This window comes from Rhipicephalus microplus, chromosome 6 (genome assembly GCF_043290135.1).
Source record: "Rhipicephalus microplus isolate Deutch F79 chromosome 6, USDA_Rmic, whole genome shotgun sequence".
Classification (NCBI taxonomy): Eukaryota; Metazoa; Arthropoda; class Arachnida; order Ixodida; family Ixodidae; genus Rhipicephalus; species Rhipicephalus microplus.
This window is the reverse complement of record NC_134705.1, coordinates 193,600,981-193,673,069: the sequence shown is the minus strand read 5'-3', so window position 1 is coordinate 193,673,069 and position 72,089 is coordinate 193,600,981. Positions and strand designations below refer to the sequence as shown.

The 72,089-nt window shown below is 43.9% G+C and overlaps 2 protein-coding genes across 6 annotated transcripts in view; both read left to right on the top strand.

Annotated features, from left to right (window-relative positions):
* LOC142765103 (uncharacterized) overlaps positions 1–21,692 on the top strand; it is a 26,897-nt gene extending 5,205 nt beyond the window's left edge. Inside the window, exons 2-8 of one of the 2 annotated variants that reach the window (XM_075865674.1) lie at positions 1–53; positions 632–676; positions 1,689–1,742; positions 2,358–2,402; positions 8,588–8,632; positions 13,764–13,826; positions 21,387–21,692. The exon at positions 1–53 is cut by the window's left edge and continues 1 nt beyond it. In XM_075865674.1, the coding sequence (XP_075721789.1) occupies positions 1–53; positions 632–676; positions 1,689–1,742; positions 2,358–2,402; positions 8,588–8,632; positions 13,764–13,826; positions 21,387–21,430 (349 nt within the window). In that variant the 3' untranslated portion in view covers positions 21,431–21,692. Of the gene's footprint in view, positions 54–631; positions 677–1,688; positions 1,743–2,357; positions 2,403–8,587; positions 8,633–13,763; positions 13,827–18,534; positions 18,793–21,386 lie in introns of those variants that run through there. The other variant, XM_075865673.1, reaches the window with a different exon arrangement.
* A 3,393-nt stretch (positions 21,693–25,085) lies between these two features.
* Positions 25,086–65,033, top strand: LOC142765102 (uncharacterized). Of its 4 annotated transcripts, XM_075865671.1 has the most exons (16): positions 25,088–25,254; positions 27,435–27,476; positions 28,061–28,105; positions 33,177–33,239; positions 35,177–35,236; positions 36,921–36,983; positions 39,744–39,806; positions 42,573–42,671; positions 46,551–46,586; positions 48,436–48,492; positions 56,301–56,348; positions 56,834–56,890; positions 59,348–59,377; positions 59,707–59,748; positions 64,357–64,404; positions 64,890–65,033. In XM_075865671.1, exons 1-15 carry the CDS (start codon positions 25,176–25,178, stop codon positions 64,365–64,367), a joined length of 795 nt encoding a protein of 264 aa, XP_075721786.1. In that variant the 5' UTR covers positions 25,088–25,175; the 3' UTR covers positions 64,368–64,404; positions 64,890–65,033. The 4 variants fall into 4 exon arrangements, with proteins under 4 accessions (XP_075721784.1, XP_075721785.1, XP_075721786.1 ...); XM_075865669.1 differs by lacking the exon at positions 64,357–64,404 and having other exon boundaries at positions 25,086–25,254; XM_075865672.1 differs by lacking the exon at positions 59,348–59,377 and having other exon boundaries at positions 25,091–25,254.
* Positions 65,034–72,089: the final 7,056 nt, after the last annotated feature.

The window sequence follows — 72,089 nt, the reverse complement described above, 5'->3', positions numbered from 1 at the left end:
TGTTAAAGGTTCAATGGCCCAAAGGTGGAGGAAAGCGCCATTACGGCGTAGACGTAAGTACACTATTATTATACCCTAATGAAAGTTCTTCGCGTGTTCTTGTGCAAAAAATTTTGAGGTTGTCGTAGAACAAAGGACAATAATTGCAGGCTACTGCCTTAAACTTCAAATTTATTTCAACACATTTCCACTAAAAAATTAATATGCTTTTTCTTATGTTGGTCTAGCATCATTTAAAACCTAACGAATTTTAAGGCTTGCATGTGTCAAGATGCTTTGAGATGGTTATTATGCGCAAGAGAGTCGGGCGCTGTGGACTAGATAAAATTTGAAACTTAAAAAGATTGTTTGAATTGAAAGATAATTTTGAATTTTGATATCAACCGAACGGGATTCATCATGTCATATAACGTCTAGAAGTTAAACGCGACGTGAACTGAGGTAAAGTGACCATGACATTAGTTTGCTTTTGATTGTATTTAATAATCAATAAAAAGTGAGCATCGCATATGTCATAAAGTAGAAGGGGGAGTGCCAAGTATCTCGAAGAAGTACCCCTCAGCACCGGTAGACTTACGCGGCATGTTTACAACTGCAATGCCACTAACATGCGAAATTTTGGAAATTTCAGCGGGACCAAAACGTTTTTTGAAAAGACCTGCATCTGACACAAAAAGTGAGCGAGATTCTTTCATTACGCTGCCGTGGGCACTGCCTCTTGTTTTATCAGTTTTTGATGGGCCTATTGCTCACTTCAGTAATTGCCTTTTTTAGAGCGGTAGTTCTTTAGGCGCTTCTCGCCGAGTATTGCGTCAATAGGCAGAAGGCTTTGGTCAAACTTCCAAAGACGCAATAATGCACATATTTTAATTTGCGAGTTAAATATACCATTTTAAATTTATCATCAAAAGCGTAAAGTGACCATTGCCGTCAATGTCAACATGAAGAATGCAGAAAGTGACAGGATTAGAGGGAGAGTTGATGGCGCCATTACTCGACGAATACCATGACATGACAAACAACAATGTGTGAACTTATGATGACTTAACACAATGAAGTCATTACATGACGCCGTCACGACCAATCTTGGATTCAGTGTTGAAAACCACGTGAGGGGCAGACAGCTCCTGTACCTTTGGTTCTGGATGCACTGCAGTCAAATTAGATGCAGACAGCTTCATTGGAAGGAGGGGGGCGAGGAGGAACTGGGAATGATTGAATCGACTGAGCAGAATAATAAAAAAAGCAAAATAAGCAGAGCGCTTCTGTCCGGAGAACATCTCAGAAGCATGTATCAGGGACCCTGTGAGCATCGGTGGGATACACCGAGGTCAGCGTTGTCTACCCAAATGAAAAGCTAATATTTCACTCACAATAATGACCTTATGCTATGCGCCTGGCTTCAGGCATTTATTCTGCTTGTCGCATAACCATAGACACCCTCACAGGTCGGTCAGTCCATCAGAGCAAACCAGTTGGGTATGAATACTTATAATTAGGAAGTGCCAAAAAAAGAAAAGCTTTGACAGATACGTTTGTATGAATCCATATGTGCAATACGTAGCTTTGGGGGGGGGGGGGGGTCGCCATAGCACTTTCGGCATTCTTTTTTAATGACGGCAGAAAAACTTTAATTTTGTAAATTATTTTGCAGCAGTGAGATATAAGTGATATTAATGTTCTTCCAGGCAAAGGACACACGCACAACGGACATGCAACCCAGTGGAAAACACAAAAGAAAGGTAACTATCTAGCTAACCACGTGACCTTATACGTCACTATTACTGAAATGAAAGTACGTGTCACAGTTGCTGTTAATAACCAAGCCTCGGTGGCGCTTAACTATGATACAGAGAACATAACATGCTCACCCGTAACACAATTAAAACCGACCAATCAAAAACAAGGCCAAGTGCTATAAGACCATTGTACATTTAAATTCTGTCTTGTTGCCACGAATGCATTATTCTTACCGAGTCATTCCGACGTAAATGAATTTGGAATCAAATCATTTGGGCATCGCCTTGTACGGCCACACTTCGGCTCCCTTGTAGCGGTGCGTAGTCGATGTAGGAAGAATTCTCGTCGTCTTTGTCTAAACCAAGTTGTTCAATAATGTTCAGTCTTTGCAAACTAATGACCATGTTCTTTCACAAATCGAGAAACACCAAAATTAGTTTAACAGCCTTTCCCCACGGCAAATTTCATCGTACGCTCTTTCTTCAGCCAAACTTTATTTCATTGAGCAACTATGTGCAACCCGTGCAAATGATTAGCAGTATTTTGAACAAGTACCAATATTTCGAAGCAGACGAGTAACAGTAATTTGAACTATCCCCGTGTCATTTTCATCTTAGGCCATAAAATGAAGAATCCAATGGGGAAAGGCAGCACGAAAATGGGTGAGTGGTAATGCCATTTTGCGAATAACGACAATCTGGTTGTAGCATTTACGTGTAAAAATAACGTGTTCCGTGTTATCAGACGCAAAGTGGTGCCTTATCATGGTATTTTTGTTACTACTGTGCATATGAACTTATAGCTTATGCTGTCGTTGAAGTGCAGTTGTTCTTTAGTTGAGTTTATTTCCCGTTTCTACACTAATAACGAGTGTCTCACAGGTGCGCGCAGATGCTTCCCGGAAACTTGGGTAACACGACTTGAAGCTAAGATTGGAAGTATACGTTGCGTTGTAGTGGCATACAAAGTGCTAAAACAATTATTACATTCTGCAATAAACCCCTCAAAATTTCAGTATTGATATTGATAGTACAGTCCTTGAGCCCGATGTCACAGAGCAAATTTTATTACGACGACGAAGTGTATTTCTGCCGAACGCTGCCTATTTCGTTTGGTGTTTTTTGTGTGAATTTACGTTCTATCCGAAGATCATCGCTCTCCTGCGGGCAGCGATGGATCCAGGCCCCACCGTACGCAATCCGGACTTGGCGTCACTTTCGACGTCAACCTCAAGGAAGCGCAACAGCCGGGAGGACGACCGCACCAGTGACAGCACTGACGGCGAGTAGTGAAGACAGCGACGATGATTTCATTCCTGCAGTGAAGCGTAAAGATAGAAGGAGAATGGTCGGCGCGTCTTCGCCAGCTAGCGTCTCTACCGTGAAGGCGGCGTGCAGTTCTGAACGCCATACCATACTTTTTGTTCCTGTCGACTCTTCGATCAACCTGAAGAACATGAACAGGCAAGTGATATCAGCGCGTCTCGAAGCTATCGTGCCTAATGAGATAAAAGATATTAGACTCAACCCACGGAAGAATATCTTGGCCATAGACGTTGAGCACCCGGCTGCGCTACATACCCTGCGAACTGTCACGGAGCTTGGAGGCATCTATATCAGAACTTACATTCCGCAGGATAGTGACACGACGACAGGCGTCATTTATGACGTTGATGTTTCCATACCGAACGCAGACCTTCCTGTTCTGATAAAGCCAGCTACTGGGGCAACGGACATATTGCAAGTATGCCGGCTTGGCAAATCCCGTTGCATCAAGTTGACCTTCAGAGGTGATTGCATCCCATCACATGTAAAGGTTGGTCATTTTCGTCACGTTGTCTGACCATACATCCCAAGACCACTACAGTGCCACAACTGTCTAAAATTGGGTCATGTTAGTGCTGTGTGCAACAACAAGCAAGCATGCCCACGTTGTGCCGGACCCCACAAAGCAGAGGCTTGCCAAGCAACTCTCCTAAAATGCAGCAACCGCAACGGGAACCATGAGAGCTCGTCCAAAGACTGCCCAGTACTGAAGAAAGAGAGGAGCATTCTAAGACGATTGGTTAAAGATGGATCCTCACGAAAGGAAGCGGTAACGGTTGTTCAACGACGGCGTTCCCGTCAACGGCGGTGCTCGAAGAAAAGAAAAAGCAGTCCTGTGCCGAAGGTGCCTTCACTAACGCCGCCACCGCCACCATCACCGCCACCACGACCAAAGAGACCTCCCCCGCCCCCGCCACCAGGTGGGGTACGCCCAGAGGTGCCGGAAGACACTGTGGCGCTACAGAGAACATCCGGCTCTGACTGGCCCACTTTACCGCGGGTACACGTGTCTACGGAACCACAATATCGACAGTCAACAACGAATATGCCCCCAGCAGGCAGTCTGTCCGCCCAAGAGGTACAAGTCTTTTCTGTATTGAGGTCATTCATGAGTGTTATTCGCGCTCTATTGGATAGTCTACAGATCCCTGCCGCTAATTGCGCGCTGCAAATCTTGGACACACTAGAACCAGTTCCTGCCGGACTTCAGTAACAAGGTGGCGCACCATAGACCGCATCAGCCTTTCCGAGAAAAAGTCGAGCGTGCTTCCATAATTCAGTGGAACGCAAGAGGTCTACAGTCAAGAATGCCTGAGTTCAGACAATTCATTTTAGAAATTAAGTTTCCCATCATCATCATTTGTGCACCGCATTTTTCAAAAATACCTCGTCTGTCGGGCTATGAGTCGTTCGTTTCTTCATAGTGCATTGAGCGAAGTCAAGTAGCTGTGTACATCCGTAAAGAACTCACTTACGTTCTCCAAAGAGTAGAGTCTCACAATGGAAATCACTACGTGTGTCTATATGTTAAAAAGAAGAAGTTGTCGTTTACGCTGATAGGCGCATATATAGCGCCGTGAGGTCGACTAGATCAACAGATATTGAATGGTATATTTGCAACGACTCCAGCACCTTGGATATTGATGGGTGACTTCAACGCCCATCATGCATTGTGGGGAAGCATCAGGACAAATCGAAAAGGCACGGACCTAGTTGATCTCGCGTCAGAGCACGGGCTTCAGGTGCTGAACGACGGCAGCCCTACTCATTTCCGAGGAGTAATTTACAGCAGTTGCCTGGACTTGACATTAGTGTCGCATAGCATTGTCACGAAAGTCCAATGGTTCACAGATATGAAACACATGGCAGCGACCATATCCCCACCTACGTGACAGTCAGATGTTTGGACGATTCTCCTTCCCCTGGACATTCAAGACTTATTGACTGGGAAGAGTTTCAGATATCAGTGGAGAGCAAGTGCATGCACGAACCACCGGAATCCATTGAAGAAGTGATTAGTTGTGCAATGGAGACTTCCACGAAGATATGTTCGAAAGAATCGAGACGCACGGCACTCGACCAAGAGTTGAAACAACTTCGAGTGGTCCACCGACGTGCCGAAAGACGATACAGACGCACGAAATCTATCTCTGACCTCAGAGAATCCAGACACATTCAGAAAGAAATCCAGCGTCGAATGCACAAACTTCATGAACAACGGTGGAAGAATTTTTGTGACTCGCTAGACCCTCGAAAGCCCTTGTCTCCCGTATGGAGGACTCTTCGAGGTATTCACTCGCATCCGCAACAGCGTCACCCCTTCGCCGCTCTGGCGCTACATCAACGTCGCTCACAGCTTGATGTTTCGGGGGAATTTTGTGCAAAGATCGCCGGCGACATCTCTATACCGATCGATCTATTGCCACAGGATGTTCCAGTCGCACGAGATCAGCAAATGGAGGTTGCATTCAACATGGAAGAACTTCATATGGCATTGAACACATGCAAACGCTCATCGTCCCCAGGTCCGGATGGATTGACCTATACTTCCCTACGTCACCTAGGCCCGAAGGCACAGCGCTGTCTCCTGGACATTTTCAATAAGTTTTGGCATGATGGAATGGTGCCTGATGAGTGGAAGTGTAGTCGTCTGTTACCTTTGCTGAGGCCTGGAAAGTCTCCATTCGATTTGGCATCATACCGGCCTATAGCACTAGCAAGCTGCGTTGGCAAGGTCATGGAGAGGATGCTGCTTACATGCATGGAATGGTACCTGGAACATTATAACATCTATCCTGATGCTATGGCTGGTTTTCGATGAGGTCGGTCCTCAGTTGATAGCGTTATTGACTTAGTGACCTCTGTTCAGCATCAGAAAGCTCAGAAGCGGCTGTCGGTAGCTCTGTTCTTAGACGTGAAGGGTGCCTATGACAACGTGACCCACGAGGCTGTTCTCAAGGTTCTTGAAGCAGCTGAACTTGGAGGTCGTGTCTTTCGATGGGTAAGAAGCTACCTCACAAAAAGATCCATGTTCGTTTTAACTGAAGATGGGTCTACGAATAAATATTTCACAAGTCGTGGGGTGCCACAAGGCGGTGTTTTGAGTCCAACACTTTTCAACCTGGTTCTCGTGGGGCTCACCGAAATGCTGCCACAGACGGCTTATATATCTCTCTACGCTGACGATATCTGCATTTGGGCGTCCGGAGTCACACGGCCTCAAGTGCGCGCAAGAATACAGAAAGCGGCAACAATGACATCGACATACCTTCGCCAGCAAGGTTTGACTATCGCCACAGAAAAATGCGCAGTGGTGGCGTGTACACGCAAACCGATGTCTTTCTACTCATTGTGCATCGATGGCAGATCAATCCCATATAAGAGCACTCATAGATTCTTAGGCGTCATCGTAGACCGTGACCTAACCTGGAGCCCGCATGTCACATACCTGAAGAAAAAGCTCATTGGCATTGAGAATGTATTCAAGTTAGTCGCCGGAAAATCATGGGGCCCATCCGTGCACTCCAGGTTGCAGCTTTACATAGCCCTCTTTCTCGGAACTCTCCGGTACAGCCTTCCTGTCCTGCCCAACACGTACAAGACTAACATCCGTGCTCTGCAAAGCGTACAAGCCCAAGCACTTCGGACATACCTTGGCCTTCCAAGATGCTCATCGACAGTGTCAACTATTGTTATTGCACAAGAACAACCGGCCACAACGCACATCATTGTCGAGACGCTGAGAGTGCAAATTCGGCATTTATCACGGCTACCGACACATCATTTAGCGTGTTTGACAGCTCGGAGGCCCCATTCTTCGTACTGCGGTATCGTGACAAAACATCAGGACATACTACCGCCTGGCTTCAAACTTGCGATGCATCCAGCAACTGCGCCATGGAGTCTTCGTCAACCTGACGTGCGCTTATCAGTTCCTGGAATCTTTAAGAAGGCACGCATGTCAACGCTAGCCCTGAAGCAATTGACTTTGCGTCTGTTGGACGAAAGGTACTTCGACCGCATACATGTTTACACCGATGGCTCCACTGATTCCAACAGCTCCACAGTAGCAGTGGTTGTTCCATCTGAAAATGTGTTGCTTCAGTACAAGTTTTCTCACACCACGACGTCGACAGCAGCAGAGCTCGCAGCACTTAAAGTGCAGTAAAGTACATTCTTAGCCAGCAACCTAACTAATGGGCCATCTTTTGCGACTCCAGGTCAGCCTTACAGTCACTACGGTTTGTTATGCAGCACGGGTTACACGAACAATCAGTATATCAGATAAGGCACGACTACCACGAAGCGCTCGCGGAAGGTCACGATATTGTATTTCAGTGCTTGCCGAGTCATTGCGGAATCGTCGGCAATGACCGCGCGGATGAAGCTGCTCGATCGGCTCATGACCAAGACCAACACACACCCATACCACTCTTGAGAACGGACGCTGCTAGGCTACTACAATCACTTGCTCGCCGTATATCTCTCCTACAATGAAATACGCAGGGTTTCTCCAACACGCACCTGTATTTGATCGACCCAAACTTGCAACTTCGTTTGCCATCCGGGCTCCCACGATGCGCTGAAACTTTACTGTGTCGCATGAGGTTGGGCGTGGCGTTTACGAATTCGTACTCTCGTCTCCTTGGAATGGCGAGCACTTCGGCATGCAACATCTGCGCCTGTGAGGAAACGCTTGAGCACATTCTATGCCATTGCCCAGCATACCAAACCGAACGACGTATTATGGAAGCCAAACTCTGTCAGCTGGATTCACGGCCGCTTACAGAAGAGAAGATCCTGGGACCTTGGCCGACGGCTTCCCATACGCGCAAAGTCACGAAAGCCCTCTTGTACTTTTTAAGGACCACCAAACTTCACGACCGCTTGTGAAAGAACTGTGCGAGCCCGTGCTGTGTAGTCTCGAGCTGAATATTTATGCTTCTCTTTCTTACTCCTCTTCTTTTCTGTCTCTTTCCATTCTATTATTCTCCTTTTCTCCCACCCCAAGTGTAGGGTAGCCAACCGAGCCAAGCTTGGTTAACCTCCCTGCCTTTCCTCTCTATTTGTCTCTCTCTCTCTCTCTCTCTCTCTCTCATTACTAATGCTTCCAGATTACCAAGTTTTTGCAATGTGAGGCATCTTTGTTTAAAAAACCGTTTTAGTAATTCATGCACTTGCTTTCTTTGTTGAAGGGTACATTATATTTATATTTTTAGATGCACATGGGCTCGTCCAAACTTCTATGTCGTTGTGGTATCGAGACACGTCGCTATTAAATTCCTTTTAAAGTGCTTCATTTGTGAGAATGTCCACATGAACAAAAATACAGTAGCACGTCAGAACACATTCGGGCATGGTCGCTGCGCGTTATTTAGTGTAACAGAAAAGAGTTTCATACATTACTTCAGCAGTTGGTTTTCGTGAGTGCTTACTTGGTCACTAGAGAAATATCTTAAGTGCGACTGTGTTTGTGTGTGCATACGAGTACTTGTGGTGCATGTTTTGTCTGTTAATTGCAGATAAAGTAATGACGACAATGATGCTAACGCAAATAGGAACTACATGTAAGTAAAGTGTCCACAACACCAAACTTTTGCATGAGATTTAAACCATTAGATGATAAGTGATTAAAAAGCTTCTTCCCATCTGCAGTGCCTCAGATAAATTCAAGTTTTAATTCCAAGGCATATCTTTTTTTCAACGACTTCAATTTATCCTATATTGCAAGTTGCTCTTGTCGTAGTCAATATAGGCAACACGCACGTCAGCATCACTCCTGACTTGCCACCAGCGATGTGTATTTATCGTTAATCAAGATGCTTTCCGATTTATAAGCTGTTCACCAAAAAGCATGTGAACTGTCTTGTTGACGCTACCACAACAGCTCTATGTCGTAGCCTTCAATTAAAGTGAATGATTTACTGGACACCAATTCGGAATGGCCCCTGCTTCCACTGCTGCAGTATTTTCACTTATGCGGCTGGTTTGTTGGTCTCTCCGTGTTACAAGGAGAAATTTGGTTGATTAGCAGGCTACACATGCCCATGAGCAAATTGCCAGCCATATGGCGTCACAACCACGGAGTCCTTGATGAAGTAGTGCACCCAGATTTATACGCAATGAAACAAAAATGTGTTTAATAACGAAGAATCAATTTAAATGTAAGCATGATTGAACACATTATCAAGAAAACAGCGAATCTTTTTATTACATCAAGGTTACAGTACCAGACATTTCTGACGAGCACACATTGCTGCCTTGGTAACAGAAGAGAATTCTGTCACGTATGTGTCATAACAAAAAACTCAAGTACAACAAATGTTTGTAGTTCCACATATAAATGTGCCACCGCAGCAGGCTACGAATTGTCACAGTAAAAATATCGCTGATGTGCTGCAAAGACTTTGCCGCTGAACGTAAGAAACCTTATGATGCAACAGACCTCCAGCAAAGACTTGCGACGGACAAAGGATAACAACGTAGCAAGTGCATCATCATCATCATCATCATCATCATCAACATCATCACCATCATCATCATCAGCCTGACTACGTCCACTGCAGAACAAGGGCCTCTCCCATGTTCCGCCAGTTAACCCGGTCCTGTGCTTGCTGCTGCCAATTTATACCCGCAAACTTCTTAATCTCATCTGCCCACCTAATCTTCTGTCTCCCCCTAACCCGCTTTCCATCTCTGCAAATCCAGTTAGTTACGCTTAACGACCAGCGGTTATCCTGTCTACGCACTACATGCCCGGCCCATGTCCATTTCTTCTTCTTGATTTCAGCTATGATATCCTTAACCCCCGTTTGTTCCCTAATCCACTCTGCTCTATTCTTGTCTCTTAAGGTTACACCTACCATTTTTCTTTCCATTGCTTGCTACGTCGTCCTCAATTTAAGCTGAACCCTCTTTGTAAATCTCCATGTTTCTGCTCCGTAGCTAAGTACCGGCAGGATACAGCTGTTATATACCTTTCTCTTGAGAAATAGTGGCAATCTACCTGCCATAATTTGAGAGTGCTTGCCAAATGTGCTCTACCCCATTCTTATTCTTCTAGTTACTTCAATCTCGTGGTTCGTCTCCGCGGTTATTACCTGCCCTAAGTAGACAGTCTTTTACAACTTGAAGTGCACTATTACCTATCTCGAAGCGCTCCTCTTTTCCGAGGTTGTTGTACATTACTTTCGTTTTCTGCAGATTCATTTTAAGACCTACCTTTCTGCTCTCCTTGTATAACTCCGTAATCATAACTTGCAATTCGCCCCTGAGTTACTCAGCAATGCAATGTTATCGGCGAAGCGCAGGTTACTAAGGTACTCTCCATTAACTCTTATCCCTAACTGTTCCCATTCTATGCTTCTGAAAACCTCCTGTAAGCACGCGGTAAATAGCATTGGGGAGATTGTGTCCCCCTGCCTTACACCCTTCTTGATTGGTATTCTGTTGCTTTCTTTATGAAGCACTATCGTAGCAGTTGATCCCCTGTCGATTTCTTCCAGAATGTTTATATATACTTCATCGACGCCCTGATTCCGCAGTGTCTGCATGACGGCTGATATTTCTACTGAATCAAACGCCTTCTCGTAATCTATGAAGGCTATGTATAGTGGTTGGTTATATTCTGAGCATTTCTCTATTATCTGATTGATAGTATGAATGTGGTCGATTGTTGAGTAGTCTGTTCGAAATCCTGCTTGTTCCTTTGGTTGATTGAATTCTAACGTTTTCTTTACTCTGTTAGCAATTACGTTTGTAAATAGCTTGTATACTGCAGAGAGCAAGCTAATCGGCCTGTAATTCTTCAAGTCCTTGTCATCTCCTTTCTTATGTATTAAGATGATGTTAGCGTTCTTCCAAGACTCTGGTACTCTTCCCGTCAGAAGGCACCTCGTAAACAGGGTGGCTAGTTTTTCAAACACAATCTGTCCTCCATCTTTCAGTAGATTTGATGTTACCTGACCCTCACCAGCAGCTTTGCTTCTTTTCATGCTCTCCAAAGCTTTTCTGACTCCTTCTATCATTACTGGTGGGGTGTCATCTGGGTTACTGCTAGTTCTTGTAGTATTAAAGTCGTGGTTGTCCCGGCTACTGCACATATCTCTGTAAAACTCCTCCGCTATTTTAGCTATCCTATCCATATTGACAGTTATTTTGCCTTCTTTGTCCCTTAGTGCATACGTCCAATTTTTGCCTATCCCAAGTTTTCTCTTTACTGCTTTGACGCTTCCTCCGTTTTTCAGAGCGTGTTCAATTCTCTCCACGTTATACCTTCTTACGTCGGATACCTTACGCCTATTAATCAACTTCGAAAGCTCTGCCAGTTCTATTTTGTCTGTGGAGTCACAGCGATGGCGTAGTGGTTAGAGCATCCGCCTCGCATGCAAAAGGTCCGTGGTTCAAATCCCGGTGCCGCGCAGTTCCCAACCGGATAAAAAAAAATCCGCGTGGTGATGAAACTGCATTACGAGGCCTGGGGTGTGGCCTTACCGGTAACCACCGCCGGGAACGCACTCCCTCACCAGAGAAGGATTGGCCACCCGGGTGCAGTATCTGGCCACTACCTCCCACATGCATACGCCAAATAACTCACGGCCCTCAGTCCCCAGCAGCTGTGAAGCAACTGACCACGGCGGCGGTCAGATCTGCAACGCAGCAGAGGTTGCTAAGAATCTCTGGATCCGGACAGGCCGCCATTGGAACCTGAACTTGGCAACGTTTAACGCTAGAACCTTATCTAATGAGGGAAGTCTAGCTGTACTATTCGAGGAGCTAGAGGGTGTTAAATGGGATATAATAAGGCTCAGTGAGGTTAGGAGGACAGATGAGGCCTATACGGTGCTACAGAATGGGCACGTCCTTTGCTTTCGGGGCTTGGCAGACAGAAGAGAACTGGGAGTGGGGTTCCTAATTCACAGAAACATAGCTGGCAACATAGAGGAATACTATAGCATTGATGAAAGGGTGGTATATATCGTAAATAAACGGAATAAAAGATACAGGATGAAGGTGGTACAGGCTTACGCGCCTACATCCAGCCATGATGACGCTTCAGTTGAAAGCTTCTATGAAGACGTGGAATCGGCAATGAGTAAGGTAAAAACACAGTATGCAATACTGATGGGAGACTTTAATGCAAAGGTAGGGAAGAAGCAGGCTGGAGACCAGGCAGTAGGAGATTATGGCATCGGTACTAGAAACGCCAGAGGAGAGCTACTAGTAAAATTCGCAGAATGCAATAATTTACGGATTTTGAATACCATCTACCGAAAACGAGGAAACCGGAAGTGGACATGGAGGAGCCCTAATGGCGAAAATAAGAACTAAATAGACTTTATAATGGGTGCACAACCAGGCATCGTGCAGGATGTGGAAGTGCTTGGCAAGGTACGATGCAGTGACCATAGAATGGTACGGTCTCGAATTCGCCTAGACTTGAAAAAGGAACGACAGAAACTGATACGAAAGAAGCCAATCCATGAGCTAGCTTTGAGACGGAAAGTACATGAATTCAGAGTCTTACTTTAGAACAGGTACTCGGCTCAACCTTAGCGTAGATACAATGAATGATAATCTGACGAGTATCAATAAGGAGTGTGCATTGGAAGTTGGAGGCAGCGTAGTCAGACAGTACACTAACAAGCTTTCCCGGGAAACAAAGAATCTCGTTAAGAAGCGTCAAATCATGAAAGTCTCAAGTAGCAAGTGCAAAAATACGCAAAACGTCAGAAATTCTTCTCAAACAATGCTGTTGCGTTTTTCCTTCCCTTGAGGTTTATCACTCATAGAGATTTTTGAAGCACCTAACGATAGCTCATTTTGAAAAAACAAGCTACTCCATCTCCTGGACATGTTCATTCAGCTCATAGGTTTGTGCTACTGGTTGTTTGTGGCCGTTCTCGGAGAAATATTCTTTGTGAAACGTTGTGTCACGCTGAGAAGAGATAACAAAGGAAGGAGAACAATAAGGGCTCGTTTTTTTTAAGCGCTACATGAGATAGAACTCGCCGGCACTGAATTTTCACATCAAGAATATTACTTTAAACAGCATCCCCAATGCCTTCCTTGCCTTTTTTGTCTGTTCCATGTAAGGTTGAAACACGAGGTGTGCAGTTATCACCTATAGCTCTATATGAATCGTATTTATTTGTTAATACTCATGCCATTGTCAATGTAACCCTCCAAAACAGTAAATATTTCCCGAAAAGCCTTTGGTCATTTAGGGGATACAAAGCATCATAAAATGAGTCAGAGCACTTGCGGTAATCCTGATATTCCCACAACTTGCTGCGCCCAATACATTGCCAGGTGTCAAAAAAAAATGTGCTCCATTTATCAACTCTCTAAGTACACCACCGGGCCATACAATCAGTAAACGTGGACGTGCAATCAAAGAACCTAGACGAGAACAACACCCAAGGCTTGCAATTATTGTTGTTCTTTTTGGCTCAGCTTTGTGAGTGTCATTTCAGGTCAGAGGAGTATACCATGAAAACCCGACATCTTTCACTATGGGTCTAAACATGGAGTGCGTAGCGGTCGTCCTTGCCTCCATCCCCACGAGCTTGAGGTAGTGCTAGAGATCTGAAAATTGAGTAGATTTGGTTGCTGTTAGCAACCGACCGGAAGAAGCATCGATGCTTCTGAGTAGTGTAAAGGAATTGAACACATTGTTTTCTTTGTGCATTCTTTCAGTGACTAACTCGGCCGTAAATATAGCGCAGACTTCTCTTGGATTGAAAGGCTCGGAGAATAACAGTATGTATGCCTGCGACTTCGTTTAGTGTTTACGATCAAGCATTGTCCTGGGCAACTGCAAACTGAGTTTGATCAGAGCCTGGGTTTTCACTATAGTCTGAGTCTCTTTTAGGAATGGAGGACATCAGCAGTCTTGGCGGTCCTATGCTGTCCTCTGACGCCTTATGTCACTTCGCGACACAAAGACACGTACCATGTATAGCACAGCTGTGTATGATAGTATGGTAGAGCATATAAAGGGGCAAAAAAAAAGAAGGGAGGATGAGAAGAGTGGTGTGAAGTTGGGGAGGAGAGAAAAGAGTAGGGCAGAAGGTAAAACAAGCATGATATAGCCACATATATCGTTACGAAGGCAAAATCATCAATAGTACATTATACCAAGAAGGCGGGAAAGAAAAGTTAGGCCTAGAAAGCGTTAGTTGAGGGTAAAAGGACAAATAGGAGGCTGGGGGATGAGGGCTAACCATAACATGGCCATTTATAATATAACATAGCCATCTAGTGGGATAGGCAGAATGAACAAAGGAAGTGCCTCAGCTGAACAGGCCGAGACTTTTTTCTCTGTTCATTCTGCTTGTCCCACTACATGTTTGCATCTGTAGGCTCACATGATAATTTTGGAGCATAGCCTGGCGTAGTACAGAAGAGGTAGGGCTAGGAAAAAGGCGAAAAGGTGAGGAGGAATGGGGGAATAAAGTACACCATAACCACGTATGAAACTACGCAGGTTTACGGTTGCTTGTAGCGTGCCTCTGTGCAATGTAATATAGCAAGGCGATGAGAGAGGAAGGGAAGGTGTGTGATAAGGCTAGTTGGTATTCCATAACTACGTAAGCAGCCCGGGAGATGCAAAAATACAAGGAAGCGACGAGAAATGGCGCTGAATTCAAACTAGTATGTATTACCACGATGCATGAAAAATTAAAACAAACTAGCCCAGGTTATGAGAGCTCATTCACTTGCGCAAGAATTTGTGGCTCCTTGCATTTGTGCCTCTCCCACAGTGTTCACGTAGCCAGGGAAAGGAACGTATAAGAAATTATGCGAAGATCAGGTGGAAACAAAGGAAGAGGGAAGAAGAGAAAGCATAGCGTATTCATGTATAGTATTGCGCAGTGTTGTGAAGTGTAGTATGGAAAGGAGTGGGGAAGGAAGGTGAGGGTGAAAAGTGGCAATGGGAGGATGAGAAGAAGAGAAAAGAGGAGAAGATGGCAGGGAGTAATGCTTTGGCGTGCGCTGAACCGCAAGAATGGGAGGGGAGATGATGACGTGTGATCGATACGTTTGTCGTGAAGCATTGCGCAATGCTTCTAATGTGCACTCCAACTCAATGTTTACAATGCCGGTAATGCGTGCTACTAGGCTGCGAAGGGCACTTAGTTTGGAATGTTGCTCAGTACGGAAAGAAATGTCGCGAAAGAACTCTTAAAAAGTTTAATATTAATTTTAAAGTGAGCACATTAACGCTTCCGGAAGATGTTTTTTTACCACTGGCTTTGTTTGATTGCTCGTCAAGTGATCTTCAATTGATTTTTATTTGGCGCTGTATATGGGAAGCGCAACATTCGCATTGAGAAAATATCTACACATGCAAAAAGTCACTCATGAAACTGAAAGTTAACGATGTTAGCCCTGGAGCAATATTGAGCTGCTTTGTGTCAAATACCATGATGAAAAGTTGCCTAAGCGTCCTGGTTCAGGGTCTTACGTGATTGCTTTAGCATAAAGTGGGAATGCTTCAATGTGCATGCAATATGACGGCATGATAAAGAAAGGCTGAGAAGAAATTTAAATATACATTTGCCATTTGAAGGCAAGGTTGTGGGTATTGTTTCAAGGAATATATTACAAAATTGCAAGGCTATACATAATTGAATGAAGTTTGGCATTTGGGAATTCAAACAATATATATATATATATGTGACGCTATGATGAATGGGCGACGTGGCCTGGCTCATACCCCATGTTTATTCTAATCTCTGACTTCTTCCTTCTCTACCTCTACTAACCATCACTTGATACGTCACACGATTCCCCCTCCCCCCGAAAGAAGGCATGAATTACGAACAAGAAAAAGTAAACAAGGCAAGGTTTAGAAGTCACAAATGTCAAAATGCACAATTGGTTTCATGTCCCAGTGGTGTTCCGTTAACTCGCGAAAATTCAGAAGAGAGTGCGGCAGTCCGGTGAATGGGGAACTCTAGTGGGCGAGGTTGGCTGTGGCGATCTGGAGAAGGTAACCGCGTCTTGCAAAACTGCACTGACCATGACATGACTTGAGAAGTTGCGAGGAACGAACAAGGTTGGAAGTCCTTGGAGCATTTTAGGGTCGAATGTCGTAGGTGCAGAATCCTCTGTCGTACGCGCTGTATTCTGTGTCGCGGCTGAGACAGAACGAGTGCTTGCAGCCTGCATGTGCGAGAACCGAAGCTGATGGTATGATGCCTTTGTTCCTTTATTGTACACGTGATAGCTGCACGTCTCTTTCGTAGCTTTCTGTGGTCTTCTCTCAGTTTGTTGAATCGTAGACACGGCGTTGAGAACTGGTGCAGGAAACTTTGTCGACGTTGCTTTCTGCGAAGATGGCTTAGGCATTGACTTCGTCTTTGCTTCTTTAATTGATGTTGTCTCTGATGATCTTTCAGCCACAAGTGTACTCGTGAGGAGGTTTCACTTGATCGTTGTTCTTGTTCGAGTAGCCGTTGCAGTTCTTGGAGTTCATGGAGTTGCCTTTGTTGAAATTGCTCGTCTTCTTGTGAAAGTTCGTCAGATGGGCCTCTTTCAGGAACATGAGTCTGCTTTTCTTTAGATGGTGACGTGATCAGTAGATTGTCGGTAGTCGACACTGTACTGCTAGGCTTGTCCTGCGATGAAAGCAGCGTGACAGGCTGATGAGAATGCTCCCAAGATGGCTGTGAGTCATCCTTGATTGTAAATGCTTCTGTCAGTTGACAATGCGCCGGCGTTGCTGGATTCGAAATTCCTGCAGTGCTTTGACTCACATGTGTGTTGTCACTTGACGATGAGAGCACAACAGACATAACTTCATGTGGTTCTGATGGCGTATGTTTTTCTTTTTGCAGAGTAGTTAGGCTGACAATGTCTGTCGAACGACCCTGGTACGGAACGTCAGGGTAGGGGCTGGTATTGTGAGGATTCACTAGCTCGTCACGCGTGAATTCCGTCGCACGCTCGAAACCGTCTGGGCCTTGTGTGTGACACGAAGCATCAAGGAATTCGGCTGGTTCAGTAAAATGTGAAGTGTTGTGGTGCAGTGAACACGTTGAAAATGCTGATTTCATTGTGTTTGGGAAAGCCGGCTTTAGGTTTAGTCTTTTGCCGAAATGGTCTAAATTCCTTTCGGTACACGGAGGCTTTACCTTGTCTGTTGCGACGTGCAACTTACCAGTCGGAGTTCGAATGCGTGACGTTTTTTCGGAAGAGTCATATGATGGTACAGTGGTGGTATATTTTCTCTGAGGTCTCGTTTGGAAAATAGGCTTACTGCGGGAAGACTTCGCGTAACTGTGATGGGTCAGTTGAAAAGCCTTCCGCTGATGAGGTATGAACAGGTCTTCATCGTATTCTTTGAAACGAATGACCATTTCTTCTTTGATCTTTTTCCAAGACTCATCGTTCTCGAAAATGTGGGTGAGGTAAAATTTGAATGCCTCACCTGAGATGTAGTCAGTAAAGTTGATGACCATCTCCCGTTCCGACCAAGATGCAGCGGCGGCGTGGAGCTCGAAAAGGTTGAACCAGTCCTGTACGGGTCCGTCGTCCGCTGATCCGGTGTACTTGGGGATGTCGAGGTCAGCCGATGGTTCTGTCATGGTGCTGGTCGTTGTCCTCCTAGGCGATGATTCGGTAGTCAATGTACGGTCAGGTCGTCTTCTGGGGAACTGCGTCGATGATGAGTGACTGATGAAGGGGCAGGCAGGTCTCCATCCTGTCGACTTGTGTGACGCTATGATGAATGGGCGACGTGGTTTGGCTCATACCCCATGTTTATTCTAATCTCTGACTTCTTCCTTCTCTACCTCTACTAACCATCACTTGATACGTCACATATATATATATATATATATATATATATATATATATATATATATATATAGTCTAGTAGATCCTCCGTGAGCGCTCACAACGTGGTTTATTTCGACGTTTCGGCCTAGAGTCTGGCCTTCATCAGGATGTTGTCTACCGCTTCCTGATGACAACAATCCTGATGAAGGCCAGACTCTAGGCCGAAACGTCGAAATAAACTACGTTGTGAGTGCTCACGGAGGATCTACTGGACTATATGCAACACTACGGCCACTCAACCACCATGCGTGCCTATATATATATATATATATATATATATATATATATATATATATATATATATATATATATATATATATATATATATATATATATATATATATATATATATATATATATATATATATATATATATATATATATTGAACAGAGACTAAGACATTTATCTGGTGAAACATACCTCAAGCAGCACATTGCATGCACTCATTTGAGGTATCATGTATGGAGTAGTTGTGTGTCTTTAAGTATACTTCAGTGTGTGACGAAATTTCGCAATAGGGATGACGATTACGCGAATGTTCAGGAGCCCTTGTATCTAAGACTTCCAAGTATAACATGCATCATTGCAACATTTGTGGCATAATCCATTCCCTTTTTTTAGGTGCGGGTCTTCAAAACGTCGACGCTGGAATGGGCGGAATGGATGGAACGGGTGGAATGGGTGGTATGGGAGGAATGGGTGGTATAGGCGGTATGGGTGGAATGGGCGGAATGGGTGGAATGGGCGGAATGGGTGGAATGGGCGGAATGTATTGATGGAGTGGATTTGGCATAGGATTTGCCGATAAGTGTCACTACTTTTTTCTATTTGAGCAAAGATATCTCCCTAACAAATGAGGGCTAGATTTGAAAGCTTATTTTATGCGGGTAAAGATGGAAGTTGGGAATGAGGTTATAAGATCGCAATGTTTGTCATTAAAGCAGCTTCCATGATGGAATCATGTCATTTTTCTCGAAACAAAATGTCAAAACTTTTTAGAGTCAAAACATCTGTAAGAAACCATACAATATCAAAACATGCTCGCCGGTCATTGCACCAGCAAAATTTATGCATTACTAAATTTATCTTTGGGGCTTGATAAAGAAGATACTATATGAGATAATACACCACAAAAACGACAATACGGCAGTAAAACAGGCTTTTCAGTGGAAGAATGGCACACTTGACGCGGGAATGCTTTTACTTTATGACACTCACCACTCGTGAAACAATTCAATTTATTTGTAAAGCTTGTAATTTACTGTCAACAACTGACCTGTATTTTACACCACTGCCACTGTTCTTGTCTGTAGCCTAGAACTTTACTTCCGTTGTAAGGTGAAAATGCTAATTTTCGAAAAAACGTGTAAAGACTGCATACGAACAATTTCGTAGACAAAATAAAATTATTTCACACCTAGTTGAAATTCACGAATTTACTTTTTTCTCCAACACAATAATAATAAAAACAAAAAGAAAGTGATTCTAACAAAATTATAGGGCACGTTATTGCAAAAAATTATAATAGTAATATCATATAAGAAAATTTTGATACCAAACGTTTAGAAATAACACACCTTATACTTTTCTTGGCGTTATTTTAGACTGGCTATCATTATTATTTTGGACCTTGTGACTTTGTCACCAGTTGTTAGCACTACACCGTTCAAGAGGTTGTTAACACCTGTCTGTCACGAAAGCTTCAAAACTTATCTTGTGAAACTCATGTGTGCGACTTAAGCAGGGATGTGCTGCACATCCACGTGCTAATGTGCTGAAGAAAAGAGTCTACCTGGAGAATGAGAATATGTGCACGAGTAAGGTGTTGGAATTGCAATCTACTTGGGTAATTACGTAAGAACTTACAAGTTCACGGGTTCCCCATTAAAATTTATCTAACAACGCATGGGGTTTACGAGACGTGTGGTTGGTCAATGGTCTTTGTGTACGCGTACGCATCCGTATGATGTCTGTTAATCTAAGTTTAGTTGGGAAGGTAATAATATGTCAATATCGCTGACGACATCGCATTGATGAGAAACTTCGCGGATGAGTTTTAGCTCTTGATTAATAAACTAGACATGAAAATTAGAAGAATATGTCTGTAAAATGAAATGAATAAAGCTAAAGTAACGTGCAACAGTTTTGGAAGAGCACAGCGCTTCGAAATAGGTTGAAAGACACTAGAAATTGCAAGGATTATGTCTACCTAGGACAAGTAGTAACTGCGGAGCCGAACCATGACAGTGAAATGACTAGGAGGATAAGAGGTGGATCACATTCGGCAATCATTCTAAAATCAAGAATGGTAATCTGGTAATCTACCACATACCCTCAAGAGAATGGTATATAAAAGCTGCATTTTGCGGTACACATCTACAAAGCAAAAACGTGGAGGCTTACAAAGAGGGTTCAGTTAAAATTGAGGACGATGCAGGAAGCGGTGGAAAGAAAAAATGATAGGTGTAACCTCAAGACACAAGAAAAGAGCAGAGGGAGTCAGGGAACAAACCGGGGTTAAGGATATCATAGTAGAAATCAAGAAGAAAAAATGAACATGAGCCGGGCACGTAGCGCGTAGGAAGGATAACCCCAGGTCGTTTAGGGTAGCTGACTGCATTCCAAAAGAAGAAAAACGCGTTAGCGGAGGACAGAGAGGTAGGAAGCTTGCGTGTACAACGCGACAGTAGCAAGCGCAGGGCTGGGCTGATAGGTGGATCATGGCAGACGCTTTTGTCCTGCAATGGACGCAGTCATGTTCATTGTGTTTGCATGTTCTAGCAGGTTTTTCTGGAAATGTGTTCCACAATCCTCAAAAATCAGAGATTTGCATGTTGCTTGAACCCTTCCCAATAATATTTCTACAGGTCTCTTAATTTGACTGAAGACGTAATGTGGGACAGTATTCAAGGAAGTTTAATGAATCAATTGTTTAATTGTTGAGTGAGGAGCTATGCCACAAGGAGGCACTCAAGTCCTTCGTGCGAAAAACGCACTGCCGTTTAAAGATGTTACAAAAGGCGCCCATATATATTTATATATGCCAGGAAGAAATCCAATGGATCCGGCGGGAAATTCAGTCGCCAACGCAGACGCTCTCTCACACATAAACTTAACTGCTCAGGACAACAGCTCCCTTGTGTCGTTGCTTAAATTTCCCGAGAGAACTGCTTTATTATTTTCTTTTAAGCAATGGCAAGCAATCGTAAAATGTCAATTTTGCTTGTTTGGTAAAAAACTCATTTGTTGAAATGTGCGATTTTTTAACGAGCCGAACAAATCTGACACTAATAAGCAATGTACCATACACGTTATCGAAAGAAAATTTGTTCTTTTTCATTCAACTTCTTTATTGGAAGTTTTGTTCCTGGTGAGAGCATGCAGCTAAATGACTCTTGATAGATGCCATGCTTTTTCAATTAATGAGACAGACACTGTGGTGCAATTTCACATCTTTTCTTTTTCTTTGGTAGCGAGAACACTCATGGAATGCCGGCGTTCAACATACAAACTTTGAAGAGCCACAGAAAGAGGAAAGGAAATCGCAAAGTGCGAGATATTTCTGCGTTGTAGCTTCTAGTCTAAAAATTACGAGTCATTTTTCAGTATGTGATGTGAACAGTTGAACTAGGGTTAAATATGTTAATTTTTTATTTTGTTATAAAACTCCAATTTTGGTAAATAAACCCCTCCTTACTGCTTCACCAATTATTTTTTCCTCGTTTCTTTGTGTTCACTTAAAGTTTAAGAAATTAAAAATGGTCATTCGCTAAACTTTCCCCTGGTTCCTTTTCTGTGTTTGATACTTGGAACTGCAGTGAAGTATCCTATATTTTTAAAGATATTTAGCAGTTTCTACTCTTTCGCTTTCCGTGGTGGTGCCTTGTACACCTAGAACAACAGAGCTGACCTGGTTGGAAATAATTCGTTTTCAAAGTAGGGGTCTCGAACATGGTCGGAAGAAAAGCGTGAAGACACAGCCTGCAGTGTATTGACATCTTTCCCGTGCCTGTGTTGGCCCACTCTGTCTTCTATTTTGACGTAAATTTTGGGATTGGGCTAGTAGGTAATCCATTATTAAACTTGTCAGCGCAAAAACTTCCGACAACTAACATGACATGACTTTTTGGTTTTGTGTATTTTTGTGTTTTTTGGTTTCTGTTTGAGCAAGTGATCTTATCGTCTTTTTTGTGACATATATATGTGCGTCATAGTAGTAATAAATTAGTTGAAAGTCTGCGTTGGCCTTCGTCTCTTGTGTTAGTTGTCGGAAGTTTTTGCACTGAGAAGTTTAATAATTCTATCGACAGCTTCTCGACAACTTGCCAGCAAAAACCAGAAATAGTGCACGTTGTGCAAATGAAGCCCTATTTTTTAGACTGATTTACACCATACATCTACTGCACCGTCTTTAGTAGCGAGCATCGGCATGCTGCTCTCTGGAGGAGGGCAAATGCCACATTAAATATGCAGCACCAAGAGAGCAACGAAGAACACACACAGCGAGAGAAGAAGACGAGGTTCTCTTCCGATCAGTTTGCCAGTGTTCTGGTACAATTAAAGTGAGTTTCCTGCATTCAACTGCTGCTGCTTCTGCATTGTGACACTATTTTGAGCTTGTTCGTCAAGTTTATTTTGAAATTACCTGATCATGACATCAGCGCTAGCTATATTAGGTCAGCAAGCTTGCACATTAAAAACAAACACAAAGGTAAAATAATCGCGTATTCTCGGATATGCATTGTGACGCAGTTATTACTGTGTGATGAAAGGTTGTTAATAATAACGACATTTGGGGTTTACGTCCACAAGCCACAATATGATTATGAGAGGCGCCGTAGTGAAAGGCCCCTGAAATTCAGACCAAATGGTGTTCGTTACCGTGTACTGGTACAGCACACTACGCGGGCCTTTGTACCATTTTGCCTCCATCAAAGTGCGACCACCACGGCCGGGATCAAATCCGGGACCTCTGAGTTAGCATTGGAGTACCGTAGCCACTGTTACGACAGGTTGCTATTTTACTCTTGCACCACGCTATACAGGTCAACACGATTCGTCGCCCAACGGGACGCCTGCCAGGTCTTTTCGCAAACGAGTTTCAAGCACCAGCGTTGCTCGATTGTACAATACTCGAATGTCATGCGGAGGGCCAGAGTTGAAATCCCACTCGGTCCTGTGTATTTTCCTTTACTGATTTCTTGTTGTCTATTGGTTACTTATTCATGTATGGATATAGGTTACGCCATCGATACCTACGGCAACTGTGGTGGCGACGCCGCTCAACGCTAGAGCTTAACAGCGGTGCTCTAGAACAGCAGGCCTGCGCAGAACGCGCTGCGCGTAGCAGCAAAAGCTGGAGGACTCTCCTTTCTATAGAAGAAGAACGTCTATTCGGGCTAGTTGGTTAAATTTAATGTTAATAGGGGTTACAGCGCAAGCCCGAAAGTGCAGGGACAAAAGTGTACGGAAGGCAACTTCCGTACGATTTTCTACCAGCACTTTCGTGCTTGTGCTGCAACCCCTATTACCATCCTTTCCATAGCCCGTTCGAAACTTTCTTTAAGGATTTAATAAAAGTAGACCAACAAGCCGGTATCCAGGGAGCCTTTAGTGAGAATCATGTTTTTAGTTAAATAGGGAAGCACCCTCCATTATGTGTCATTCTGCAGATAAGAAAGATACCTGACACAACCATCAGTGAGGCATTATGTGTCCTATATTCGTGCAGTGGCTGATAACGATGAAGAACTATATATATGGCTCATCACTTTGTTGAAAGGAGGATTTAAACCACACCGTCATGGCTCATTTCGCATTCCGTGACGACTGGTCATTATTTTACTCTTGCACTGCACTAATTCAAAAATTAAACAGGCACCAGCTTTGTCTGAATAACTAATAAGCGTAAATCGTGTTTGTAGTTTTCTTATATGTGCAGTGATTTTAAAAGTAGTCGTGTCCAAAAGCTTTTTATTGTCGCATTTATCATCAAAGAATTGCCGTCGATGATGTGGTTAATGTTCAAGTGATTATCCGCCAAGGTCTGATTTAATACTTCAATGGACCCCCTCGTCTGACGAGTTCTCGTTGAACCTTGGGCCACTGTTTTGTACTACGCTACGTTGCTTTGAGCCTAAAGCATCTTTTACTGTAAAAAGACAAGGACGACAACACACATTTAGCGTCCCTTTCTCTCCGCCTAAAGCCCGGTATTATTTATTCCCATTGGAGTTTGGATGGATAGCCTTGCCTCTGAAGGTGAACGCCTAATATACCTCCCGAAACATGACAATAGACCGTTGGCGGAGACAATACGACTGATACAACATCGTCAATACAATGGAATGAGCTGGAATTCACCTTCCTATAGCAGTCTTCATATAGGCAATAGCTAAAGGGGCCGTGTTACTTTTAACTGCCGAGCGGTTGGAACCTCCCGTAATCTGTCCAATGCGAGCAAGGAAGACTGGCATCGCTTGCGTGGCCAGGCAACCATTTGATTTCGACCATAGTGCCACCTACGCCTGCGTTGGCAACCACCAGCGCTGGTACGCGCAGTAACACACTTGCTCCGCCCGATCCCGCCATAGAAATGCCAGCTACTTTGCGCCGGCTGGCGCAAAGTAGCCAAACTTGCCAACCCTGAGCAGAAGTGCTATGCGAAACTTGCGGAGCAAGTTAGACGTGGCCAGTGAGAGAAATGGCAGATGATGACGTCCTCCTCCTCATTTTTCATTATTTCAGACATGTCTCACTTTTTGCGCTAGGTTTACGCAGCTATGCCGGATGAACAACCTCTAAAGCAGGTTCTTTGAATCGTTGGTTTGGATAGCAGCAGTGTATAGTGCATTTAGTTCTATAGAAGGAGACTAGGAATATTGCGTCGAATTTTCATTAAATGTAACATCACTACTTGCGTCTCTGCAACGCAAGGAGTTATAATAAAGGTAAGGAGACATATATAGCTGCTCAAGACTCGAGGAAAAGTAAGTAAGGTGAGAGATAAAATCATGCACAATACCATTGTGTTTCGGCATTGTATTCTCTCTTTCGGTGCCCCTAGCCGTTACAGCATGTTCTCCGAAACACTGTAAAAGCGTAAGACGCCAGTGTTCACAATAAGCCATCTAGCAACCTTGAACAATGGTGAACTATACTACCTAGCTGAAGCTGCTTGAGCTACACAGCATTTCTATTGAGGCCAAAACCTCCCTAGAAAACGCCCCTTCTTCGCTGTCGGTTCAGGATATGCATGGAACATGAAACTCGCCTCATGGGCAGTCGCACTTGTTATTGTCGTGATTGTAGCGACAGAACTGGAGGTCGCTAAAGCAAAAAGTAAGTCCTAAGGATAAGACTTTTTATATTGCGATTTCTGTGTTATGGGCGATCTAGTCAAACGCTAAAGGAAGGAAGACGAATGCCGTCAGAAAGGTTTAAAAAGAATAACAAATACTGAAAATGAGTTCGGTGGTGAATGATTACGTCAAAAAAAAAAGTCACTTGTCGCACATTTCAGCGAGTGGTACTTTTTTCTACGTTTTCTGAGCGTGCGCCTAACCACTAGCCTCATGCGAGTTGTCAGGCTGTGACGTCATGACTGCCTCATCAGACAGCCGCCCGGCCACCTGGCCGCAGCCTTTCGAATCACGCTTGCCGTAACATTGTTGCACAGTTTCCTTCTCTACCGTTCCCTCTCTCTTCAAATCCTGGCCACAAACACGGTCCAACATGCAGCGACAGCCATAGGCGTGTGCATGGCAGGGAGTGCGGAGGGGCAGCCGCTCCCCCTGGTCAACTAAAAGGAGGGGTGCCAAGTCTGCTCCATGCATTGAGGTAATAGAGAGGGGTGGCGTTGCGATTAACATTCGACCCTCTCCCCCCACCCCCTAAAGGGAAAGCCCACGCACACCTATGGTGACAGCAGTAGGTAAATTAATGTCACGGAGGATGTGAAATGCCTTGTTTCATTCAACAAAGCTGATGATTATGATGAGTTCGTCATTTTGTGTGCACCTACGCGGTCGGCGTTCGACAGCTGGCAGTCCATTCTTTGCGTGAAGAGGCAACGCATGAGCGGAATTCCTTAGCCGTTGTATAGTTCTGTGCATACGGCAGCTACTCGCATATCCATGCTACCCCTTGCCATTTACTAAAGGCTGAATTATTCGAGATCGGTTGGATTCGTCCCGATGGACAGCACGGAATATTCGAAAGGAAACCTCGTTTGATCGAAATGCAGCTAGATAGCGAAACCTTTCCACGACTTTGTTGTATTTTTTATCAGTCGCAGCTATGTGAACAGACATAGTGTTTCGAGCTAGCAAATGGAGCCAATTTCTAAATGTGTCCAGGGGCGGCGTGATGAATAGGCAGCAGTATCCAAAGTTGTTACCTTTAGGAAACGTACTGGATGGTGTGTAGACACGTACGATCTTGTTATGAAAGCCGTCTGCGCAGTAGTAGCTAGGCATTTCCTTCCGCCATGACGATCTTTTTAAAACCGAACACTGACAGCCTGCGTCATATTACGATGTAAGTTTACCCGACGTTTCAGACGTACCACAATTGCAAGCGCCGAGAGCAATGAACAGGCACCCGGCGTCCGCATGCGCGGGGGCTGTCATGACATTTGTTCTGCAGCTTTTACCAGTGGCCACTAGGGCACTATAGGCCCGACTGAATATGGGAGCAAAATATTTTTCTCGTCTTATTTGTGAAATCACTTTGCTCTATTCACCATTTTAGTAGGCAAGCCCTTATTCTGCTGCGACACAGCACCACAACACGCAGGCAAAACACCACCTGCAAAATTATTGCTCCAGGTTCCTTTATGTATGAAATCACAATGGACATTGTTGTGAACGTTGTTAGGCTGTGTAAAAATTTGTCCCCAGTGTAAAATTTGTTTTTTGCGTTGTTATATGGCAAACATAAATCGTTATAACTTTGTTAATTCGAAACTTTCATAATCCTAGCAAAAGTGAAAATATCGGTATGTGTCGAATACTGTAGCAACGACACTGGTTGTTCAGTGGTTTACGGTCTGCAAGAAATGCAACCCCTCAACTGTGAATACTACAGTTGCAAACTTCTGGTTGTAAGCTTAACTTGAACGTTACGTTTTCTTCTTGAGCCATGTATATTCAAGTGGGAAATGTTTTTAAAGCGTACTGCAGAGAGTTATCGTTACAGGTGGGAAGCATTGTGTTTGCATCTATGTGGAGTTGAAGAACAGCTATATTCAGATGAACAAGATATCACGTCCAATAGAAGGAAACTATTCTTTCATGGCTATAATGAAGTGCTCACTATCGTTGCACACGTGAACTGCAAGCAAGGCAGCGTTCACAGTGAGCTCAGCGTTGATGCCCACACTCTTGGTTTAACATGTGCTTGAACGCCTCATTTTCCTGTATGCTTTGGCTCATTTGTTGTAGCAAAGCTTTAATGTAGCAGTGAAATGTTAAAATAGCTTAAAATTTGTGACGAATTGTTTATATCTTTATGGAAACCAGTCGAAAACGTCCGAAGAGGGAGACCTGCCCCGGGGAGACAGAGTGAGTGACGCTACCACTTTCGCATGAGGGCTATCATACACAGCCCGAGAGCTGCAGCGAAATCTTTCCATTGAAAATTGTTCTTTTTTTTACCTCGCTAAGCAAATTAAAAAAAAAGAGGGCATGGGGAGGCGTATCATTCTTTCAGTAAGAATGCAAAACGTATTTTTTTCTTTGCAAAAACGGCATTTTCTCGGTGGAAACAACTTTACTTTGCATGATAAACCACGCTATTGTATTGCATTGAAACTGTTCATTTATTTCCTGTCTATACGAAGCGAAAACCTCCTCATTAATTTCTATCATTATTCATTAAATGTTAGGTAGCTGAAGCCTAAAGAAAGCCAAAATTGAAGAGCTGTACAAACAGGCAACATATGCATCCAAAAAGAGTAATATAACCCTGCTTACATACAACCGTTACTGTGAATGACACTCAAAAGACGTTATAAATGCCTGCAGATAAATGAATGTGGTTTCAATTCGCACTGAGATCTCACAAGAAAACCATGATCCTGACCATGTTATGATGCAGTGGTCGTAAGCATGGTATTACTGACATAAATGTTATTGTGTATTTTCAGACAGACCGAGATTGCTTGTAGGAAAGCCTGGGTCCCATGGTCGAGGTGAGTGATGAGCCGATCGATCCCTTGGGAAAATGCACTGTTCGTGTTTCTATAGATGACATTCTTTACCACATTGAGTTCATCATTATGCCTTGATGCTCTCATGTCATGATCTTGGGATGGGACTCCCTGTCATCCCATCATGCCGTTATCGATTGGGCCCGCGAAGAACTTTCGCTGTCTCCATTCGGTGGCAGCATTGCAGAAGATTTCTCAGCCGCTTCTAGTCGAGTGTTGGTGACCACGGACACTACCATTTCTCCTTTCTCATCCATTTTTGTTTCCATCTATTGCGCTCCGGTTTCCGACAATAATGTTCGTTTCACGCCGGCCAAGCTTTCTTCTCACCGTCACCACTTGTTACTTCATTTTGCCCTCCTTACCATTCGACAGGGTGTCAGCGCACTTCATGTTTCCAACATGTTTCCGTGTCCAGTCGACCTGCGCCGTGATGGGTGCCTTGGTCATGCTGACGACATTAATCCAAGTTTTGTCTATCGTGTGCTTGATGAATTCAATCCTCTACAGGCTGACGCTGAGAACGTTGATGTTCTTTCTGCGCAGCCATCCCAGGACCTACCTTATTTTTGATGCATTAACCCCAATCTCGCACCCAACCAGCAGACCCTGCTGCTCGCGCCCCTCGACCGCTTTAGTACGTCATCCGACCTTCCACAAGCTCACTTAGGCCGCACTTTCACTGTTATCCACCACATCAACACCAAAGACCACGCGCCGTTGCATCAACGGCCATATTGTGTGTCCACAACGGAACGCCGAGTCATCTACGAGCACGCAGGAGACATGCTCGAACGTGGTGTTATACAACCTTCCTACAGTCCCTGGGCCTCTCCTGTAGTGCTGGTAAAAAAGAAAGATGGCACCATTCACTTTTGTGTGGAGTACACTGTCGTCTTACCAATATAAGCCGTAAGGATGTTTACCCGCTTCCTCGTATTGACGACGCGCGAGACTCTCTCCAAGGCGCAGAATTTTTCTCGTCCCTTGATTTACGATCCGGCTACTGGCCGGTCTCTGTGGCTGAACAGATCGCCCCAAGACGGCCTTCGTCACATCAGATGCTCTATATGAGTTTACCGTCATGCCCTTTGGCCTATGCAATGCGCCTGCCACATTTGAAAGGATGATGGATAACAACCTGCGGGGCTCAAGTGGCAAATCTGCCTTTGTTACCCGGACGATATCACCATTTTTTCGCCGGACTTTCCTTCTCACGTACCTCGACTCGAACGCACCCTCATATGCATCGCCAACACCGGCCTCCAGCTCAACTTGAAGAAATGTCACTTTGCTGCTCGGCAGCTGGTCATCCTAGGCCATGTAGTGACAAAAGGCGGGGAACTGCCTGATCCGTCGAAACTACAAGCTGTCGCTGACATTTCACAATCTGAAACCCTGAAAGAACTTCGCAGCTTTGTCGGGTTATGTTCATACTTTCGACGCTTCATACGCAACTTCGCCACCATCATAGCCCCTTTGACACAGCTCGTTCGTGCTGACCACAACCTTTCGACTTGGTCACCAGATTGCGATGCCGCGTTCAAAACGCCGCGTCGTCTTCTCACCTCTCCTCCAATGCTGCGGCATTTTGACCTAAGCGCACCGACATAAATACACACAGGCGCCAGTGTGGGCCTTGGCGCCGTCCTTGCTGAACGAAAGGTTGGCTTCGATGAGTACGTCGTCGCTTTCGCTAGTCGCGCTCTGACGAAGACTGAAACTAATGGGTTTGTCACGTGGTATTTTAGGGGCGAAGCTCCTTAGGGCGTGGGCTGTGCGTCCCCTGTAGCCTGTATGTAGCCACCTCTAGTTTAGTTCTTGCAGTGTTCACTAGATGGCGGTACCGTCCCCTGTATGTAGCCACCTCTCGTTTAGTTCTTGCAGTGTTCACTAGATGGCGGTACCGTCTCCTGTATGTAGCCACCTCTCGTTTAGTTCTTGTAGTGTTTACTAGATGGTGGTACTTGTAGCTGATGATGAAAAGATGCAAGATGTTATAAACTAGAAAGCGGTACTTGTAGTTGATGAAAGACGCGAGATCTTATAAAATAGGAATGATGTCACATATGGCGCGTGTCATTGGTTGAAGGCAATCGTTCGATTTAGTGCGGCGACGTACGCTAGGGGGAGCGATGTAATAAAATCGAGTGGGCAAAATGTACAGAGGATTCATGGTTTACCAGGTTTACCTCCGGAGCTTCGCCGACTCATCATCATTCACTTCGTGGATATGGCGGAATTTTTTTTTTGTATTTCACGGGCATTTGCAATTAGCAGAAAAACACTAATACCTTTTTTTGTATTTCGCGGGCATTTGCAATTAGCAGAAAAACACTAATACCTAACAGATATAAAGTTCAAGGCTATCTAATCGGACGTTTTGTATACCAATCTACAACATTCTCATCGAAAATGTTAATCTATCTTTGTTTCTTGAAAAGTTAGTTAATTAAACATATCTAATTAAACAATATTTGATAGCAAAAATAGTGTGATTAACTCCAGGCAATGATGAGTAACATGCATTTGGTCGCGTCGTAATTACGTGTTCCGGCATAATTTAAATCTTTGGTTCAAGTTACGTGGGACACCCTATAAATACTCAAAAATATTTTTCAAGTTATCTTAATGTTACTTTCAACGGTTTCGCCGACCGTTGGATCGGTATTCACCAGGGTCGCAAACCCTGATGAAGACCGGTGCGGATATATATATATATATATATATATATATATATATATATATATATATATATATATATATATATATATATATATATATATATATATATATATATATATATATATATATATATATATATATATATATATATACATATCACTCAGATGGCATCGAGGCAGTTATCTGCGCGTACAACGATTGCGACGCCAACAAACCAGTTTCCGCATCTACGTTAGCTACGTTGCTTAAGCTCATTCTTGAACTTAACAATTTCGAATTTGATGGGACACATTATGTTCAAGTTAGCGGTACATCTATGGGCACAAGAATCGGACCAAACTACGCAAACATATTTATGGGGCTCCTTGAAAACAAATTTCTTGCAAATTGTGAATATAAGCCATTTTACTATAAGCGGTTCATCGACGACATTTTCCTAATCTGGCACCATAGTGAATCGCAACTTCTTTCTTTCATAGCAGATATTAACAACGCTCATCCGGCGATTTCTTTTTCGCACTCATATTCACCTGTGAACATAAGCTTCCTTGATGTCATGGTCACTCTACGTAACGGGAAGCTGATAACTAATCTTTACAGGAAACCCACGGATAGGCAGCAATATCTTCACTTTAGTAGTAGTCACGTGAAACACAAAAAAACTAGCATTCCCTACAGCCAAGCAGTCCGTTTTAAAAGAATATGCTCTGATAGCAGCGAATTTTCCCGCTACTGCGAACAAGTTACGAGCGCGCTCGAAAAACAGAGCTATCCGGCCAGCATAATCACAGACGCCATCAAACGTGCAGAAGAGCTTGACCGTTCAGACCTGCTGAGTACTAACAAAAGACCCAAAGATTGTTCGCGGACTAATCTAATTTTGACACATGCGGCCTCAGCTCCAAATGTGAACCATATCTTAAAGAAACATTTTAACATTTTAATACAGAGCGAGCGGCTCAAAAAAATCTTTACAGAACAACCACGCGTGGTCTACCGACGATCGCGGAACCTTCGTGATTTACTAACCTCATCTAAAACCACGTGTTCACATCATGAAGGCTGTCATCCCTGCAACAAACCACGTTGCAAAGTGTGCGCGCACATGACGACATCTAAAACAGTTTCAAGTACATCGTCCAGTTTTTCTTTAAAGATAAATGGGAACTACACGTGTGATAGTATCAACGTCATCTATCTTCTCGAGTGTTCAACATGTGGTGCTCAGTACATAGGTCAAACAGAGACAAGTTTCAGAATTCGTTTTAATAATCACCGTGCACATGCCGTAAGCCTCCCTAATCTACCGATGTCGAAGCACGTCAGTATGCCTGGCCATGGTTTCGACAAAATTAGGGCCACTATTATTCAGTCCGGTTTCAAGACAAATCACGATAGGGAAGTGAGGGAATCCTTCTTGATCCACAAATTTAACACCATTCGTTCAGGTATCAATGAAAACGTAGGAACGTTCACCTGCCTCGCACTATAACAACACGACTTCTTAGGTTAGTAAAATATTTTAGTGTATATTAAATTGTATATTAGTCAACCGTGGTTTCTTTACTTCTGAGCTCTGACCCCGCCGCGGTGGTCTAGTGGCTAAGGTACTCGGCTGCTGACCCGCACGTCGCGGGTTCGAATTCCGGCTGCAGCGGCTGCATTTCCGATGGAGGCGGAAATGTTGTAGGCCCGTGTACTCAGATTTGGGTGCACGTTAAAAGAACCCCAGGTGGTCGAAATTTCCGGAGCCCTCCACTACGGCGTCTCTCATAATCATACGGTGGTTTTGGGACGTTAAACCCCACATATCAATCAATCAATTACCTCTGAGCTCTTTTACATGTCCTGCCAACCATACTGTGCCCCACGTGTTGATGCGCAAGGCAATTTGAAACTTGTATGTTCATGCACCCGTCACATGTCAGTCATGTCAACACAAGGTTCTGACAGATTACCATTTTTTACTTTGATTGTCCTAGCTGCTATACCGAGAGTTCATCACGTGAGCCTATAAAAGCGGCTGCACTGTATCATACCTACTTACTCTGACGAAGGCCGTGCCACGGCCGAAACGTTAGTAAATACGATTCTTTTCTTATGTGCTATCTGCAAGTTAATTCAATATATATATATATATATATATATATATATATATATATATATATATATATATATATATATATATGCAGGTGATAGTGTGCATATAAGTGCTATACCGATAAAAATATTTCAGAAAACAAGCCACCAATAAAGCCACTTTTCAAAATAGTGTTACATTCAGTTGCATTGATCTGTGGGAAAATGCTTTAAATTATTACTTATGAAGTTTCTGGATATTATTCAGTGAGGAACTTATTCCTTTCAGTTACTCGAGGCCGACCAGGAGGGGGACGCCGTAGACCTTGCCCGAGGAAGCCGAGACTGGGAGGTGAGTACACTAAACCATCTTCTCACATGTGCAAATTCTTCTGAAAGACATTTTGCTGATAGGAATGCTGCATAGATAGATATTGAAGACGTGTATAGGTAGCAATTCGTGTCATAATGCTGTTTATTTTGATTTCCTTAAACTGCTCGGTGAGAACAGGCCTTCGCCCTTAATATTTATGGCTTAATTTGTGCGGTATAATTTACAGCTTCAATGTCATGCCTGCGCATATTCATACGACTGCATGGAAAGGATTGTTCCGAGGTTCTTGTATGGGATGAGTGCATAGTTATTCAGGTTATTATAAAATGACACTGGTTCTGTGAGGACAAGAACGTGAAAGTGTGAGCTTGGAGGTTGGTGCTTGGAGAATGGCCACGCGCTCAGGAGTTTAGGTCACGTGATCTTGTGCATGAAGATAAAGGAAAGAAAGAGTAGTTAAAATTGTGGATTACAACAATGTAATTGATAAAGTTGAAAACGGCTTGTGACAGTGAAGTTTTCCTTATGGCTGCAATCTGTGTAATGGGTAGCACGTTTTAAACCACAGGAAATTGTGTGCATGAAATCTTTCGAACTTGCTATGCAGTATGCATCCACTACGTGGCCTTAATTAAGGGAATAGGCGCAGTAAGGTGTGTGCGTTTTGTAGTTGCTGACCAGCTTTAAACCGTGAAGCCATTCTGATAGTCACATATTCGGACGCCTAATGGCAGTGTACGCTTATACCACACAATATTACTGTGGTGATGCATGTATGGTGAAGAATGTATACAGGATGCGCGTGCGTTTAAATAATGAAACTTAGTTTCACTGCATTTCCGAGCAAAGGAAGTTATTTTCACTGTAATTCTAATCAGACACGTGATTATGTAGTAGAACACCTGCTTGCCACGCAAAAGACCAGGGTTAGATCCTCGCCCCGCCGTGTTGGCCTCGGCTCTGACCCGTAGGTACTCGGCTGCTGACCCGTAGGTCGCAGGATTGAATCCCGGCTGCGGCGGTGGCATTTCCAGTGGAGGCGGAAATGTTGTAGGCCCGTGTGCTCAGATTCGGGTGCACGTTAAAGAACGCCAGGTGGTCGAAATTCCCGGAGCCCTCTACTACGGCGTCTCTCAGAAATCATACGGTGATTTTGGGATTTTAAACCCGACATATCAATCAATCAGGGTTCCATCTTCACTGGGCCCAGAAATATTTTTATTCGTATCTCTATAAATTTCTTGGTCGTGCGAAGATAATTGTTCTTAGCTCACAACCAACGACGCAGACCCCGACGCTAATGTCGTAATTTCCGCTAAACTAGATCTTTGACGCGGTCGCGTTAAAAGTGATTCACGTAAATATTGCCATTTTCTTCTTTAGTGGAGCAGGGGTATGGATAGCTTGATTTAGTTAGTTTTTGTGACACATGCCTTTTTATGATGATGGTAGTTTGTGGACTGACCGTGGCGCATATTCATTTTTACACATAAATTACGGTTAGCATAAACAATTTCGATATTCGGCACAAATTGCTTGGTCACCACGTTGTTTCATATGCGAAACGCCACAGAGGACATAGGTTAGCTATGGCATGCAATAAATGATCCTTTAAAATGGCGATTGATGAGAGCTAGATTCCATGTTTACGCGGATAGATGTAATATTTATGATGGCACGAATGCACAATTAGAGGAGCGTCACAACTTGATGTGAGTGTGCGTCTACACAGCCTGTGGTAGTTAGAGAAGACTTCTAATTGAAAAAAGTGAACTAATGCGTCATATAAGACGCAAATCTTAAAGGGCTATTCACCACTCGATTGTTTTTGCTGCAATTCAACCTGTTTCGTAGATCTGTATGAGTTGCAATGCGCTAATGAAGATCGCGTTTCGCATTAACAAATTGACATCATCTTTGAGGACCTAATATTCTTTACGGATGCACTGTTCTAGGAAACGGGAGGAATAAATTGACGAAGCCTGTCCTCTCTTCGACAGGATCAGGGACTGCGGGTGAGTTCAGTTGCTGCTTTCTTGCGACATAAATTCGGGAAATGTGCATAAGCGCCTATATGATTTCTGCGCCAGACTTTTTTGCTGGTTGTGGTGCTACTTTTTTCCGTTCTCCGTTCATCTAAGCTTTATCTTTTTATACGACTCAATTTATTTGGTCTCATACGATGCACTTGCATCCATCCCGTCCTTCGAATAAACCATTTGTCTGTCCTGACGTGTACTTAGCCTACCCAACTGTAATTTTTTTCTTGAATACTAACTTAAAAAGCAGCTATACATGATTGTTCTCCATATCATACAAATGGCATTCTGTTCATAATATTATGCTTGAAATCTTTGTGTACGTTCCATTCACGGTCGCTATTGTCTGCTCAAACTTCTTTTTTAGCATTTGTGTTTGTACTTCATATTCGAGAAACGGTCGAATTTCACATCAGAAGGTTTCTACGCCTAATAGTAGTGATAAGCAGCAAGGAAATTATATATTTTCCCGTCATGTTCTCCAACAAATTCTTACAATTCACGCAGTTAACCTCGAAGACCTTGAGGTTACCAGCACAAAGTTATTTCAAGATTGAAACACGAGGATGCTCGTTTACTTGTACCGAAACAGCAAAAAGAACGGGATCGTAAACACAAAAGACCCCGGAATAATTATCAACACAGTGCTATACTCAGCGACAGCTTATCTTGAGAGTGTAATGAATGCTATGGGGCGGGGCATCTGCACTTTTCTATGTTTCTGAGTGTCTCTTCAAAGCGTCATGTGTCAAATTACGTCGATGCAATCGCGGTACATATTTTCGCATACTTTTTGCTGCGGTTTGACTGAAGCGCTTTCAGTATGCACTCCTCACGAAATTCAGTAGATGATTGTCGGTATCGATTCTACAAATAAAATGACGCGGATTATTAATGTCTTTCTCATTTTGTTCAAAAAGTCTATATTTCAAATTTATTTTTGGCGATAGCGGTTCTCTATAAGATACCGAATCGCCAGAAACAGCCAAAAACGTGCTGAAATTATAATAACATAAGTGAAATACACCAAAAACAAGTTGGCCAGAACATCACAACACAACTTTTGACAGCTGTGACGCAGATCAGAAATGAACGTGTATGATGGCAATATTTTGCTCCCTAGTAATCACTGACAGCAAAGAATATGCCAATTCTAGAACCGATTCAGATGTTTTTTTACTGTGATCTTGGTGCAAAGCTTGCATATCAGAACCATCAAAAGCTTGATGTTAGTTTCTTCATTTTAACCAGAAAATGTGAAAGCAAAATTACGCTGCTACAGAGTGCTTTTAAAATAATGAATTTATTCTCGCCCACAAGAGCTGAGCGACATGATCTGCGCAGTTGCTCTAGCTTTGTATTAGAACGAGTCACACCAAGCCGTAAAAAAGATTCTCAAAGCCATTTGCTTGTTAAGAAAAAGAGAAGCGACGATGAGCGATGATAATGTTTTCGGGAGAACTCGCAGGATTGCGAAATTTTCGAAGACATGGCCAGTTAGGTTTTCTACTTTTAGATAAATACATGCTGACTGGAAACTCTCCTGTCAGCATGTCTACGAGTACATTTTGTTCTGCCACCGTGCATATACAGCATAATGGACACGTGTGTACCAAGGAATTTTTGTGCGCGTCTATTTATTCATACGTTTCATCTACAGCTCCTGGAACTGAACATGTCAACCCGACAAATACAATTTCCAGCAGTGGAATGGGAACCATGGGTAAGTGCTGCCGCCTTTTATTTGAAAAGGGTTAACGAGTGACTTCTACATATCGAAATAATACTGAAGGAAAAAATAGCGTAAGACTCTATAATGTCCTATTTATGAAACGTCGCTGATGCATGAAAAAAAACGAGCAAATAAACAAATATTTGTATTTAATGTAATGAGGTGTAGCCCAATTGCATTGTAGATTGAGGTACGCGGTGTGTTGAACGATTCCTTCCATGACTCCCGTCGCGAAGTAAAAATACGTGTCCTGTAGCATATTAACAACTTCGACATTTCATTTCATTCGAAATATATGGGAAGAATGAGAAAAGAAATCAGAAGGCCTTAAGGGTAGCTCGGTCTTGTTTGTAAGCATTCTATCGGGGCGGAGGAAGAAAATAATTCCTAGGTTTGCGCGGAACACGCCTCGCAGTCACAGTAAATGCTGGAGATGCAAGGTTTCTGAAGAGGCGGTGATAAACTCTTCGGGCGACTACAGCAAGCACCGTTTCAAGATACCAACTACGCCATAAATCATAATAACTTTGCGAAGTAGTAAACTGCCCCTATGTTATTATTCCCCAGTCTGCGGAGAAGCAAGGTGCCCATCAGGCATCTCGAAAAAATCATGTGCTCTTTGTTAATGTTGTGGCTGATGATGATGAAGAACTATGGATGATCGCTTCGTATTCGGTGGGTAGCATACTACTAGTTTTGAACCACCCCCACGTCACGCAATCAACGTTGTGTAACAGCTGCTGTTGATATAATCTAAACTCTTTAAGCTCACAGGAGCCGGCATGTTGATTGATTGATATGTGGGGTTTAACGTCCCGAAACCACTATATGATTATGAGAGACGCCGTAGTGGAGGGCTCCGGAAATTTAGACCACCCGGGGTTCTTTAACGTGCACCGAAATCTGAGCACACGGGCCTACAACATTTCCGCCTCCATCGAAAATGCAGCCGCCGCAGCCGGGATTCGAACCCGCGCCCTGCGGGTCAGCAGCCGAGTACCTTAGCCACTAGACCACCGCGGCGGGGCAGGAGCCGGCATGTTGGAAACACAAATGAGCCGCTGTATGCTTTCATCTTCGCCCTCTTTTGCTTCGCTTAGAGCACGAACGCAGGTTTCTCAGGAGTGGTCTGGATGTGTGAGAATGAGTGTAAAGGGAGAGAGAGAGGAAAAGAGAGATATAAAAAGACAGTAAGAAAGAGAGAAGCTTTTGAAGAAAAAGAATTTCTGACGAGGCGGCTGAAATGTGATCCACGTATCCCTGATTCAAACGGAAATCAGCGTCTTCAACCCTTGGCTACTCAGCCATGCTAGAGAATAGAGCACACGTAGCCATGTCTGGCATATAAAAAATGACAAAAATATATCAGGACTGAAAAAGAAACAAGAAAGAAAGCAAGAACGGAGAAAAGACACACACACACACACAAAAAAAGAAAACTAGCGAAACCTAACATGTCGCCAAGCTGTTCGCTTCGAAATTAATTTTGTGATCCAACGTCTCTGAGACGGATCACAAAATAAATTGCGAAGTGACGGCCATCATTGAAAGCGAGCCGAACTGGAGGAGAAGGTTATTACTCGAGTCGTGGCACATACAGAGGGCAGCGCATAACATCAACCACTCCCTCAGAAGCCTTCCTCCAGTGTAATCACACGGACTGCACTACACGGCAAAACGACAGGGAGAGAGAGAGAGAGAGAGAGAGGGGGGGGGGGGCGGCTCATTAGCCACTAGCCACCCTGCGAGTGCTTTGAAAACGCCGCTGCTACGTAGCCTCCGCAGTCACCCCTGAGCAAGGAACCAAGTCGGTTCCGAAACGTCGGGTTTCTTCAAAAACTTTTGGTTGGAGTCTAAATCATCCCCCGAAGCTGTTCTTTACCTCCTTGTGCGCTATATAGGTTGCATATGGATGACTGTTGTCCTATGTAGGTTATATATGGCAACTATCCCACCGAATTTAGTGGCTGCTATCTTATAGCAGAAAAAGTCAGCGGAGGAGGGAAAGATAAGTGCGGTCTCAACGACAATCGCAAACCTTATTGGCCTGCTAATCACTTTTTGTATTGAAAATGACGACTCTGCAGTCAATGCCAATTTTCTATCCGGCCATCGTGGTTGAGAAATAATAGTTTTAAACAGAGTATAACCATAAAAATTACCGGTGCATGTACTACTTCGCCCTCCGTTAGATATAATGGTGTAGCATACATTTTCGTTGTTTCACGTCATTTCCGATCAAGCTGTGTATTGTGTGACATCAGTGTGCGTTAAAGAACAGCAGATGATACCAATTTGTGAAGCCCTCTACTACGACGTGCCAAACAAATTAAATCGTGATTTTGACACGTAATTTTCACATATTACTATTCATGTGGATGTTACTATTGTTATAGCGAATATCTTACTTTTATGTGGAGTTAATTACAATTTCATAGCGTTTTTATATGACACTGAAACAATGCTGCGGGGTGTGCTATAGGATTTGATAAATTTAAAAAAATTGATTAAAATAAAAAAGTGATTGGACACACGGCCACCATTCTCGTTGCTTTTGAATATATTGAATGCTTCGTCAATAGTCTATACCCCCTTTGAACGCTCGTGTTCGCAACCCTGAGTGTCACTGCACTGAAAATTAAGATATACTATAGACACTTTCAATACTGTTGAAGATAGCTTCAGAGCATTTTTTAAATATCTGCGTGGGCCGCATTGATAATGTAGCCGTGTATTGCTAATATTTTACAGGAAATGGAATGACGGACATGACGGGCATGGGTGGCATGGGTGGCATGGGAGGCATGGGTATGGGTAAGTACAACGCTATCTCATTCATCCATAGAAACTGTAAACGACGCTTAGAAAAGTTCTCTGGCGACAAAACTTATTAAACTAGAATCGCTTCCGCGTTCGAAACTTCAGCCACTCCTGATGGCTGAAATGGAGAATGACAGCGGGCAGAGAACGTCGCTTACTTGAACGAAAGACTATGAAGCTCGGCGTTCTGAAAAGTTAATTATGAGTTACACGCACATAAGTTCCCTTGGGGGCTACTAACCTAAGAAAATTAATGAGTGACCATGGCCCGCCGATCTCTTAAGAATCTAACTTGCTTAATAAGAAAAAAACGCGTGAAGTAAATAAATGCAATGCCAGTCATGAGACTTATTTTTCAATGGGGACTTGATGACCACCGAGACCATATGTGACATATTTGAACATTAGAGCTCGTATGCCATAAACTTCTCAATTTATATGTAGAATTTAAAGTTCCATCACCGAGTTTAAAATGGCTTCTATAAAATATTCGCCTAGGATTTCTTTTTTCTCTTTTGCTCAAGATATGCACTGATTCGAGCATAAGTATCAACAGTACAATGTTTTGCCTAACTCATATTTCCTGCCTATTTTGGTCTGTATGTTATGAAGAAACCTTTTATTGGATTGTCGCTTTAATAAGCTGATACTCCTATGAATGCGTACTAGTAATTTACGACCATACAGCTGTTTACAAATATTGAACTTCAGTCTAGTAGTGGATATATTTACGAATTTTGAAGCCAAAACGCTGCCCAAAAGTGTTCATGGTGGTACGCTACAACGAAGTCTGCACTAAGTGCACAAGGCTGCTTCCAGGTTATCTATACGCATGTCGCTAAGCTTTTAAGATAGTTTCGACACCCACAAAAATGCCAAAATGGTTAAGTGTTTGTTTGTTGATTGCCAAGGGGTATTTATTCTACATTTTCCGGGACATAATATACAAATGATTTTAGCGTCTGAGGCTTCTCTACATATACATCTGCCTGAATTCATGTCCAGGTGTACTTCAGGCACCTATCACATAGTGGGCAGGGACGCTATTTCTAGCTTTGCTTATGTGTATACCCAAAGATTGTATCAAACAGTAAAAAATGATAAATATGTCCTGATGTTGATTGCTTTGTGCTGATTAGAACGGCAGTTTTGAAACACCCTCCAGTTGTGTTACGCTGCGAAAACTGAACTAATTGTTTTCGATTAGAAATACTACTCAACGTATGAACATCGCAGCTACACTCATACCAAGCTATCCCACCACACGAAATGAAAATGACCTGGCAGAATTTTAGGTGTTTATATACGCAGTGCCAAGAACTGAGATCTTGAGATATTCGTCTAGATTAGAGACGAAAACTAATATTAGAGACGAAAAATTGTAGGTTTTCGAAAAAGGAAGTTCCGTTGAGATTATATGACACAACAGCTTTCATGGTTTTGAATGTTTTGCTAATTGCTCAGCGTGATGTGTTGGAAACAAATATGGTAAGTTTTTTTTCGGAAGTATTGGTTTATCCAAGAGTTAGAAGCTCTTGCATAATGAAAAAATATTGAAATTCAAGTTTTAAAGAAAAGAATAATGAACTACTCAACAACTATTCTGAGCCGGACTGAACAGAGACAATTTTTTCTACACCAAGATTTTAAATGTTTGTACATTTTCAGGAGCTCAAAAACGAAAATTCGCTTTTTCCAAATATGCGTTATTTTAAAAGTTGTGACGCAACAATTGTGTAAACAGTATGTTCGTGTTGTCCGAAGCATAATAAGTAAGCTTAAAAGATGAAAGAGACAGGTTGGTTTTTTTTATCTTTTATTAAGACGACTGTATGTACTTTGATAATTACGTGTGCGGCTTAGTTATTCAAATATAAGAATGTGCCGAGGCTTAGGGTTTTGTGCGGCAGGTGATTTGGCTACAAAAATACATTTCACAATTAATCATAAGTTATTTGTAATGTTAAGGCGTTTATTAGCCGGCAACGAGCGAGAATATACAATGGTGACAGTCACAGCCAAGCACGGGCTCTCAGCGCGAGCGGCGTCCTTGTTGGGTAGCCCCACTAGAAGGTACTCAAGAGTTCGACCCATTTCATAGTTCGGAGGCTTCGCTACAATTACCCCGGGGTCGAAGAGGGAGCCGCCTGGCGACCCAACAGCTTGTTATTATGAGCGGGTCATAATAAGCCTTCAGGCGCTCCACGTTGACGATGTCTCGCCCACGGCGGCGCATGTCCGAAGATTGTTCAACGGGTTCGATCAGATAGTTGACGGGTGAGGTGCGTTCGATGACACGGTAGGGGCCTTCGTATTTGGGACGTAGTTTGGAAGAGAGGCCAGCGGCAGAGGTCGGGATCGAGAGCCATACAAGCGCACCAGGAAGGAACGTGGGCTCAGAAGTGGTGCTGGCATCACGGATACTCTTCTGCCGCTCTTGCTCTTGCGTCGTAATAGTCTTGGCAAGCTCGCGACACTCTTCAGCAAGCCTGGCTGTCTCGGAAATAGGTGTACAATCAGATGGATCCGGCGTGTACGGGAGTATCGTGTCCATGGTGTGCGACGGGTGCCTTCCGTACAGCAAGTAGAAAGGTGAAAAACCAGTCGTGCTCTGAGGGGCGGTGTTGTAAGCTTTTAGCACACTTTGCCGTAAACCGTTTTCTAATAACCTATATTTCTATTGTCCCAACAATTGCTTGCTGAACGCTTCTAACAAGTGTTTTCGATCAGTGGTATTGACGACTTGCTTTGTCTTTACAGGTGGATACGGTGGAATGATGGACCCGATGGGAATGGGCATGGGAATGGGCATGGGCATGGGCATGGGAGGCGGAATGGGAGCTATGGGGAAGGCCATGCGTAAGTGGAGTCGCTTTTGTTGCAAACTTATTCCAACTACCATGCATGCTTGCTCAAAACATAGATGTTCCTTAGCGTCGGACGTGTGAATGAAGGTGCGATATTTAAGGAACAATAAGGGCAACGAGTTTCCGTGTTGAGTGCTTGGGTTATTCTGACTGCCTTTCATACATACGTTTGCAATAGCGATCAACTTTCATTTATCTCAAGAGTTTGTGGTTGTGCCACAGTGCACAGTAATTGATTTTTGTTACAATGTGGCCGCTCGTTGATTCGATACATTTGCAGTGCAATACACGGTTAGTGGGCCTTCAATTTTTGTAACTTGAGTTAAATCTATCTGTATAAGTGAAAGGAAATTAAGGCAGCTTCACACTACAGGGTTGCTAGACCTGAAGGAAGCGCGGAACTTAGCAGCCTCTCTTGTTTCCTTTCTGTTTTCTGGTACTTTACTTCTTTTTTTCTCCTTTTTTGTTCTTTACAACGAAAGCTGTATATGGCTATTGGAGAAACGAAACTCCGTTCGGAAGCGGTGTCACGAGCGGTCACCATTGGCTGTGCTATCGGTTACGTCATCAGGTGCGTCGTACCCAAGCACGAGCGCAATTGGCTGCGTTTGCGAGTGACTGACGTTGTCCATCACGTTGCATCCGTGGCGCCGAGCGCGTGCGAAACAGTTTTTTCTGAAACCTTCTATATGGGTATACCACGGACAACTCTAGAAGAGCGTCGAAAGTGGAAACGTGAGAGAGCTCGCATTCGCGGGGCCGGTGGTGCAGTCTGGGCACAAAAACAGGCCCTGGAGGCCGAGTGACGGCAGCAACTGCGTACCGATGATCCGGGAGCCTTCCAAGTAGCGCCAATTCACGAACGGGAATGCAGGCGCCGGTGGGAGGCGGATCCTGCCAACCACGCCGCTGTGTTCGCTCGCGACGTCAAAACCTTGTAACGTCGTTCTGTCCATAGAGTTTACTAAAATTGACAGAGGGTCGTTTTGTCCATAAAGTTTACTAAAACTAACTAGAGGGGACTCTGGCGCTGCGATCGTTCAGCGACCATGGGAATGATGGGTAGTACACACATTTGCTTCGTACTTGCGGGTAGCGAATCTTACTTGCGGCTTCGTTTATTGCTGGTTACGGTTTTTGTTTTCAAAGAAAGAACAAACCCATTTGAATTTTGTGACCCGATTCGAAATGGTAAGCCTAAAATATTAAGGTAGTGAAGCGTAACCATTGAACATTTGCTGATTTTCGTTTCGTGAGAAAATAGCTCCAAGCCACACGAACACGCGCTGCAGGAAGCAGGCCAGAAGTACGAAGATTAGACAAATGTGTGTACTACCCATGATTCACATGCTAATTGAAGTGCCGTGCGTCGCAGCTCCCATAGACACTAGCGCCAGAGTTCTCTCTAGTGTGCATAAAGAAAGTCCATGGTTCTGGCGTCAACGTGATAATGGGCGGAGCGCTTTCACTGTGCGAACGGCCGCTTTCGGTAGGAGTTTCTACAGCGGCACATTGGCTTCGGCGGCGACGTCTGTGACCACCTGTGATTCGAGAACAACCACTATGATTAACGCATTGCGAGACGCATTCAACCGCCATTACACTCCTTTATGGACATGATCACGCGAGGCACAATGTGCGGCATGAAAAATAAGCACTGCATGCAGTAATCCCAAGCCAAACGTGTCTCAAACCTCATTAAGGAGCACGAACATGTAACCAATAATTGTGAAAAACTTCAGTGCCACGTCGGGTTGAGCCTACTGCTAAGCACCGGGCCCGATGGATTTAGCTTTCGATGATTACCCATTTGTACGGAGTGTTTGGGCGGTGATTTTTCCCGCTCACTTGTCATCATCAAGGTCCTTGAAGAACGAGAAAAAGAAGGCTTCTCCTAGCGCGTGTGCACGCTCGCTTTACATCATGAAGGTGCTCTAAGAACAACAGCAACAAAACTTTTCGGCGTGAGCCCGAACTCCTTTATAATCACCAAGGCTCCTGATAGACGAAAGGACGAATACTTTGTGCCTTTTTTTTTCTTTCTCTTCCTCTCAGTTTTTCTACCTCTTTCTTGCCTTCATGTTCCTATGTTTCTCTCTTTCTCTATGTTTCTCTCTACCACTCTCACGCTTCCGGTGTTTTCATTACTTTCTTTCTTTCTTCTCTACCATTCACGCACTTCCTGTGCTCAAATCCCTTTCTTTCTTTCACTCCTCTCTTTCTTTCCGTCCTCTTTTTCTGTCTTTTTCTTTTTTGTTTGTCTCTGTTTTTTGCTTTTATTTTTATTGCTTTCTGTATTTTATCTTGATCATTACGTTTCTTTCCGTGTATTTCTCGCTCTGCGCAAACGCTTTCTCTGTCTTCCTTTTTTCTTTCTTCTCTTTCCATCTTTGTATGCACACCTTTCTGTCTCTTTGTGTCTCTCTCTTTTTCTCCCTTGTACTCTTTTTCTACTCTCTCACTTTGTACTCTTTCTAGTACATCCGATATGTCGCACTCCATGCTGGAGAAATTGGCGCAGCGGGAGAGTGCGGGTCAGGGGCGCACGTGTTGCGCGAGCGAAGTGGAAGGTGAAGGGGACGGGAGGACACCCTGGCCAAGTTGTCGCACTGCACGCGCTTGATAAGTATATGTAATTCATGATGTTGATGGCGTTTGCAAGCGCATAAAGCCCGAAACATATGCTGCGTTTTTCCGGCGCTTTTCCTGCGTTTCGTACACTGGTGTCACTCGGCGTCGACGCTGCCGGTGACGGTGGCCGAAACGTCCTCTTATGGATTCATACCAACTGGCCCAATACAATTGTTTATTCTCTTCTGGACGATTCACATACAGCGCCAGCGCCGACGCCGGAAGCAAGTCTACGAATGGAGAACCAATCAGCGCATGGCTACTTGTGACTCCTGCTGCGTAACAGCATCGTTTGCTGCTGTCAAAATGGCTGCCGCCCGTCTCGAATCTATTATGTCGTTGCGGGGTTCTGTGTGATCCGGAAATTCTCAACTGATGCTTATATTTGACTTAGATTGTTCCTCAGAAGCTTTGACAGGAAGCGCTCGGGATTTCTCTGAAAAATTTTCGAGCGCCGTACTCAAGTGCATTCGCAGGGTTGGCCGGCCTGAGTGTATTGGCTGAATACGTGGCCTAAGAGATGTACAACAAATTCAAAGCTCAGGGGCCGTATTTTGTAAGTTTCTGGTAATTCATGTGCTCAACAGCTGGCGCTATAAATGAAAAACGTGTTTTCTGTGGTACTGCGATTTGTTTTTCTCACCACAGAACTGCAAATACAAGAAACCGGTTTTCAGGAATATTTCTTGTTGCTGCATTGACTGACACTGCACTCTGCTTTGCGTGGTCTCGGGTTCATTCTCTTCGACACACTCTGCGACGCTGAGCTGACGCTGGCCTTGGCGCTGCTCGTATGGTTCGCCACCCTCTCTGGCGGCGTTGACGCGATGGCGCCGAGGTAAGCGGCGCCGAGAAAACGCTGTTAAAACGTTGCATATGTTTCGGGCTTAACGGTACAACGAAAAGCAGTACAGCTACGCTGTCTAATGTTAGAGGAAAACATCTCTTTGAGAATGCCGAGTTGAAATAGTTCGTAACGGCAAAATGAAGCCGTTTCTGGGACGAGCGTACGTATGGTCAACACGGAGTACTGTACGCATCTGGCAAATACTGGCATTGTCTAAACTTAGCGTAAAACACGCGTTCCGATGATCACAAGATCAGCCCATCCGTCCGTCGGTTGATTCTTAGTCTGATGATGTTTTAATACGTTGACAGCTGAGTGTTGTAGCTTTTTAGGTTTTTACGATGCTGTGTAGGCCAAGGAAAATCAACAGATATCGCGTTTGTCTATTTTCAGTTGGAACCATGATAGCAACGCAAGTGGGGAGTTCAAGTAAGTTGAGCGACTGTGAAACGAAATATTTGGTGCATAACGGCACAAATTTATTTTGCGGCTATCTTTTTTATTTTATAGATTTTGATCAAACTCATCCAGCACTGCCTCTGGCCTTTTTTAAAATGTTACCTTTTTTATATTCTTTTTCTCTCTCTTATCCCCAATAAATTCCTACGCCCATGTTGAGAGAATGCAGTTGTTCGAACACTGTGGTGACGCTTTGAAGAAAGCACTCTAACTACAATCAGACCAATTTATTCACAACACGAATCCGCGTTGTACCATTGACAACTTAGCCACACGAGCGCGCGCAACCACTCCTAAGTTTCAAACCCACACCGACGTTCCCGACTGCCATGATGGCTGCTGCTGCGTGCCGTGGTTGACGCTCTGAATCACTTGTGCTTCAAAAACCAGATTATAGTTTTAACGATACTTCGTCCTACAAAAATTCTTGCAAGAGAAGCGTTTATACACGCATGTGGAAAACAGTGTCATTATGCATAAGTGAAGGTCTGCAGATTTCGGAGACACATTCATCTTTCAGGCATGACAGTAAAGCCAGTAATTTTTGATGAGCAAGCATCATCTTTTTTTTGTGTGATAAATACTACAAGTTAAAGCCTAATTCTTAAAGTGTGTACGTGTGCGGCAAGAGCACTGTTGTGTGTGAGTTAATGCAGTGGTTTCTGCAAACTGCTACCATGTACCATGGGGAAATAGCTGACCGTGATGCTGTATCGGAGGCTGATTTACATTATAGTAGACGGGTGCCTTTGGATACCATTTACTCATATCAATACAAGATATTTGTTCCTGTTGTTGGAGTCGAGCAGTACGAATTCATTGCACCCATTTGTAAGTGCGGCTGATTCCACGTTTATATCACAGCCGGTATAAGGGGCCAACATTACCTGTAGCTTTTTAAGTACAATGATCAATCAGTCATTGAATGCTTAAAAGATCGAGCTTCATGCCAGAAGGTGACGAAAGTGCTGTTGAAGTTGAGCGACCGGTCTCGCTGAACGATTATGACACTCCACCATGTGTGTGTCGTCTGTGTGTCTGTGTGAGTGCGTGCGTACGCGCGTGTGTGTGCTTGGGAGTTCATGTGTATGTTTCCTCCTTCATCTATTACCAATTCTTACTTTGCTTACTTCTCAGTATCTCCTTAGCCCTGCCCCTGCTCAAAGCAGCAAAACTTTCTGGTGAACATCCCTGCTTTTCATCATCACATTTCTGTCTTCCCCATCCTTCACCCTATTACGGTGAAGGACGGGATCAGGCCCACGATGGAATAAATGCACATGTGTCCTGCCTAAAAAAACCATTTATGAGATCTGCGTAATATAAGAGGAAGGAGAACAGACGAAAATATCTAGAATTGGGGAGGTCTGCTGTTCAGCAGTAATGTTTTAACAGTCCATGGCGCGACAATGATTTCAGCGTACATTGACGCAATATACTACAGAATTCCCCGTGTGTAACACATGACACATTGCCATTGCCTTGTATAGTTCACTGACACCTTGAATAGCTGTGCGACTTTGTGGTTCCATATACATCTGTCATATGAATTCTGACGCATGTGGCGATCATATAAAAGGCTAAAAGGTTAAGGTTGGGAGAATGAAGTTAGCGTTGTAGTGAGAACTACAAATGTGATGCGTAGTGTTCTAGAAGGGTAAAGATATGGGCGCGTTGTAACATCGGCATACTTTTTCAAGATTTCGAGAACACGTTGAAAGATGAAAACGAAAACACACAAACCATTATGCCTATCATTTGAATTCTACGAGACAAGAGCATAACTACCACAATCTCTTTGTTTCGTTTTTTTTCTCAGTGGCTGCGACCGGGACCAGCATAGCTGAGATAGTTCTTAAACATAAAACAGAATCAGGTGAGTACATTGTCCTGGTATTTCTCCTAAAATAATGTCTAAGACATATTCTACAGCGCAAGACATTCATAAAAAATTGTACCTAAGTGCACAATAGATGCAATTCACTTAGAGTTTCTTGGTATATACTAAAAAAGCCGGCAGTTTTTGAATAAAATTTGCGACAAATTATGAATCAAATCAAAATAGTTACCGAAATCGTTAATCAAATCGTTCAGACTAATTACCTATATTATATAGACTTGTTCATCGATTACAGCGGCCGCCAAGACTTATTTTTGTTTTATTTACGTAAATTACGTCCTCAGTTTAGCTCTATTGTAGTCAAAGTCATCAGTCCTCATTTGTGTTTGCTTAATTTGTTGTAGGAAAACATAACCTCATACGCACGAACATTAAATTCCATTTATGTGTCATATAGATGCGCACATTTTTCTCATCTAGCATGCTCATAACCACACTTACAGCCGTCCAAATGTTTGGGCCTGGTTATCCTAAACGTAGCGTTGGTGCTGTGTTCGCGGGTGTATGTCACTGCGGGACATGCTCAGGTAATGCGGCCCAAGTTAGCTTTAGCCTCCCTACAAGCTTTGCATTGTGGTGAACAAACATTTGGTTAGTTGCGACTATACAACATGAATGTGAAGATTTTGTGCGTCTGTAATAATTGCATCGGTGTTCCCTTTTTAAGCGACTTGTCGGAGGCCGAGTACTTCAATTTCACAATGGTAATGTACAAAAACTTCACCATACGTGACCACTCTGTCTTTCACGTGGTGGAACAAGGACCTCGTCGTTCTCAGCCTGCTGGGATCGTCAAGAGGGTGGCAAGTTTGACGATGAGTGACGTGCTTTGCGGACAGTTTTTGGGGTAGTGGGCAGTGTTAAAAGTGGCTTCATTTCCGGCAATATATATATATATATATATGAATAAAGGAGCACACTTACGAAAATTTGATAATTGTTTACTCTACGTTTCGGCCGTGCCACGGCCTTCGTCAGGATATATATATATATATATATATATATATATATATATATATATATATATATATATATATATATATATATATATATATATATATGGAGAGGAACATAGTTGAGCTTTCTGGTAGCTAGTGGATCATATCCATTGTCCTGGTGAATGAAATGGTACTAAATTTGTAGGTTTTGCGATGTCTACTGCTGCCTAAAAACAGCAGAAAATAATCATTGATGAGTAGGATTGCGTCCAACGAATTATACTTGACATTCGAAAAGCTCTCCAGATACAAGCTTGAGCATTTAAATATATATATATATATATATATATATATATATATATATATATATATATATATATATATATATATATATATATATATATATATATATATATATATATATATATATATTGTAGGCATCTATTATGCGCTTCATCCTCATCTGAACAGCAGTCAATCATCATCATATGTTCTGGCTGACAATCATCATCTGCTTGGCACGAGCGCTTCTTTGTCGGGTCCGTTGCGCTTGTTCGTTCCCGAGTTCACGGCCAATAAACCTCGCTACAACCGAGTCGTCATACGTGGTGGAGGTGGATTGACGTTCCCAGTACCTCTACTTACAACGCCTACTCGCTGGAGCTCCGTTCAGGCCGCCGCTTGGACCCTCAGTCCGCCAACATGTCTCAGAGTGAGTGGGTGGATGCCCTTTCGGCTCCCGTCTCTGCGCCGCAAGCCGTCTCTGCGCCGCAAGCCGTCACTGCGCCGCAAGCCCCTCCTCTTTACATCGTAAACCACCAGCGTGACCCTCCGATCTTCGCTGGTCTCCGCGGCGAAGATGTGGAGGACTGGCTCGATAACTACGAGCGGGTCAGCGCAACTAATCACTGGGACGACTCTAACAAGCTCCGCCGAGTATCGCTTTATCTCACGGGCGTTGCCAAGACATGGTTCTTGAACCATGAGATCGACCTCACCGACTGGCCTGCCTTCAAGCAGCAGCTTCGCCAAGTATTCGGCACACCAGCCGTTCGATCCGCTCTAGCGAGGAGGGCCCTAGATACTCGCCAACAACATCCCGGCGAGTCATACACATCTTATATCGAGGATGTCCTCGCGCTTTGCCGGCGCGTCAATTCTTCGATGTCCGAGTCGGACAAACTGCGCCACATCCTGAAGGGCATCGGAAGCATTGCCTACAATGCCCTTGTTGCCCAGAATCCTTCTACTGTCACGGACGTCGTCTCTACGTGTCAGCGTCTCGACGAACTTGATTCTGTTCGCCTTCAGTCGGGCAATAGTGAACACCGTGCAGCAGACCGGGACCTGCGTGACATGATACGGGAGATCATACGAGAAGAACTTCAATCAATGGGTATCTCAAAACCTTCTCCATCTGTCACACAGCCTTCAAGCATGGCCCTCCGTGACATCGTAAGGGAGGAACTAACATCATTCACCGGTCCAGCCTACGTCCAGCCACCTCCGTCTAGCCCTCCAACGTACGCGCAAGTTGCGGCCGCGCCTCCTCGCAACGTAAACTCTACTTCACCGCTGCCATCATTCACGCCGGTTGCTGCTGCACCACCGGTCCACTTCCGGCCAATCCCACCCGAACCTCCGTCAGTCCACTTGAGTGCGCTATCTCCCGGTGTGCCGAACGCCCTTTACTACCCGCCTTGGCGCCCGTCTCGCCCAACATGCTTTTACTGTGGATATCGTGGCCATATATCGCGCTTCTGCCGCAAGCGCCAGCAGGACGAGCGTCGCGGGTACGACATGCGCGAACGGGACTTTTCCAGAGGGGACTCTTACGCTCGGCGTTATTCATCTGGACAGCAGCGGTCTCCATCTCCGCCCGCGTCGACTGAGACGCGGAACACTTACCGTTCAAGCCGACGCCGATCACCTTCGCCCTTCCGTCGCTCCTCCTCTCCTCTTCGGCCAGCCTCGTTTACTACTGATAACCGGTCGGAAAACTAAATGATGCAGTTTTCGGAGGAGAAACTGCATGTAACAGTAGGACTCATATTCCTCCAGCACGCCCGTTCAACATGGTTTCTGTTACGGTGGAAGGAGTTCTCGTGGACGCTTTGGTGGACACCGGTGCTACAGTTTCTGTGATTAGGTATGATTTGTGCAAACGCCTGAAGAAAGTAATGACACCTTATAATGGACCCAATCTAGTCGAAGCCCAGGGGAACGCTATCCGCCCTTTTGCTCTTTGTACTGCTCGTGTGTTTATTGATGACATTTTGCATTACATCGAGTTCACTGTGCTTACCCGGTGCTCTCACCAGCTGATTCTAGGGTGGGACTTCCTATCTTCTTCTTCAGCCGCTATATGTTGTGGTGAACGGATTCTGCACCTAACTAATACGGACTCCATGTTCGACGAAGGCGTCTACAAGCCTCTACGCCTGTTCGCTCGCGAAGATCTCGAACTACCGCCACACCAAGAACGAATTGTGACCCTGATTTCTAAGGACATCGACCACGGTGACGTCTTGGTGTCCCCTTCGTCGACTTGCGTCGCAAAAGGCATAGCCCTTGCATCAGGTGTCGTACGCTTTCACCATGGCTCCGCGCTCGTCATTGCTACGAATGAAACGCCAGAGAAAGTTCTCCTGCCAGAGGGCACTGCAGTAGCCTGTGTTGTGGATGCTGAGCCTGTCAGCGTCACGCCACTTAACCCTGCCTCTACCAACGACCGTTCTATGAGTAAGCCTGCCTCATCCTCTCCCTTCACAGCTCTTATCAGTGATGACTTAACAGCTATGCAGGCGCAGCAGTTGCTTGCGTTATTAACGAAACACGCCGATTCTTTCGACACCTGCTCCTCAACGTTGGGCCGAACTACCACTGCAGCGCATCGCATTCAGACGGAGGGAACATCTATTGTACATCGCCGCCCGTACCGCGTGTCTCTCGCTGAGCGAAAAATCATCGAGGAAAACGTCGCTGACATGCTCCAACGAGAAATAATTCGTCCATCAACTAGCCCTTGGTCATCCCCTGTTGTTTTGGTACGAAAAAAAGATGGCTCCGTGCGCTTTTGCGTTGATTACCGGGCACTTAACAACATCACACGCAAGGACGTATACCCCATGCCACGCATCGACGACGCCCTTGATTCACTGCAAGGCGCCGAATACTTTTCAAGCCTTGATTTGCGTTCGGGATATTGGCAAATTCCCATGCACGATGACGACAAAGAAAAAACGGCATTTGCAACCCCCGATGGCCTATACGAATTTAACGTGATGCCTTTCGGGCTCTGCAATGCGCCCGCGACGTTTGAACGCATGATCGACACCGTCCTGCGTGGTCTGAAATGGAAGACGTGTCTCTGCTACCTTGATGACATTATCATCTTTTCATCAACGTTTTCTCAGCACCTGAGCCGCTTGGATGACGTCCTAACATGCCTCGCCGGTGCGGGTCTGCAGCTCAACACTAAGAAGTGCCGTTTCGCCACCAAATCCATCAAGGTTCTCGGTCATGTCGTCAGCAAGGACGGTATTCGCCCTGACCCCGAAAAGATCGCTGCCGTCCTTCGATTTCCATGCCCCACAAGACTTAAGGATTTGAGAAGTTTTCTTGGCCTCGCATCATATTTTCGTCGCTTCATACAAAATTTCGCTTCAATAGCTGCGCCACTTCACAAACTACTTGCATCTAATGCACCCTTTGTGTGGTCCGAGGAATGTCAGTCGGCGTTTCACCTATTGAAGAAAGCTTTGACGTCAGAGCCTGTACTCTGCCATTTTGATGACACCGCCCCAACACTCCTGCATACCGACGCCAGCGGCTGCGGTATAGGTGCTGTTCTCCTCCAACGCGATAACTCTGGACGGGAAAGGGTCATCGCATATGCTAGCCGAGTGCTAACTTCTACCGAAAAAAACTATACCATCACTGAGCAGGAGTGCCTCGCTGTGGTTTGGTCCATACAAAAGTTCCGTCCTTATCTGTACGGCCGTCAATTCACCATCGTAACGGACCACCACGCCTTATGCTGGCTTTCTACAATGAAGAACTTGTCCGGACGCTTGGGTCGTTGGATTTTACGCCTGCAGGAGTATCAGTTTGAGATTATTTATAAATCGGGCAAAAAACATCAAGACGCCGACGCTCTTTCTCGTTGCCCACTACCTACAGCGTCGTTCGACACTCCAGCTGCCACCTCCAACGACACCAGTGCGGACGTGACTCCCACTTCTGTTGCCTTGCTCGCCTCGCTGTACCAACCGCCAATCGACGATGAACAACCCTTCAGTTCTCACCAGCAGGCTGACCCGTATTGTCGGCGCATTATAGACCACCTTTCAGGAGCTACGCGTCCACCCAATGCACGCCTTCGTCGACAACTCGAGCACTTCAAGTTTCAGGACGGTGTGCTGTATCGTCACATATATCATCCTGACGGCACACGCTGGGTACCTGTTCTGCCACGCGCTCTTCAACATCATGTACTTAACGCCTTTCATGACGATTTAACTGCTGGCCACCTAGGCTTTCAAAAAACCTACGACCGCATTCGAAGCCGCTTTTATTGGCCTGGGATTTCTACCAGCGTAGCAAAGTACGTGGGTTCCTGCTCTCCATGCCAACTTCGCAAACTTCCGACATCTCCCCCAGCTGGTCAGTTACAGCCAATGACGTGCCCTACAACACCTTTCGAGGTCGTCGGTGTCGATCTTTATGGACCCCTTCCTGTTACTGGTGCTGGAAATAGATGGATAGTCACCGCCGTAGACCATATGACACGCTACGCCGAGACAACTTCAGTAGCTACTGGTTCAGCATCGGAAGTTGCTGACTTCGTCCTTCAGGCCATAATACTACGTCATGGTGCACCTCGTGTACTTCTGAGTGACCGTGGAAAGGTGTTCTTATCACAGCTTTTAGGTGAAGTTCTTCGCGTTTCTGGTACCACACACAAGATGGCGTCTAGCTACCATCCTCAAACAAATGGTCTGACCGAGAGATTTCATCGAACCCTTGCCGACATGATCGCCGTATACATTCAACCGGATCACAGAAACTGGGATAAACTTCTACCGTTCCTCACTTTCGCCTACAACACCGCTGTTCAGCGCACAACAGGCTACTCACCGTTTTATCTCGTTTACGGACGTTCACCTACTTTCTTTATCGATGTTTCCTTCTTCACCAGCAATGGCCCTACATCACCATCTTCTTGCGAAGAATATATTTCTCGCCTTGCCCAGTGCCGCCAGCGCGCTCGTATGAACACGGAAGCTACGCAACAAGCAAGGAAGGCCGTCTACGACACCTCTCATCGTGTGGTATCATTCCGACCGGGTGACGAGGTGCTGCTATTGACACCAATTCGCACACCTGGTCTCTGCGACAAGTTCCAGCCTCGATTCATCGGCCCATATGTTGTTTTAGAGCAGACTTCACCTGTCAACTATCGTGTGACGCCTCTTGTCGTGCCAACTGACCGCCGTTACCGCAGCACCGAAATTGTACACGTTTCCCGCATGAAGCTTTTCACACGGCGTTCCTCGTCACCATGACTACCCGCCCGCAGCGGCCAGGCTGGCCGCTTCCACAGGGGGGGAATCAGTGTAGGCATCTATTATGCGCTTCATCCTCATCTGAACAGCAGTCAATCATCATCATATGTTCTGGCTGACAATCATCATCTGCTTGGCACGAGCGCTTCTTTGTCGGGTCCGTTGCGCTTGTTCGTTCCCGAGTTCACGGCCAATAAACCTCGCTACAACCGAGTCGTCATAATATATATATATATATATATATATATATATATATATATATATATATATATATATATATATATATATATATATATATATATATATATATATATATATATATATATATATATATATATATGAATATATAGAGATGCAAGGAAAGGCACGGTGGTTAACAAGACGCGCGTACGATTTGCTACCACTGCGCTGGCGGAAGGGATAAATGGGGGAACTATATAGAAGAATGGAAGAAAAATACACAGAACCACGAGCACATTTGGGGATACAAATGCAGTCTACAGGTGGTCTCTCAGATTTGTTGAGCTCAGGTACTTAAGAAAGTAACTAGAGCCTTTCAATAGAGAGTTTGAGAACTGAGGACCGAAGACACTGATTGTCCAGGCTGCGTTGGTTAAGCTGCCTGCTGTGTTCCGAGTTGCAGATGAGTATAAAAAATAAGTCAAACACAGGCAGCGTTTTGTCAAGCACACGGGGTGCCACATGTGGCGAAATGAAATTACATGAGACGAGAGACATGTCATGGTCCACGTTGCGTCTGAGTCCTTTCGGTGGTGACTCAAGACGTCTCGGGGGCACACGCTAGCTTTAGATTTTCGGGTCTCAAGACGACGCGAACCATAGATCCCAAGAGTGGCTTGGGTTCTGCGCGTGCGTCTTGGTTGCTCAAAAAGATTGTGAGTTTTCAAGCTCCCTGATGCTTTAATTCTCAAACTCTCTAACGCTGATTGCATGCAATCAAGTATCCTTAAAGTAGCTTATGGAGCAAAAAAAAAAAAAAAAACCCGAGAGAAGGACTATTTTTTGCGTTTTTTCCGCGCCATAAGCTACGTTAAGAATGTACCAACTCGCCCAACGAGTCACTCTGCAAGTATCCTTGGTGAATTTGTGCTCCCACCCGACCGTTGCAATGTCGTAGTGACTGTAGTTTGCAGAGCAGTGCACTTGAAACACAGCGACAGTAGTAGCAGGCTACCTGGTCAACGCAAAGCATTTGCCTCAGTTGGTTCATCACGTACATTTTGCATTTTGTAAGCGTATTTCATTTCCTTTTTTTAAGCTAACAATGCGGAGGTGGACAACAAAAGTGACGGTGGTACTAAACCTGGTAAGTGCTACGCATTCTCAAAGTAAGCATGCATGTTAGTTGTTAGTTGAAACTAAGCATGCATGTTAGTTGAACACACGCTCTGTTGGAACACGATAGGAACACACGCACATTTAGGTAGAAAATAAATTAAGCGAAGCTTATGGTAACAAAGTGACGTCGTGGTAAGTATATCCAACATGGGTACTTCGCACATGACTTTAAGTAGAATAATGATGAGGTATTCCAGTGATGGATGTTTTGGTTTTAAAGAAGGATATTGTCAGGTGTTTGATGTCGTAACTATGCCTGACCTGCGTTTAGTCGTTAATGCGTGAATTGCCTTTACTGGCAGTGGGCCGCCACATTTCACGCACAGCGTTCTTACGTGATATGACTGCATGTTAAGAACTGTCGCTCTGACTAGTTTGTATTATGCATGAGGTTGGCCATGTCTTGTTCATATTATAAGATGCACTTTCTTACACATTCGAATGTCTTTATAGCCACAGGCAAAGAAGAAGGTGGCTCCGAGGGCGCGAAAGACACCACAAATGAGACAGGTAACGACATTTTATGAACAGAAAGCAAGGAGGTTTGTATATTTTTCACTCGTGCAGAACGTACGAAGCAGAATTTTATATGTGGTCCAGAGATGTGACAGTGCTACATATTTTGAATGCTTACAGCTTTATCTAGGCTTTCATAGAGACACGTTTATAAATAATAGTCAGACGACAATGTTTCTAGCGGTAGACCTAATGATATCCTCACCTGAACAGTGGCGTATTACGTTAATTCCGGTTGGTGGTATTATCGACTGACAAATAATCATTGTTCTAAAAATACTGTGTGCACTGTTTGAATACAAAGCCATTACTTTGTTCAACAATGTTTACGGGTGCCAGCCAAATATGCAACTGCGCTTGAAGTGTTCTGTTTCAGCAACCATAAAACCGTGATTCGATCTCTTTCTTGCAGACATAAAAACTGCATGTTGTCTATTCGTGAGGTAGCACGAGTTCTCACCCGTACTGCCTCCTGAAGTGGTGAAAATAAGTACTTCTTTGTAGAACTAGCCAACAAAAAATAATCCCAGTTTCCCCGCAAGAGCGAAACAATCAATGCGATATCAATATATTGAATTGTCAAGTGAAGAACAGGAAGCAGATTGAAACTTCGAGCACATTACTCAAGCACAAAGGACGCACGAAAGGAACAAACACAGGAAAAGCATGGACTAACATGAATCACAGCTTGCCACTCTACACGCTGTTCAAACACAAAGGACGCACGAAACATACGCGGAGATTCACACAGGACGAGCGCGAACTAACAAGTGTCACAAATGTAACATCAGTGCGGTTGAAAGCGTGCGTTTTTTTTTTTTTTTGCTGGTGGGGTCTCTACGGCAGTCGAGGTGACATTTGTGCGCTCTGTAACCTAAACGATATCTTTTTCGGCGAAAACACACGACGTAAGTACATGCCCCTACCCCAACATAAGCGCCCCGTCGGGATTTTCAGCTTGACGAGCCAAAGCATCGCAACATGTGGGGCGCAGAACGTGCACTTCGCTCCATCTGGCTGGCTTACTGGTAAGGAAGAGAACACGCTATCGCCAAGATTTGCGTATCACCAGCGACAAATTGTGCGCATAAATAACACACCATTAGTGTGCGAAAGGAAGCTCGTTTTTGTGGCTGAACGATGCGCACCACGCGCCGCGGAGTGAGAGGTAAACCGCTCAATTATATGCTTGATGATTGGTGTTGTTTATTGGTGCTAGGGCCATTGGATGTCCAAAGAACACCACTACATGGTGACGAATTTGAACAGTGTACACGTAAAGTGGCTGTATAGGGGCCTAAAATTCTTCACCCTAAGGGTGGGTAAAACAAATAGGTATTAAAAATATGAGGGTGTCATGTCATGTGCGCAGTAAAAATGAGAAGAAGAAGGTTGTGACACATTAAATGTTCTGAAGAGGCGGTACGTGTAGGGATGTTTCGTGAAACGTCTTTGTCTCATAAGGCCATGAGACGGGTACTTGTGACGCATTTATCGCATTAGTGGTCTGCGTTCATAGGTCGTGCTTTGGATTACCAGGATAAATCACGTGAAGTGAAAAGAATGGAGATCTTTTAAAAAACTTGAGAGTGATACAAGACTGAAAAGAGGATCTATATACCGATCTATTCCACACTTCGAAAAATATCTTTTCCCGAATTATTTTGTTTCGCAGATTTTATTTAGTTAGAGATAAATATGGCTTGATGGTGACTCTGATGGCAAGAAACAGCCTGGAGTGTCCATACAGTGCAACATTACGACGGAGTTGATATTCTGTCTGAAAAAAGTGTAGACAAAATCGAGTAGTAGCTGATGAAAATATCAATTTCTACCTATTTATGAATTGTCTTTTGCATATATAAGTAAATATTTGTGAATGAAGACGTTGCTACTGCCAATATAACTACCAGATGCGCAAAATATATATTGAGCTTATCTGGACTGAATATGACCAATACTGCTTTGTACGTCACTTCTGTGAAAGAAGATAAACAACATAGGCGTGTGTGTTCAATATACAGCTTTACAAAAGGCTTTACTCGAAATGTGAGGGCCAGAGATCGAAACGAGTAAGGAGCATTTCGTTGGGCTTAGTTACTGGAATCCAAATATTACTGGAAATCAGGACCATCGACGATTTTTTTGCGATTGATACAGTGCTCAAGACCTGTTGTTCCACGTGTAGACTTCATACTAATGAATAGTCATTCACAATTTAAATGAAGTTATGCATCGAGCTGCTTACGTGGCCTGAGCTCCTGACACAATGCTCTGTTCATGTTTTTTGGTACCACTGGTATCAAACGGAGTCATAGATTTCAGGCATGCCTCGCAACTATATAAACCCTGTCAGCATTAGATCTACCTCTGATTTGTAGGTGGGCTCAGCCTGATATCATTTTATTTAATCCACCAAGTCTATTTTTGTGCATGCTTCCTCGCTTACAGACCAAAAACCATCTAGCCAGAAATCAGAAGGTATGTATCGTTTGTGGCAATTACAACATGCATTACGTTGTATAAGCTTTCTTGACAAGCCACTGTCTGAATTACTTGCGGCCTAGATTGTATACACTGAAGCGGTATTGGCTGTTGGAAAGTTTTAGGTGGATTGTGCAGCTTAACTCTCCATGGACTTCTATTGATCATGCCGGTATTAAGAGTGGTCGTAGGTTTCAAGTACGTGTCGTGAGTGTGAATACACGCTCTATGTATAACTATTCTTGACTGGTGGCTGCTGCTAAGGGCAATATAACAGCTTCTTTAATCCACCAACCATATTCACACGTATGCCTCTCGACTTTCAGATAAAAAAGGAGACTCAAATCCAAAAACTCCAAAAGCAGCAGGTACGTATCATTCATCTTACGACAGGGCCTGGTTACAGCCTCTAGAAAAGGTTCGCAGAAGAAAAGGGTTGTTAGAAAACTATATTCCCGCTTTGTCACAGAACACATAAATGTTTAAGCTTTAAGTAGTTCTTGCGACCTAAACAGTTAACTTTAGAAGCATCTTGCAATGATAAAGCAAAACATCACTTGAACCCAGGGAAGGCAACAACCGCTGAACTTTTGCTGTCGGGAGTAGATATGCCAGTCAAACAACTCGTGCTCTTAGCGGAGGCTTAGATAGAATGCACTGGAATACTGTAAATTGGTTTTGCGGAATCCCGCAAGCTGGTGGAAGTATTTTGTAAGGGAAATCGAGAAACACTCTTTTGTAGCCCGAAGCCTCAGGAAAATTCACGTAGATTTCTCTCTCTCTCTCTCTCTCTCACACACACACACACACACACACACACACACACACACACACACACACACACACGCACACACATGTTTATATATGGTGGCGTAATATTTATCCAGGTTCGGGTGTCAAATCAGGGACAAACGTCTTTCCAGTGTGACGACTGCGTCAATGTAAGCTAATCAGGATCTCTCAATGGCCAGCGTGCGGGTGGATAAATCAATAACTCGAAGCAAACGGGCAAGCATTATTTCATTGACAGAATGCAGTGAAACCGAAATGTCTCACGAATGGCCACACTGTCCTACACATAGCTGCTGAAAACTAAATACGATGACGTAATGCGAAGAGAAATCCACACACTTTTGGGCTTGGTGGTCATCTCTCTAATCAATAGGTAAAAAAAAAAGGCAGGAGGGGGAATCGATCCAAAGTACAGCCATAAAGAGGATATTATTTTTTCTTTCCGGCAGTGACGATAGCGAATGATAATTACGAATGGATATGGAACCAAACCGTTGAAGCAGTGCTGTGTTACGCTGCCATAGTACTAGGTGTGAGTCGTTTCGTTAACTTTGTCGGAGCCAAGTAAACAGCATGGACGTTTCGCCCCATCATTTTTTCCCTTTTCGGTGTCGCTCTTGATTGCATATATATTCGCACCCATGTCAGCGATAAAGTGGTTGCAAGTGTGCACTCTATCCTATCCAACTTCATACCCGAAACACTCTGCGCACAAAGAAAATATAGTTTATTTTAGAAGTAGCGTTTACGAACAATCATGGCGCTAGCGCGTTTCCAAAAAGGCATCACAGCAATGCGATGTTATATTTTTCCACCAAGAATCATTCATTAAAACCGAACGTATACCACAGTCTCAGATGGAATCGAATAAAGAGAAGGAGAAAGAAATATGGAAAAGAAGAAAGGAAATGCTAGAAATACGGACCTAGTTAGGAACAAATTACCTTGTATGACCTATCTTTGTCTAATAAAATACAAGCTGGTTGCTGTCTGCTCAACTGGATATTGAAGAAGGGTGCTTGTACTGAAGCAAGCTTTCAGTAAGACATGTTTTGGGAGTGTATTTAATGAGGGCTGTGTGCATAGGTCGGTGAACCCACTCATGACTTGGCTCACTCAGACTCACTATGGCTCAGATTGAGCCGTGAGTCTGAGTCTAAGTCCGAGTGAGTCTAAAGTAGAAAATATATTTCTTGAGTTATTCTGAGTGATTTCCACTTTCCTTCGCCGACCGAAATATCTATCTAGTCATCTTCAGCATTACTACCATCCTTACCTGGATTCACATTTATACTCGGCTCAGCTCACAGGTATTCCAAAGCAGTGTCATTCATACACCTTTAAATATTTATATTTAGAAACGCGAATTACGTAGGGGGTTGCCTTGATCTCACCCCACCAGCTATTCAAGGAAATTCCTAGATTACAATATTTTATGCTGTCATCTCTTCGAAAAAAAAATGACTATATTGGTTTGGAAACATAAAAAAAAGTTGTTTTCGAAGCCACTATGCCAAACGGCACCAAAAAGAGCAGCAATTACGTGAGATATCGGCGTGAAAGAGCATTGATAATACGATTAAAAAAGCTAATTCTAGGCTGACGGACTCATGAGTCGACTCACTCAGACTCAGATCAAGCTGTGAGTCTGAGTCTTAGTGAGTTCGGGTGAGTAATGTTTCGTAAGTTTGAGTTCGAGTAAGTCAGACCCATGGAAATTTTCGCGAGTGCGAATCAGTCCAAAGCTCAAAAAATACTTCACAAGTGAGTTTGAATGAGCTCCACAAGTCTTGCCGACCTATTCCTGTGTGGGCGTTTTTTTTTTTTTTTGGTGATGAAAAATTTTGATAAAGTCGCCAGGATTGCCGTAACGCTTGCGTTGTGGCGCACAGGGTCCAACAGACAAGTTCATAAAATTGGAACGTTAGTTTAACAGCAAATGCAACTGAAACATTTTATGCTTACGTAGCTTTATTTGCAACCTAGGGTGTCCAGCAACAAAAAGCTATTGTTAGTTAGACGGATGGATCAATCTTAAGAGCATTCTTCTTGTATGAATGTTATGGTGAGTGCCACAAAGCCATGAGACATTAACGAACTCTCTCTAAGGAGTATATTTTAGCATGTGGACGTCTGGTGAGGAGAGGAACCCGAACATGTCTATTGAATGCCGCTCAGAACTACGTCGTAAGCAAAAAACGTGGGTGGCGAAAAAACTACAAGAAGAAAATACGGAATGCCGTGGCATGCGAGACGTATCATCACCCTGGACATTGGTTCCAGTAATCTGCCCTTTTCCTTATGACCCCTAGGCCTCTACTGACGCCTATAGAAAAGGAATAGAGATATGGAGGTGTGACAAAGTTACGTATAAAACATTTTTAGCTAAACAAAGAGAGAGAGAGAAAATATAAACATCTATTGTCAAAACAATAACCCGAACAATGCCCGCTATAACCATGAGGAGCGAAGGCTGCCTGGAAAAAGAACCCTCTGGTTTCAGCTGGCCTCTTTGATTATGATGACTAGTTGTCGCGACTCTTTTAGGTCTTAAAGGGTGAGCTTGCTTTCACATATTTCGGTTAGGTGGTTGAAGAAACGAAAGAAAAAAGTCAGGTAAAAATGATATTTGGGAAACATCACAGCCCCAACATTCTACTAGTACCTGAAAATGTTTACATGGCCCAGCTGACGTCTCGGCTATCGTCACTTATTTTTTCAAGGATCGTAATCTTGCTGGCGAAATTTACACGTGATTGCATAGCCTTGCTTTGTTAGACAGGGGCCACGTTCTTTATATGCAACCATACATGTATAACACACACACACACACACACACACACACACACACACAACACACACACACACACACACACACACACACACACACACACACACACACACACACACACACACACACACACACACACACACACACACACACACACACACACACACACACACACACACACATGCACACACGCACACACACACACACGCACACACACACACGCGTGCGCTCGCGCACGCATGCACGCACGCTTTCAGCGCGCTAGTACTACACGTTTCATACGCCCAGACACATGTCTATAGAGGTCTATAGAGTAACTGTTTAAAAATACCTTTGAATTTAAGGGGGTGTGGTTTCCAAACTCGCACATCGTGCGCGTGACATGGTTGCTTGCTTTAGATCAATGCTTACAACAAATAAGTTCACCGGTGCAGGTTGGTATGCTACACGTCCAAGCGTATACTGACTGAACTATAGAAAACTATAGAATAAAAGAACCGCACGTTGGGTTAGTTGGTATTCCATTGTGGGTGACATTTTTCGAAAAAAAAAACAGGCAAAGAATAAGGTGCCGTTAGCAAGAACCTAAGGCGTGTCTTGGACAGCCAGCCGACTTGAAGAAAAAAGGCTACCAAATTATTGCGCGCGAGAAGAAGCTTGAAGGGTTATGCGCTGGTGTCAAGAATGATAAAGGAGATGTTCAATAAAGTGGAATGCTGGGCCAGTTGGTACAACCTAGAGTGGAAATATATGAGCGCACAAGGTAGAGGAAAAAGCACTTGACAGGAAAGACGCTTGAGCATCTTTCCTGTCAAGTGCTTTTTCCTCTACCTTGTGTGCTCATTTATTTACACATGATAAAGGAGTTGTTTTTAAGCTGTTCTTCACAGTTAAGACACACAAAGAATGTGGCCCCTCTCGGGTGATTGTTTCGGAGCTCAGCACATTGCAGGACTTAGTGTCTGGTTATTTGCAGAAACAGCTGTCGTCCCTAAGCGTCAAAATCCCGTTCCAAGTGAAGAACATTTGATGACGTGATCCGATTTGTGGCGGTCGGAACTACTTCTCACCTGTAGATGTTCACAGTAGATGTGAAAGACTTCATTTATTTTGTGGAACATGGTAGTATTTTAATGTTTGTGAGTGAATCTATATATATATATGTTAATGACTAACTATTGTTCCGAAATGAGTGTGGTATATCTTTTGGGTATATCTGTTGGCGCCTTTCTAGAAATATTAAGCATTTATTGAATTGGCGTCTGTCTTTTCTCTGTTCCTGTCTGTTTTTTTTTACCAAAAATGCCATACACAACAAGCTATAGCATCGAGTGATGATTTTGCTTTCTACACAAGCTTTTATAGTCCTTATATGAAAATTTTGCTTACGCAGCGGCAGCATAAAATACGACACAGAGGACGAAAAGTCCTGCGAGGAAATGTAAGTTTCTATGACAAAAATTTTTCGGTATATATGTTGCACCCTAACAATTGTATTTTCAGAATAACCAACGCCCACGATATGCTTACGCTCTAAGTGCGCATCATAATTAATAAAGGTAGACGTGCATGCTGCACGAGAAAAAACTGAAGCTGTATGTTTTGATTACAACAGCAAAGAAATTAGACAGCAGGAAAAAAGTATGTGTACTTGCATACACACGTGAACACACGTCAAGGCTTCGAAAAAGCAGCAGTAATACGTTTTTTATTGTTTGTTTAACAGCTTGGTTTTGGGCTTAATATAACTAATAATTACTTTGAGTTCTAACATATATAAAGAGTGGAAGTAAGCATTGCATCGACGCAACAGTAAGTATTATTTATTTAAAAGACAATAACATTCATGATAAATCAAACTATATATACGCAAACATCGGGGCATATTTCTAACAGTATGGTTATGTTTACTGTCTAACCTTGCAGCCACTTCAGGCATGGCACCACGAATAGCTTCATATATTGTTCCTTATGGATGGACACACCCCATAGAGACAATATTCGTCTTGCCTTGCCAAAATTCCTGCGAAGGAGCAGTAGGTATTGACAAATAAAATATTTGTGCCTCAATACGTTATATTTCACTTGTGAATGCTCATTGTCATGCTTCCTGTTATAAAAAAAATAAAGTTCAAACAGCCAGCCGCAAAGTTTCCTACAACTAGGATTTTTGATGCTGTATGTCAATTAATGATTGCATAACTACGCCGACCTCTTGTAGGAAAACAGCTTGTAGTATGCTTAAGCTTGGCCGTCAAGTGTTGAAAGCGATATTCTAATTAGACTGTCTTCGTAGCACCTTTTTAGTCACTAGCCGGGCTGCGCTTCTTGGTGGACGCATAAGCCGTGTCACACACACAAAAAAAGAAATGTCAGTGCGCTTGTTAACTGCCCTTTTAAAATATTCTGAAATGTCAGCTGAAGCATTATTGCGATGTACACACTACAACCTAATTCTTTCTAATGCAAGTTAACAAATAACTCCCTAAGTGCCAGTAAGGCAGCCAGCACACCTGAACTTTTCTTGATGCGGTTGCTAATAATAATCAATTATGCCTGTGTGCTGTGTAATGTACGGGCCCTCTGACGAAGCACTTGTCGTGCAATTCACATTTTTTACGCCTATTGTGTTTCTACGCTGTTGCCACTCGTGTGTTAATGACACTCCTGGCAATACGTAACGACCATGTGGGTCTTCTTTTCCTACGCAATTTAAAGCGTGAACGTGCCGCTGTGGTGGAACACCTGCTTGCAATGTAGAAGCCCCGAGTTCAATTCACATTCAATTTGAGGATTTAATTGTTACTTTTTGCACATATCTCATTTTAGCGCGCGGACAAAGTTGATTTTTCCTCGCAACTAAGGCTCCCGACACCGACACCAAAATTTTTGTGAAGTAACGTCTCTGACGATGTAGCTTGAAAATGTTGAAACCATAGGTACGTGGCACCATGAAAAAGAAACAAAAGTGCTCTCACTATCACAGTGGTATTGCAGGAGTTCCTTGTAGAAAGATCAGGCATGCCATCGTAGCACTTGAGTAGCATGAATGAAGAATGCATGCTGCATACCGAGCGCAGCCGCTATAACGTATATAGCTCCACACAGCTCACTGCATGATGTGTAAATATCTCAATGTCGCGGGGAAAGGAGCCTGAGAAACGACCAGAAGGTGAGCTATAATAAGATGACTCGTAGTTTTTTGTGTTTTTTGTCGTCATTATTGAATGCGGCGAGTATTCTTCTGGAATAGCCAGTTGTGCGTAAGAACTTTGTCTTGCAAGTTATTGGTTCGTACGGGTGTGCTGTTTAGAGGGTGCGCCGTACATATTGTCGCGGTTAAACGTAAGCAGATCACCGAGACGTTGAGTCCGAGAACCGACGGCATGTGTCTTTACGGAGGAGTTAAGCGCAAGAGACCTAAACAAAAGCATGTCGTCTTCTTCAGTGTCCCTTTTAACGAGACTGTTGGCGCGCAGATCGTCTTCGTTCTCTGTCTTTTTCGAGCGCGGCATTTGCCTCCCCTGAAACAAGCATCGCCCCGATGCTATAACTGAGCCAGTTATTCGCACATAAAGTCACTTTGTACAAGCGACGGTGGCCCGCAGAGTCACTCGCTGACATATGGCTTAATGCGCACTACGTGCACAAGTTGAGGACGGTGCTGGCGACGCCTTGTACGGTTTCAGTGTCAGTTTCAGCTTATTTCGGACATAGTTACATGACATGAAATATGTCCACGAGGCAAGGCAAAAGGAGACTCGTATGTCTCCTGACGAGGCCTTCACCCCGGACTTACACGTCGGACAGCCAGGAGCAAAATCAGAGAAAATAAGTACAATTCTCATTGCACAACTTATATAAACAAAAAACGAACAGTACAAAACACATTCGGACAAAAAATATACAAAGTTTACATTGTTCAGGTTTAACAGTTTTATGAAGTTACATAAATATACAAAATTACATATTTTCGTGTTCAAAGCAAAATAATTGTAATTTCAATCAGGCAAGAAAAGTAGCTTTAGTTGTTTTTTTTAAAACGAGACATACTTGAGTTCTGTTTAGCCAATTCGATTAGGGATGTATACATTCAGCAATGAAATAATCTGATAATATATAGTTTTAGTACCATAATTAGTTCTTGGTCTTGATCCCGTCAATGAAATAGTGCGAAGGTCATATGCCACTTGTCTATTTAGATATTTGCTTGAGAACATGGTGCGATCACGTTTGAATTCGCGGAAAATCATTGCTGCCAAAGAAATCTGATATAACTCTGAGAATGGTGGTACGTTCAGACTTTTATACAGAGCGTCAGTTGATGGGGGAGGATGGGAGGGAATCATGTTTAGGCTCCTTTTTTGTATAGAGGAAACACGTTTATAGGACAAACAGTTTGGGCTATCCGGGACGACTTCGTAGGTACCATCACTTAGTAGTCGCAGAATTCGATAAGGTCCGAAGTATTTTCTGATATACGATGTTGCAGTCACCCATGCTAGGATGGAACTTAAGATGCCCGGAGGGACCTATAGACCAGATGACAGAAGCGTAGTAGCCGATCATCTGTGCGACTTAAAAAATATTTTGAGACGAAACAATGAAATGGTTCATTGCGTCACCTATACCGGACATATAAATAAGTACGACTTCCGCTCCAGCTCAGTGAACAAAGAACGCGTATGCGATTCCGAAATGTCTAATCATTTCTCACGACGTCAGTCTGGTGTGTGCGCCCATCGGTGCCAGCATTATGAGCATCCGCCGTTCCGGAGGAAATGTCTAGACGTTATATGGGTCTATAGATATCACATTCGCGCCGAATACATCTGATTTTAATGTCCTTAATTTTTCAGCAATCGCTTGATTCTGGGTGCGTCCCTGACGATTGGAAATCTGGTCACGTTATACCCATTTATAAATCTGGTGATCCATCAAGTCCAAAAAACTACCGCCCGATTTCACTCACATCAGTTTGTAGTAAACTCCTCGAACATATAATTTACTCCCACATAATGAGACATCTTAATACTAATAAAATGTTATTCGAAAATCAACATGGGTTCAGGTACAAGCGGTCTTGCCTGACACAGTTATTTGAATTATCTACGGATTTACATGACTCTTTGCACAAATCGGTTTACACAGATGCTGTATTTATCGACTTTTCTAAAGCCTTCGACCGTGTTCCCCACATACGGCTCATCCAAAAAATAAACTGCCTAAAGTTAGAAATTCCTGAATCCAGCGGGTAGTTTTTATGTCTATCTGGTCGCTCTCAAAAAGTAAATATAAATAATAATCTTTCCAGTTCCTGTGTCGTTAGGTCAGGAGTACCTCAGGGATCAGTTTTAGGGCCTTTACTATTCCTGATATATATTAATGGCATTGCGAACAATATAACTTCAACAATTTGACTGTTTGCCGATGACTGTATAATCTATAGACAGATTACATGCACTGATGACGTAGCTATTTTGCAAAACGATCTAAATACCCTGGCTAAATGGTGCCACACGTGGAAAATGGAAATTAATACTGATAAAACAAAGGTCATGTCATTTTCTTCGAATCCAAATACTCCATTAAATCGATACATGTTATGCAGTTTGGATATAAAACGAACCTTTTCTTTCAAGTATCTTGGCGTGATATTTACTCCTGATTTAAACTGGGCCATGCATATTGAACACGTAACAAACAAGGTACTAAAAAAACTTGGCTTTCTTAAGCGCCGTTTATATCTCGCAAACCATGAAACTAGACTTCGCGCTTACACTTCCTTCATCCGTGCAACCCTCGATTATGCTTCAATTATTTGGCACCCTCACACAGCTATACTGTCCGACTGTATTGAATCTATTCAAAATAAGGCTGCCCGCTTCATTTTGCACTCGTACTCGCCATACCAAAGTGTCTCAGTATTAAAACAGATTCTTAATCTTCCAGAACTCTACACTCGTCGTAAATTCTTCCGCTTGACCTTTTTTCACTCTGTATCATGGTATTACACCTTTTTCATGCGCTCATATTTTTCCGGCCCATTATGTGTCCAATCGCACTGACCATGCTCGTAAAGTGTCGTCCATATTTGCAAGGACCAAAAAGTACCAAAATTCCCCTTTTGTGTTATCTGTAACCGAGTGGAACGAGCTTCCAGGTGAGATTGCGATGATAAATGATCCGTCTGCATTCCAATTAGTGCTTCGTACATTTCTTGATGTGTAATATGTCTACTGCTACTATATCTTACCCTGTTGTTATATCTCGTTTACCAGCGAAACGATGAAGAACTAGTGTCATGCAGATTCCTAGAATTGAAGTGTACTGGAGATGTGAAATGAGCCATGTGTTACATCCTTGTCTTATAATGTACCTCTTACCTAGTTATGTCTGATCGCTGTGTGCGTTCCTTTTATATGAATTGATGTATACCTTGTTCTTAACAGTATCCCCCCCTATGTAATGCCTCTCGAGGCCTTTAGGGTATTTAAATAAATTTCAGAAATCGTCATCTCTACGCATTTTGACTTAATAAGTGAAAGAACACCACTAAAAGCTCCATTTTATGGTTTCATACAAGGTGGACAAACGCCCTTGGGTAAATTCAGTAGTTTTGTGCATACCAAGGCACTACCAGGCATGCCGATTACGCTGACGTGTAAAGGGTGGCTCAATGTCTGACGTATCATTGGTACTCAAGTTACGACATGTTGAAATGAATGGTTAGCGGTGACATTTGGCGTATTACTCAATGGCCCGAGTAACGCAGGATTACAGCTTGAAGCTTGGTTGATTGATTGATGGATAAATGGGGTTTAACATCTTAAAAGCACTATATGATTATGAGAGACGCCGTAGTGGAGGGCTCCGGAAATTTCGATTACCTGGGCTTCAACGTGAACCCAAGTCTGAGCACAAGGGCCTATAGAATTTTCGTTTTCATCACAAATGCAGCCGTCACAGCCGCGGGACTCGATCCCACGACCTGAAGGTCAGCAGCCGATTACCTTAGCCACTAGACCACCACGGCAGGGCTGCAGCTTGTTGCTAATGATGCAACCACAGTGAACGGTCGGCAAGTATTACCTCCACACCTGATGGGCAACCATTGATGGACCTTGTTTCTGCTAGCTACGGGTCGTTGCAGCCGCAGCATATTAACTCGACAGTGTTAAAAACTCGTTTCGCAGAAATTAAAGCGTCAGGGTTGGCGTCGGCGTCATTGGTTGTGAGCGAAAAATCACCATCTTTGCGTGACCGCAAAATTGAGGAAGATGCAAATGAAATGAATAGAAAAAAAAAGTTACCCGTATCTTCCCACGGGGGGAACTCGAGTGTTTGCGCCGCAGAGTGGGAGGGGTATCGCGTGAATGTTGCGTAATTAGGTATAGTTTAGATATATGTAATTGTTATTCTGTCTTTATGATACCTATTTATTTATTTATTTATTTATTTACAATACCTACAGCACCCACGTGCGGCATTAGTGTAGTGGGGAGATAACATTTAAATACATATTTTTGAAAAAAAAACATAATTAAAAAGTAACACATTTCCAAACAATAAGCAGAAAAAGGAAAAAAAAAGATACAGAATGTCGACAAACCATTAACACTGCTCTGTGCATTTATTGAATGAAGGAGAAACATTGCCATGAATGATTGGTGGGACGCTGATGTTGGGTTGAGCACCACAACTGGGTGAAGGTACTGTTGCTTCCATGGCACATACTCGAGTCAAGCAAAGCGTCAAGTCAAGCAAAAGCCAAGTAAAAACACCCTTGACTGAATTCCGAATGTGCTCTCCGCCGCTTACATACACACCGCCCGCGTTCGCAGGAGAGGAGTACGGGGAATGAGTCCGCACCTCCACTGCGCATGCTCGGCTTACTGAACGCCCGGTGGGGTCTTATCATTTAATGGCTCTTGGAGCAACGGTTTCGCAGGTGTCTTCCTGGGCTGGCGCGAGACACGAGACGCGAGCATGCACAGTGAGGTGTGGACGGCACCGCCGACACCGAAGCGCGACATTGTGCGCCTAAGAAATCCTCCGCATTTAAAAGTTATGGGTCTGTGTGGGGATGGAACCAGGGTCGTTCGCGTGGCAAGCGGGTGTTATAGACACAGCCACGCCACTTTTTGTGAATACAGTGCAAATAGCTTCCTCTGCTTGGAAATACAGTGAAAGCTTCTCATGTTTTACAAACACACGCGTCGTGTATGCATGCTTCACAATACAAAATGAAATATTGATGTAATAATGACTGGTATAAGCGTACATTGACATCGGGTGTCAGAGCATGGGATTATCCCAATGACTTCATATTGTTACGCGTAACTCCTTTAATAAGATATTTACAACGCACAGAACTCGACGAGCAAGATGGCGCAAGACCAGCATCATTCGAAAACTCACTTCGTCCTCCTCTTTCGTGCAGCCGCGTTTAGCGGCTCTTATGTATCAGAACACCAGGTGGTAGAAGCACCGTCCCGGTGCTAAATCTACGCAGATGTTGTCGAAGAGGGGTAATAGGGCTGCAGCCAAGCCACGTGAATGGTGTCGCTCGGAGCTGACGATGACTCTGTTGGATCGGTTGGGACAATCTCGTACGTGACGTCTGTCACTTGGCGAACGATACAGAATGGTCCAGTGTAGGGCGACAACAGTTTTTCAGACAGTCCCACACGCTGAGTGGGTGACGAGAGGAGCACGAGAGAACCCGCGGAAAAAAATCACAGAATATCCACGGAGTGAATGATGATTGGTGGGGCGCAGCGTTCGTCAGTCTGTCTGTCCACTCGTTCTTGCATCCACCTATCTGTGTGATCCTTGGTGCATCCGTCCATTTGTTCATTCTCTGTCTGTCCGTCCATCTCTTTTTGCGGCCATCCCTCTGTCTGTCCATCCGTCCGTGCGCCCCTCTGTCTGTCCGTCCGTGCGTGTGTCAGTCCGTTCGTCCGTCCATACGTCTAGAGAAAACTCCAAGCACAGCCATCTCACATCTTTTCATCATGTATTCATCATATACAAGTGCCCCCATCCAGCAGACATTGTAAGGACCGCTATTTCGGGTATGTGCCACTGGTGGTTACGTTATACGAGGGACGCACAAGCCACGCC

Bases quoted from the DNA above. Each gene is read 5' to 3' on its own strand.
- LOC142765102 (XM_075865669.1), top strand. From the start codon at position 25,176: ATGAAACTCGCCTCATGGGCAGTCGCACTTGTTATTGTCGTGATTGTA. The intron at 36,984-39,743 runs GTAAGTGCTGCC...AATATTTTACAG, and splicing joins CAGTGGAATGGGAACCATGG to GAAATGGAATGACGGACATG. The intron at 46,587-48,435 runs GTAAGTTGAGCG...TTTTTTTCTCAG, and splicing joins AACGCAAGTGGGGAGTTCAA to TGGCTGCGACCGGGACCAGC.